This window comes from Oncorhynchus nerka, linkage group LG6 (assembly GCF_034236695.1).
Source record: "Oncorhynchus nerka isolate Pitt River linkage group LG6, Oner_Uvic_2.0, whole genome shotgun sequence".
Taxonomy (NCBI): Eukaryota; Metazoa; Chordata; class Actinopteri; order Salmoniformes; family Salmonidae; genus Oncorhynchus; species Oncorhynchus nerka.
This window is the reverse complement of record NC_088401.1, coordinates 41,262,268-41,334,356: the sequence shown is the minus strand read 5'-3', so window position 1 is coordinate 41,334,356 and position 72,089 is coordinate 41,262,268. Positions and strand designations below refer to the sequence as shown.

General features: G+C 42.4%; 1 protein-coding gene across 2 annotated transcripts; it reads right to left on the bottom strand.

Annotated features, from left to right (window-relative positions):
• Positions 1-15,014: 15,014 nt before the first annotated feature.
• LOC115130449 (zinc finger CCCH domain-containing protein 15-like) lies at positions 15,015-53,399 on the bottom strand. Of its 2 annotated transcripts, XM_029661614.2 has the most exons (10): positions 53,221-53,399; positions 52,519-52,614; positions 35,441-35,546; positions 27,622-27,774; positions 27,423-27,523; positions 26,095-26,277; positions 25,666-25,812; positions 25,431-25,532; positions 25,147-25,279; positions 15,015-15,458 (listed from the first exon to the last, which is right to left on the bottom strand). In XM_029661614.2, exons 1-10 carry the CDS (start codon positions 53,296-53,298, stop codon positions 15,286-15,288), a joined length of 1,272 nt encoding a protein of 423 aa, XP_029517474.1. In that variant the 5' UTR covers positions 53,299-53,399; the 3' UTR covers positions 15,015-15,285. The 2 variants fall into 2 exon arrangements, with proteins under 2 accessions (XP_029517474.1, XP_064875640.1); XM_065019568.1 differs by lacking the exons at positions 35,441-35,546; positions 52,519-52,614; positions 53,221-53,399 and adding an exon at positions 28,162-28,331.
• Positions 53,400-72,089: the final 18,690 nt, after the last annotated feature.

The window sequence follows — 72,089 nt, the reverse complement described above, 5'->3', positions numbered from 1 at the left end:
ATGCACACTGGTTTGACCTGTAACTTTCCCACGTCAAATGGTGTGGTTGTCCATATTGCCTTGTCTATGGACTCCAAGACAGCAGGAGAGGAAGGGTGATCAGAATATGGTTTCCCGTGATGCCTGGGGAGAGTGAGGCGCTCAGGCTGGCACTGTTCTTCAGTGTCCACCATGGTCAGACGCCACATCTCTTCGGTGGTGGCCTTCAACAGGCCTGGTGTACTAGTCGCTTCCCAAGTGAGTTTCGAGGCCCTTTTATCATTGGACCCAGGCTTCGGGCCTCATGTCCATTCCCTACTGCGAGGGTCACGTGTGGAGCAGAGTCGGGTCCCAGTTGATACCAAGGTTTAGTATGGTGTGGGAGTATGACTAGGGCTGCCACCCCTCAGGGCCGCACACGATGGTAAGGCAGTGTATGTTTGGGGTAAGATGCATCATGTTTTCATCCCAATCTTGTGTGTAAGGTGTGTCTTCGTCGTCAGTGACGTTGAGAGTGCAGTGCAACTCTGCCAGTGGTGTCTTATAGGGATGAAAGGTGTATATAAGCTTCCTCCATTGGTTGAATTGAAATTGGATGGCAGGAGTTCCAGGTCCAGATTGTAGACACTTGAGCCAGTAAACCTCCTGTGTGGTGGATAGAGCAGGTGCGGGCAGAATTGGGAGCATCAGGATTCGGGCCCTTGGCGGTGGATCGAACGCGACCTCCACACCTGACTCAGTTAGGTAGATTGCGCATCCTAACTTACAGAGTAGGTCTCGACCTAGTAGGTTGATTGGGCAATTTGGACAATATAGGAATTGGTGTTTCAAACTGGAAGGGCCCCACTGGAACAATAGGGGAGTAGTTTTGTATTGATCTTCAGGATTTCCTGAAACCCCACCACCTTTACCTTGTCTGAAGAGAGGGTTTGATTAGAATTGATGGCGGAATATGTACATCCCGTGTCCACAAGGAACCTGTGGGTGACCCCTTGTACTACACATGTAATAGTGGGTTCCGTGTGGACAGAGAATTGTTGGCCATCTAACCCGACTGGTGGTGGTGGGCAGCCTCATTCCCATGGGGGATATCCTCGGACATCCCCTGGAAGGTGGGACTGGTAGGAGGTGCTGGGTTGTAGGCTGGTTGATATCCCTGACCAGGGGCTGGTGGATATCCCTGTGCAGGGGCTGGTGGATATCCCTGGGCAGGGGCTGGTGGATATCCCTGTGCAGGGGCTGGTGGATATCCCTGGGCAGGGGCTGGTGGATATCCCTGTGCAGGGGCTGGGTACCTTGGGGCCCCTCTTCCCCGTTGTCCACCTCTCCTCCCCCTGTTGGCCAAGAATGACTGGCGCTGCTGTGAGAGGGGAGCGGGGCAGTCTCTGGCGTAATGGCCTACGTGGTTACAGTTGTAGCAATGAATGGGTCTTGCTTGTGGCGGTCCCCCCCCCCATGCTGGTCCTGGGGGGTTGAAGTAACTCGGCTGGGCATAACCTCCATATCCGTAGCTTGCTCCTGGATTTGGAGGGGCGGCGTATACGACCGGTGCCTGTGCGAGGGTCGGTGGTGCTGGAGCGGCCACCAACATCTGGTTCATGGTCTGAGTGAGAATCTTGGCTATATCAGTGGGTTCCTCCGCCACCATTTGCTTTTTTGGCTTTGCGGTCTTTTGGGCCTCATTCAATTGTAATTTGACCAACTGGAGTTGCAGCGACAGAACTTGTGAATCAGCCGTGCCCTTGTCTTTGTTGTATTGAGAGATGTGATGGTGGACATGGGAGTTGAATTGGGTAGTGGGCAAGGCCATCAGCCCCACTGTGGCCCTTAGCTTGTTTTTCACCTCTGTCGGCGTCCCATTTACCACCATCTCCTTCCACATGCTGAGAGTGGTTCCGCTTTGGTCATGGGATTCAATGTGGACTGACCTCCAGGTGGTCTTGGCCCTATCTAGGTATTGAGCTGCCTGCTCCCCGTCTTCCATCGCAAAAGAGGTAAGGGTTGCGTAATTTTTCTCGGTGGGATATGCCCTTCTGAGCTCATTCCACAGTGATACTCTGTATTTCTCAGGTTCTGTTGCTGACCCCAATTTTCCCAGTCCTGCTATGTTTATTAGGGCATTCATGGTCGTGTAGTCGGTTGACCTAGCCAATAAGGCCTTCATGTCCCCCAAGGCAAGCCGGACCCCGGAAGTTAGGGACTGAAGCTGAAGCAGCCAGGCTGAGGCTCCCCCATGTAAGCTCGGGAGCTGTTCCATCAGGGCCGTTAAATCTTGCATCTTCCAGGCAACGTATTCCTCTCGGTGCGTTGTGTCGTCCATCCTGAGTGGCATTTGATGCGACCCATGTCGTCTTTGGGCTTCTTCTTCTTCTTTTCTCCTTTGTCTGGCTATGAGGCGCCTCGACCGTCTTACTGCCGTTTCAACGGGGGTTGATTTTCCCTTAAAAACTCCTTGTATCAGGACTATTTCATCCGTTTCTCCTGCGACTTCTTCCATGAGTTTCAGTTGGCTTTCTGCCTCCCATACACCTGCGGCCGTGAGGGGAACGTCTTCCCCTGTCTCCTCTTGTGGTTCCATATCATCTCCTTCCTGTTCTTCCGGTTCGCTGAAAGACATTAAATTTTCTTCTTGTCGGCGGCCACTTGTGAAATACTCCTTACTAATATCGCTCCTTGGTTCCCTCTATGTTCTCTGTACACACTGGATGTGCAGGAGGTGGGGGTTCTCCTCCCCTCTGACTTCAAGCTGCTCCCGTTGCCCCCTGCTCCATCTATGAATGGATTCCTCGTGTGGCCACTGGGCTGGAGCTGTTCTCGCATAGCTCGAGGGGCATGCATGTCAGATGGCCCTGGTGTACACCTTTGTGCGCCCCCTGGTGTGGAGTAATCCTGTGGGCCAGGCTTTAATTCTTCACATTCCAGGTGGCCCCCTGTGATCAACGTATCCCCTCTAAGTACTCCTTCTTTTTACAAGGAACACAGGGGCCTGTGTTGACGCGGGCCCGGCCCTTTTCCCCTTTTCAGTATAATGTGGAGGCAGATTTGGTAGCACCGGGTAAAGGGGTCGGGTCGTTGAGGGCACATGTGTTGGCGGGGCAGAGGGCAATGGATTTGGCGCCATCTCCTGGTGGTGGTCCGTCTGCTCATCTTCCCCTTGTGAGGGAGTGGCCACCCCCATCATTTCCGTTTTTTTATTCAGTTTTGATCTTAGCGCCTCTTCGATGGCCCAAGTTCCTATCTTCAATTCCACTTCTGCCCTTTCTCTCTGTTTAGTCCCTTCTTTCTTAAATACGTGATTTTTGTTCTTTTCTGCCTCGTTCTCTCTAGCTTCCTTCAGCGTCTCTCTTAACCCACATTCCATTGTTTTCAGCTGAACTGCGGATGGGGGTCCCCCTCCTAAATAACCTTCCTGTGTCCATTTTAGCTTTAATCCCTCCCAAACTTTCTTCATGTGCTTCCATTGTTCCCTTCCCCCTGATCTATATTCTATTTTTTGTTCTAGGAACTCATTAAACCTCAGCTTTGGAGTATTGGGGGTCGCCATTGTGAATTTGCTTTAATCGTAATTTTATTTAATTCAATCGGAATTTAATCGTAGTTTTATTCGGAATTCTCTCCTTTTATCTGAATATAGTTAGTATATACTTCGCCCAACGTTGACTAATAACCACTATGTACTCGAAGAGAGACTGCTGCACGTGCTCTGTCTTATCTCTGAGCTTCTCCTTTGTATGTTTTAGTTCGAGAAAAACGCATGGGTCGGTATAGCGTTTGTGGAGCGCACAACCAAGGGATCTATTCGACTAATTAATCTCAACATTCAAATATTATATTCAGATATTATTTCAATTATACATCAGTCATTTCGTTACTAATTATACATTTAACACAGAAGTCATAGGTACATACAATATAGAGGTTCCGGATTTATCCAATATCCCTTATTATACTTGTATCTCTCTCTCTCTATCTAACCACCAACAATCTTAATGGAAACAATTACAACCACCTTGTATTTTAATATAAACAGTTACAAATAGACAAAACATACAAATACAGGTTATATTTCTGACCTCTTATTAAAACGACCCCTATCAGACCGGACAAAGCGGATTTACTGGATAGAATTCAACTTCTAGAATCCAATTCTATCCCCTACTGATCCCTATCGCATTAATCCCTATCAAAATTAATACACGTTATCTCTCTGTCCCCTGAAAGCCGATCCCTATCGGTGAACCTCTTATCAGTCTAGCCTCGACCGATTCCCGGGACAAAATTGCAATTTTTTCCCCTCGGCGTTAGGTTTAATGAATAGTGGTTAACTATCCCCTGACTGATCTCTATTCCCGACTCTTATCAGTGAATTTCTCAGACTAGCCTCTACCGGTACACGGGACAAAATTCCCCTCGGCGTTAGGTTTAATGAATAGTAGCTAACTATCCCCTGACTGATCTCTATTCCCGACTCTTATCAGTGAATTTCTCAGACTAGCCTCTACCGATACACAGGACAAAATTGCAATTTCTTCCCTCGGCGTTAGGTTTCTGACTGATCTCTATTCCCGACCCCTATCGTGCTAATCCCTATCCGCATTGATACACATATCCGAACCCTATCGAAACTGAATTTATATATGTTCGACCCCTTTCGGAATTATTTAGGCCTCTCATCAATTGAAAGATATCAGACTGTGACTGATATCTCATCAGTGATTCATATCACACCGGCCGTCGCCGGTTCGTTACTAGATATGTTCACTACACTGTTCTTTCGACTCGTCAGCAAATTATAAATTTACACAAGAATTCATACTTACTCGGAAATACTGATCAAAATTTAGGCAGACTATACGACAATATGCAAAGTTTGATTTAACAGGTTTTGCTTACCTTATTTATGGTGCACCTTTAGATCAGTTTCCCGAGTTGAGTAGAATTGTTGTCCACCCCCCGAGAATCAAATCACCCGTCCTTCTCGGATCTTCCTCTCCACGCGCTCACCCCTCTCTCACACCCAATCTGCTCGCTTCGACTGGACCGTTAGTTAACCATCCTCTGCGTACCATTTCTGTTAGCAATTGGATATGTAGATGGGTGAGCCGGTCAAGGATCGATTCAGACTAAGTGGTAAATTTTATGACAAGTAAACAGTTTATTCAGAGTGAAAATATGTATTACAACGTAATTACGGCTCTTCCGTTAGTTCGTGTGGAACGGCAGGAAAGAGACCGTTCCTATTCAGTCCACCACTAATATACGGAACAAACAGAAGGTTGATCCTAGGAAGATCGGATCTCCGGATTGGTTCAGCTGGTAGTAGTCTTTGGTCTTCCGCCATTGGCTCAGTTGTCTGTCCGTCATCGTAGAATCTTCTTCGGGCACACAGTGTTCGGTTACAAAGGAGATTATGTGTAATGTGGGAGCTATCCTGTAGGGGACCCCACAGGCTTTACTGTGAGTTGTAGCCACGTAATTAGCAGTAAGTTAGTCACCTGCATACGAAATAGCAATTCCTTACACAACCACCACCACCCCATCAGCCCCGCCCTCTCTATACCCGGCCCTGCCAATACCACTGGAAGAGAAGGCTGCAGCGCCACCTCCCTATTCTCAAAATCCAATTTGAAACTTCAGCTGAAAGAAGCGCAGGGGGAAACAAACCAAAGAAACAGATCTACAGACATTGCTGATATAGTCACTAAAACACTCACCCAGATGATGAAGGGGGTCCACAGGTTGCATTCCAGCCACAATGGATTCCAGGACTGCCTAGAGGGGGAGTTTGCTACAACTGTAGGACACCCGGTCACTACGCCAGGGACTGCCCATATCCACTGTCTCAACCTCAGCGCCCACCCAGGGGAGGAAGGCCCTTCTACGGTCCACCTAGAGGGAGGTGTGGCTACAGGATATCCCTTCAGCCACAACCACAGCCGCAATCAAGAATTCAGAGTGAACAACCTGCATACAACCACCCAGTGCCATTTGCCTCCTACCCACCACAGCAGGCGCCGTCCCAGGGTATGTCAGGAGAATACCCCCCTTGGCAATGAAGCTGCCCATCATCACCACGAGAGAAGGAACTGACCTCTCTACGGATGCCTCTCTCACCTCCCCTGACTACTCCAAGTGGTGCAGCAGGCCCAGACGGCTCACACGTTACCCTTGAATCAGCCAACATACTTCAACCAGCACCTGCCCAATTAGATGAAATCATCGGATTGACGCAGGCCCTCATCAGAGGAAAAGGAAAGACTGTGAATATCTATACAGACTCAGCCTATGCCCATGGAGCAGTCCACACTGATGGACCCAGAACTTTTACGAGAAGCACATAGCCACACACACGAGGGCAAACTAAAGACTCTACAAAAGGTGTCTCACACATAGGGTGGCATCCACACATGAAAGACATGACTGACTTATTTTATGACGATGATTTATTTTGGGACGAATGCCACATTTGTGGTGGCCACAATCCTAAGAAACCCTATAAGACACCCATGGGCTCATACCCAGTACCCAACGCATGTTTTCAGGACATTAGCATAGATTACACAGACATGGGGGCAGATAGTGTGGTTAATGGGAAACGATACCTATTAGTGATGGTGGATAGGTTTTCCAAATGGGTAGAGGCAATTCCAACAGCGGGAGAGGATGCGAAATCAGTCAGTAAATTTAGGTCTGTTTATAGGCCACAATCCCAAGGTCTCGTGGAAACGTGCAGGTCAAACACTAAAATCCAAAATAGCTCAAATAGGTGCTGTATACAGGTGGAAAATTAGGCCTACACATAAAGGGTGCGTGCCTCTGCCCAGGCGTTGCTGACGCATGCCAGATCTTACAATGCAAAGTAAATACACAAAGTATTTTACGCATCAGCTAACCACGTTATAGAAATTTGTCAGCCGATGACAGTCGATGTGGCACTGTTAGGAAGTGCTATTTCTTATGTAAGTGACCAGCATACTGCTATTGCATTGTTATAACTGAGACAACACATAGCAACATATACTCACAGTAAAGGATGTGGGGCCCCTACAGGATAACTCTCGCACACACACCAGATTCCCCTTTAGCTGAACATTGTGTGACGGTGGGATTCTAGAGTGACGGACAGACAACTGAGCCAATGGCGGAAGACTACAGACTACAACCAGCTGAACCAATCCGGAGATCCGATCTTCCTAGGGTCAACCTACTTTCTGTGACGTATATAAGGGCTGTGCTGACTGTTTACGCGCTCTCTGCCTGCTGTTCCAACACGAACTAACGGAAGAGCCGTATTTACGTGTACCAGATATTCTCCCTCTGAAATAAACTGTCGCTTGTCGTACAATTTTAACACCTGGTCTGAATCGATCCTTAACCGGCTCACCCTTCTAATATCCTTTTATCAACAGCACGCAACCATTGGTTGATGAAAGCAAGAATAACTATTGCCGCGTTTAAAACTTGTGTCGTAGCGTTTGTTAAAGTAGAGTTTGTTAAATGTGTGTATGTTATCAAATCAATTATCTGTGTGTAATTTAATTACGTGATGAAACTAATTATGCACTAGCATCGTGCACTAGCGACTCCTGTGGCGGGCTGGGCGCAGTGCACGCTAACCAGGTCGCCAGGTGCAGTGTTTCCTCCGACACATTGGCATCCGGGTTGGATGTGCACTGTGTTAAGACAGGTGTGGACAGTTCAAGAGCGGGAAACTCAGTACTGTAATACAGTTGATAACTACACTCATAGAAATTGCTAATACTTTTAACATGAACAGCCGCTCATTTGAAATTGCAATTTACATATTTACAAGTATGTGTCTTTGTTGTCCCTCTGCTATTGCCGGTCCATCTGCTGGATAGTCAGTCAACAGAGAGCCTCTGGTTTGTCCACCAGAGATCATTTTGTTAGGATGGATACTTCAGAGTACCATTCAGAAATGTTCTTAGGATGGTTGCGTTTACCGGAGTAAAGTATTTAAACAGCTGAAGTCTGTTTAATAATTGAATAATTGTTCTTTGCCATTTCAACATGGGAATGATCTCCACGTTCTCTGGTCTTGTCCTTTGGTAGAGTTGTAGTGCTTAACCATTTCAACATGTAGTGACAGCTCCATGTTTTCTAGTCCAATGTGAATTTTGTCAAGGGTGGTTTTATACTCTGTGGAAGAAGGGGCAGTTCTATGACGCCTGATGTAATGTCTGGCCTCACGGGGGTGTGGCCACTGACTAGTAGTAAACGTTATATCTAAACAAGTATCTTGTTTAGAAGGCCAGCATCACATTACATCTTCTCACACAGTTTCATATTCAATCATGTATTTTATACAACCATCACATTCAAACCCCATAATTGAGAAGTGTACACAACCAAAGACACAGTTATATATTGTTCTACTGTCTTTCCTTATGTCACACAATGAAACCAATTCAACAAGATTGTTCTTTAAATACCCCCGGACAATTCCCACGTTCTCAAAAATAGAAATATTGTTTAATTCTCCAATTTTGGGGATTAAGAGTTTTGGGCAAGAAAAATGTATTTGTTCTCCATAGGCTCTCTCGCTCCATATTCCATGGCAGCGAAGAGAGTTTCAACCAATAATTTATGACCGTTGTAAAACCTGTGGTGGGAGAGGGGGGAGCCACAATATACACACAAAAGGGCCACATCGTGACAGTCCCCCTCTGGTGGGTTCAATCTTGTGATTATCCTGCAAGTTGCAAACCGACAAAAATAACGACCATGTGAAGTCCTGGTTGTGGATCAGCGTTGCAGTCCCCCTCTGGAGGTCAATCTTGGTAGGCTCTCAGAGTGGAGCAGTTTACCACAAGAATGGGCAGTGGATGTACGATTAATGATCGCCATTGCGGACCCCCTCTGGTGGTTTCCCTTGGTAAGCTCTCTGAAAGTGAAGTCGTCCACCACAAGGATGGCCAGTGGATGTCCGGTTGATGAACGTCGTTACAGTCCCCCTCTGGTGGTCAACCCGGGTAGGATTTCTGCAAATGGAGCAGGCCGATTGGGATCGACGTTCCGGACCCGTCGTCTGGTCGTCCAGGCTGGTGGATCTAGGCAGTAACTTAGGCAGATATTAACAACGCACACTCATGAAATACATAATTACATTTCTTCCCAAATGAGCGGTGTTGTGGCACTAAGTGATGGTTTTATGGGGAACTTGTCAAGGGAAATTAAACAAAAAGGAATGAAAACAAAAACATATACAAAATATAGCTATCACACCATAATCATCTAATTGGACTGTATTCTATATACGTTCATGGTCTTGGCAAAATGATCCTATCATGGCATTGTCTAATGTCATATCTAGGGCATTCCTAAATTGCGGTGTGTTGCTTAGGGCACTATCAAAAAATTGATAACGACATAATAATCTACAGCTCTAAGCCAGTTTCAGGCAGTCTACAGGGATGACCTCGTGGAGAAACTTGTGAGTAATGTAACTGTAGAGTCAAAGGCCTCAGAGTCAATTTTCAACTTTAAGGCTGGAATTTTGTTTGGACCCTTCAGGTGATCCAAGAAATACATTCTCATTAAGTGTTCTGTTGTACGTGTGTGTTTGTGCTTACACAAGTGCACATACCAAGGGAAAGAAACCAGTATCCAGGTAGGCTGCAACCTGTTCAGAATCCGAAGCACCAAGGAAAAGGTTGGACCCCATGTACGAGTTGTCAGCGGCCACATTGTTATGAGAATGGCTGTAACCTTTCAACCAAATCTCCTGGTGTTTGTGCTTCAAAATGCTCAGTGGATGTCGAGGCCTGTAAGTCACCACAGTGTCCGCGTGTGGCAACCTCTTCAGTACCTGCGAACTGAGACAAGGATATCTGTCTGTGATATCGCAAGGTGTTTCACCAGTCATTGTGTCAGTTGCTGGACTAATGCCATTAGCATCATTGTAAGGGGTGACAGTCCCCCACAAAGAGGAAGATGTATCATCGGAAGCAGAGTGCACTCTGCACGTCAATGTTTTACTTGCTACGACAGCCGCAGTGCTTGCGGAAGTGTCTGAAGGGCAAGAGAAGTTAATTTCAACTACAGTATTGCACGACTTCAAGGAGGAGGGAAGTCGCTCATTCAGAGACTGCTGGCTCAAAATCATGAAAAGAATGGTCAATCAGGTTTGCTGATTGAACGTGTCGAGATATCGTAATATCTCCTTGGATCGGATTCTGCACCAAGAGGTTTCGAAACCTCTTTTTCCCAAGGGGTGCTTTTGACAAATACCCCTCGAGAATGACTGCATTGCAGCTAGCGTTAGGGGTAGACAGTGTGGCCAGTGGAGAAGGCACTGTGACCATACATGGTTGGTTTTCCAATCCTTCAGTGGGAATAACCGATACATCAAGTCGGCTCCGAGTAGCAGGGGCTCAGATTCGAGGCTGGTAACATACACAGGGTGAACAAGCGATACGTCCTGGAAGTGTAGTTTCAGCATCACTCTCAATGTGAGAGACGATGTCGTCTGAGTGAAACCCCTGAAGTGTAGTGTTGCATCGTTCCACTTTTAACCAACGTTTAGTTGGCTTCAAAAACCTTTTGAGTTCATCTAACAATGTTTGAGAGATGTGCGATATTGTCGCGTCCGAATCAAGCACAGGACAATTTAAGCAGTCCTCCGGGACTGTTTCCAGGTATGGCCGTTTAGAGTAGCGTTTAGTGGACATATTCCCCACAAAGTGGAGTGGTCATTTGCAATGATGGGACGTGCCATTTCTGTTCAAGGTGAAAGCAGACTTTTCGGATTTTGAGTGGGCTTTAGCGAAGGTTTTTAGCTTTTTCTTCGCAACCTTTGTAACAGTCTATAGTCAAAGCCCATGGGCGTGTTTCTTGATCGAGTGGGCCTGGATAGGGTGTCGAGTGAGAGAAATTTGATTTTCAACGTCCTTTCTAAGGGTGTTAATTCCTGCGGACCTGGTGTCCGGCAATTCCCCGTCTAGTCCTTATCTTTTACCCTTTTCTCAAATGTTTCTTGCTTTAGTTCTTGACATAGTGGAACTTCTAGAGAACCCTGGTCTACGTTTTGATCGACCTTTGTTACCCTACTCTGACACTGTGTGGGTTGGGTGAAGGAACGTATGGAACAGGTCGATTGTAGCGATAGTCGTTTCAATGGCTACATACTTTAGTTATTTCGACTGCGGTTGTTATTGGAATCGTGGTTTCATGGAAGAAACCTGTTCTGCGTCATCTCTCAACGCTCCAATACCTGATAATAGACCCTCTAACTGGAGTGAGTGGTCAGGGCTGGTCAAACTTCAAAACCGAATTGCCAGGGCTCTTAGCATTGCGAGCTCTGAGCAAGCTCTGAGTTGTATGATAGGCAAGCCAACGTGGGCTGTACGGCCCAAGTAGGTAATGAAGGTGGGATACATGTTCGACAAACATTTGTTTGAATAGTAACAGCTCTTCCATTCCTGTTTCAGTGAGTAGACCAAAGTAAGTTGAACGAAGCCTATGATAGTCGGCTTGAGGGTGTTCATTCCGAGCTTGTTTGACAATGTTAGCCAGTGAGCTATCGTGTTTCTGAGTCGCAGTACCACTGAATTCTAATTTCAAAGCTGTGACAAGTTTAGTGTAATCGTTTAGCATGTGTTGCTGTGACTGTTATTTTTAATTAACCTCATCACGTGTCTGTTCGACGTTCGCTTCAACAGGTAAACCCTGTCAGAACCCGTAATGTTCGGGTAGCCATCCAATGCGTCCTCTATGTCAGCTAGGAACGTCTCAGTGTCCCTTGGCTGAACGGGAAGGGGTCAAAGGTCGGTAAATTATTGACGACTTTGTCGAGGCGTTCCGCGCCAGAAGGGCGGAGAGGGTTGGCTTCATCCTGTGGGGAAATTGTTTTATAATCCTCAATCTACACACAATACCCCATAATGAAAACAGATTTTTAGAAATTGATCTCAGATGCATCCTGTTTCCATTAATCATCCTTGAGATGTTTTCACAACTTGGAGTCCACCTGTGGTAAATGTAAATTGTGTCGAGGTACAGATCTGGGGAAGGTCCCCAAAAACACATTGGCCTCCATCATTCTTAAATGGAAGAAGTTTGGAACCACCAAGACTGTTCCTAGAGCTGGCCTCCCGGCCAAACTAAGCAATTGGGTGAGAAGGGCCTTGGTCAGGGTGACCAAGAACTCGATGGTCACTCTGACAGAGCTCCAGAGGTCCTCTGTGGAGATGGTAGAACCTTCCAGAAGGACAACCATCTCTGCTGCACTCCACCAAACCAGGCCTTTATGGTAGAGTGGTCAGACGGAAGCCACTCATCAGTAAAAATACATGAAAGCCCGCTTGGAGTTTGCCAAAAGGCACGTAAAGACTCTCAGATCATTCATCTAGTCTGACGAAACCAAGATTGAACTCTTTGGCCTGAATGCCAAGCGTCACATCTGGAGGAAACAAGGCACCATCCCTAAGATAGAGATAGGGGGCAGTATTTCCCCTTTAGATTAATTGCGTGCCCATAGTGAACTGCATCAAAATCTGTCCTAAATTGCTAATATATGCATATTATAATTAATATTGGATAGAAAACACTCTGAAGTTTCTAAAAACCGTTTGAATTATGTCTGTGAATATACCAGAACTCACAGGGCAGGCAATCTTGCAAACTAGTTTTGAAATCCTGAAAGTTGGGGCGACTTTGACGTCATCGCCCCCTCCCTTCCCAACAAGTTATGGATCTGGAAACACTTCCTATGTCTTCCACTAGATGTCCTCATTCAGTAGAAAGTGTAATGGAGCATTTGCTGTGAACTTTGACCTAATGGGAAGGAAAGTGCTGAAGTGTCGCAAAAGATTCAGGTGCTTGAAGGCGCGTATGCGTTGGAGTGCTTTGTCTGTTCCAATCAGCCCCAGATGAACATGGATGGCCCGGTTGGAATGCTATTCGATTTGTATGATTATAACATCCTGAAGATTGATTCTGCACTTAGTTTGACCAGTTTCGTCAACCTGTAATATGTAATTTGGAAGTTTTGATGCAAAATTATCCTGGACCAGAAGTCATTTTTCAGGCATTTGAGCTGAAAGTGGTAGCAAATGCTGCTACATGGACACTAGAATTGAACATTATGAAACAAAACGATTTATTGTTGAACTAGGACTCCTTGCACTACATTCTGATGGAAGATCAAAGGTAAGGGAATATTTATGTTGTAATTTTGTATTTCTGTTGACTCCAACATAGCGGAGAAATATTGTTACGTCTGAGCGCCGTCTCAGATTATTGCAATGTTAGGCTTTTTCCGTAACGTAAAAAAAAAAACGTGACAGCGGTTGCATTAAGAACCAGTGTATCTTTTTAATTATATGTAGAACATGTATATTTAGTCAAAGTTTATGAGTATTTCTGTTATCTGGCGTAGCTTTCTATAATTCCTCCGGACATTTTGGAGAATTTTCTGAACATGGCGTCAATGTAAACCGAGATTTATGGATATAAAATGCATATTATTGAACAAAACATAAATGTACTGTGTAACATGTCATATGACTGTCATCTGATGAAGATTTTCAAGAGGTTAGTGAATGATTTTTTTTTTAATCCTGCTTTTGTCATTTTATCTTTTGTGGAACAAAATGGCTACGTTTTTTCTTTGTTTTGGTGGTGGTCTAACATAAATATATGCTGTGTTTTCGCCGTAAAACATTTTAAAAATCTGACACGCTGGGTACATGAACACGGTGTTTCTTTCATTTGAGGTATTGGACTTGTTAATGTGTGGAGGTTAAATATTTCGAATAATATTTTTGCATTCCCTGCGCCACCGTTTCAGCTGAAAGGGGGGGTGTAGTTCCTGTAGGGGAACCCATAGGCTTAACAAGATAAAGCATGGTGGTGGTAGCATCATGCGGTCGGGATGTTTTTCAGTGGCAGGGCCTTGGAGACTAGTCAAGAATGGGTTGAAGATGAACAGAGCAAAGTACAGAGACCATTGATGAAAATCTGTTCCAGAGCACTTAGGACCTCAGACTGGGGTGAAGGAAGGAGTGGCTTCGGGACAAATCTCAATGTCCTTGAGTGGCCCAGCCAGAGGCCGGACTTGAACCCGATCGAACATGTCTGGAGACCTGAAAATAGCTGTGCAGCGACACTCTCCATCCAACCTGACAGCTTGAGAGGATCTTCAGAGAATGGGAGAAACTCCCCAAATACAGGTGTGCCAAACTTGTCATGTCATACTCAAGACTCGAGGCTGTATCGTTGCAAAAGGTGCTTCAACAAAGTGGTAAAGGGTCTGAATACTTATATAAATGGCATAAGTTAAATACATTTGCTAAAATAAAACAAAAAGTTTATGCTTTGTCATTGAGGGGAAAAAAATAATGTAATCCATTTTAGAATAACGCTGTAACGTAATGGAATGTGGAAAAAGTCAAGGGGTCAGAATACTTTATAAATGTCATGTTCATTCAACAATGTTCTATTTTGCTAATTGTAGGATGTCTGTAATGCCTCAATATTTCATGTGTGCAAAGTGCCAAATCTTTATTTAGTGTATTATAGGGTAAGCATTAGAATAAGTTGCCTCAATATTTGCATTCCTTGGTGAGATCTTTCTGATTAATTGTCAGTATTGTGGAATAATTCTAATGTTAAGGTAAGATGAATGGAAAAAGCTGACCTGAGAGCAATGTTTGCCTTTCTTTAGCTCCTATCAATATCGGCACACTTAGTGAACATTCTCTTTGCGTGGTGTTTGGCAAATGCATGTAACATTGTCTGTCTTTGTAGGAAAGACGCATCGTTAAAAACACTCAAACCTTAAATTCCATCGCTGTCAGGAAACCAGGCCCAGGATGTATTCCTCATGGTCTCTAGGTCATGGGTCTTTATTCTGTAAAACTCAATATATGTAGATCCCAAAAGTGTAAAATAATTGCATGAATATGGAATTTCTTTTAATCTGCTATTCAATCAGTTTTTTACACTACAACCCTACGTCCCTGTTGTACCTGCTCAAAAGGAGTTGCACAATCTGTCATGGTATGGTCTAATAATACAAGTCAGGAGGATGTTTATTAGATAGAACCCAAAATCAATATACAGGATTCAGGACAGCCAGAAAGAACTGGTGATTTCACATGAACTCGATTCAAGATGTACCCCCTCTCAAATCCTTTTCACTCTTTTCACAATCAGGACCACTGAGGGGGAAAAGAAACAGCAGCAGCAACAAGATGTGAGCATCAGGATGTTTTATTGTGAATCTGTTTTAGACATCTCTTATTCATAGTCCATGAGGCACTGTTCTACTAGAAGTCATCATTGTCAGTCATCCAGGTCCAGTGTGTTGAGTTCCTCATCCAGTTCGTCCAGGTCCTCGCCGGTGAAAAGGTTCTCGTCCACAGGCACGGGCTCTGCTTCCTTGTCGTCGAGAGTCTCGTCTTCCCCATCGTGCCCGTTCTCCTCCACACCTCCGCAAGCACCGTTCAGCTGGTCATCTGGGAGATGGTGCAAGGCACAGGTTCAGAACATCACATCTCCTCAGTCAAAGGCATCAGCATCTGTGCTGTGACCCATGAACGGAATTGTAATGGCAGGTGACGTGGCAAGGGAGTCATTCAACTTTGTGCAAGGGGCACCTGGGATTAGAATGTATCTTTTTGGACTTTTAATATAGCCATTGATTCCTGAAGAATATAACTTATAAATTCCTCATGGTGGGGTATGATAGTTAGTTCAACTGTCATACCCCATCAGAACCCACAATATAAGCTTGTTTTACTCAATTGTTTACAATTACATTGCTTACAAACACTGTATAGATTAAAGGGGAAATCCTCAGTTGAAACGAAGCGTTCTCCCTGTCCAATTTGGTAAAAAGCTATGGGATGTGGCTGGAATTCACTCAAATTCATACAGCGCTAATGGATGCAAGGACTGACCATCCATGATATCAAAATTATAGTTTTAACCAGGGGTTGGAACCGGTTCAGGGAACAGAACCGAAAACATTTTTCAACGAACAGAAATGTAACCGGGAACGAAAGTGATCCATATTGTTGCGGGAACAGAACGGTTATTTTAAAAGCATGGAAATAAGTTAACATTATTTTTCATTCCAGGCATTTATTTCTAGTCCCACAAGCTGAAAATATGTCAGTGTGTGTGCAGGCTCCCTGCCCTTCCCAAGTATAGGGTACTGTACTGATGTTAAAACAGTGATAAGATCAGAGAGGTTTTTATTAGCAAAAGAATGGATTCACTTTTAGAATGTTACTTGACTTCTTATGGCTGGGGGGCAGTATTGAGTGGCTTGGATGAATAAGGTGCCCAGAGTAAACTGCCTGCTGCTCAGGCCCAGAAGCTAAGATACGCATATTATTAGTAGATTTGGATTGAAAACACTCTGAAGTTTCTAAAACTGTTTGAATGGTGTCTGAGTATAACAGAACTCATATGGTAGGCAAAAACCTAAGAAAAAATCCAACCAGGAAGTGGGAAATCTGAGGTTGGTAGGTATGCACGTCTTTGCCTATCCAAGATAGTGTAAATTTGGTCCGATTGCACTTCCCAAGGCTTCCACTATATGTCAACAATCTTTAGAACCTTGTTTCAGGCTTCTACTGTAAAGGGGGAGTGAATAAGAGCTGTTTGACTAAGAGGTCTGGTAGAATGCCATGAGCTAAATCATGATACTTTTCATTTCGAAAGACAAAGGAATTGTCCGGTTGAAACATTATTGAAGAGTTATGTTAAAAACATCCTAAAGATTGATTCTATATACCGTTTGACATGTTTCTACGAACTGTAATATACCCTTTTTTGCTTTTCGTCTGGACTAAGTGCCTGCGCCTCATGAATTTGGATTTGTGAACTAAACGTGAACAAAAAGGATGTATTTGGACATAAATTATGGACTTTATCGAACAAAACAAACATTTATTTTGGGACTGGGATTCCTGGGAGTGTATTCTGATGAAGATGATCAAAGTGAATATTTATAATGCTATTTCTGACTTCTGTTGACCCCACAACATGGCGGGTATCTGTATGGCTTGTTTGGTGCCTGAGCGCTGTTCTCAGATTACTGCATGGTGTGCTTTTTCCGTAAAGCTTTTTTGAAATCTTACACAGTGGTTGCATTAAGGAGAAGTATATCTTTAATTCCATGTATAACACTTGTATTTTCATCAACATTTATGGTGAGTATTTCTGTAAATTGATGTGGCTCTCTGCAAAATCACCGGATGTTTTGTAAGCAAAACATTACTGAACATAACGCACCAATGTAAACTGAGATTTTTGGATATAAATATGACCTTTATCGAACAAAACATACATGTATTGTGTAACATGAAGTCCTGTGAGTGTCATCTGATGAAGATCAAAGTTTAATGATTCATTTTCTCTATTTCTGCTTTTTGTGACTCCTCTCTTTGGCTGGAAAAATGGCTGTGTTTTTCTGTGACTAGGCGCTGATCTAACATAATCGCATGGTATGCTTTCGTCGTAAAGCCTTTTTGAAATCGGACACTGTGGTAACAAAAAATTTATCTTTAAAATGGTGTATTATACTTGTATTTTTGAGGAATTTTAATTATGATATTTTTGACGTTTGGATTTGGCGCCCTGCACTTCCACTGGCTGTTGTCAAATCGATCCCGTTAACGAGATTTCAGTCGTAAGAAGTTAAGGATTACTATAGGCCTAGTTATCACGTTTCAAATTGGATTTATTCATTATAAAAAAAAAGGTTAAACATGTTTTTAATTCTGGTGACGCTCTGCACACACAAGTTGTTAGCTAGCTCAAAAGGACATTCAAAGTCCCTTCATAGAAGCTGCTCCTCCTAGGTATAATTCTGTGGACCCAATTGAGATAATGCATGTCATAACAAGATGCCAAGTGCTTCAAGCCTGCTCTTCAGGCTTCACACTTCTTCTGCCATAGGCTACACTTGTCTGTTCATCACGCATGTGATGCACTAGACGACCAGTTCTTATAGCCTTGAGTCGTACCCATATCCTACTCCTCCTCTGTTACTCTGGTGATGTAAAGGTTAATCCAGGCCCTGTTGCCTCTAGTTCCACTCCTATTCCCCTGGCGCTATCATTTGTTGACTTCTGTAACCGCAAAAGCCTTGGTTTCATGCATGTTAACATCAGAAGCCTCCTCCCTAAGTTTGTTTTATACACTGCTTTAGCACACTCTGCTAAACCTGATGTCCTAGTCATGTCTGAATCCTGGCTTAGGAAGGCAACCAAAAATTCTGACATTTCCATCCCCAACTACAACATTTTCCACCAAGATAGAACTGCCAAAGGGGGTGGAGTTGCAATCTACTGCAGCGACAGCCTGCAGAGGTATGTCATGCTATCCAGGTCTGTACCCAAACAGTTCAAGCTTTTACTTTTAAAAACCCACCTTTCCAGAAATAACTCTCTCACTGTTGCCGCTTGTTATAGACCCCCCTCAGCCCCTAACTGTGTCCTGGACACCATATGTGAATTAACTGACGTCCGTAATGGGTCCGCGGTCAAACAATCACCCCTCATCACTGTCAAACGCTCCCTAAAACACTTCAGTAAGCAGGCCTTTCTAATCGACCTGGAAGCATATTGACCTCATTCCGTCAGTAGAGGATGCCTGGTTATTCTTTAAAAGTGCTTTCCTCACCATCTTAAATAAGCATGCCCCATTCAAGAACAGATATAGCCCTTCGTTCACTCCAGACCTGCCCTTGACCAGCACAAAAACATCCTGTGGCGTACTGCATTAGCATGAAATAGCCCCTGCGATATGCAACTTTTCTGGGAAGTTAGGAACCAATGTGCACAGGCAGTTTGAAAAAGCTAGCCTTTGCTTTCCTAACAGAAATTTGCATCCTGTAGCACAAACTCCAAAAAGTGCGGGACACTGTAAAGTCCATGGAGAATAAGAGCACCTCCTCCCAGCTGCCCACTGCACTGAGGCTAGGAAACAGTCACTACCGATAAATCTAAGATAATCGAGAATTTCAATAAGCATTTTTCTACGGCTGGCCATGCTTTCCACCTGGCTATCCCGGTCAACAGCTCTGCACCCCCCACAGCAACTTGCCCAAGCCTCCCCCATTTTTCCGTCACCCAAATCCAGATAGCTGATGTTCTGAAAGAGCTGCAAAATATGGACCCCTACAAATTAGCTGGGCTAGACAATCTGGACCCTCTCCTGCTAAAATTATCCTCCATAATTGTTGCAACCCCTATTACTAGCCTGTTCAACCTCTTTCGTATCATCGGAGATCCCTAAAGATTGGAAAGCTGCCGCGGTCACCCCCCTCTTCAAAGGGGGTGACACTCTAGACCCAAACAGTTAAAGACCTATATCTATCCTACCCTGTCTTTCTAAAGTCTTCGAAAGCCAAGTTAATAAACAGATTAACGACCATTTCGAATCCCACCGTACCTTCTCTGCAATGCAATCTGGCTTCATGGGTGCGCCTCAGCCCACGCTGAAGGTCTTAAACAATATAACCGCCATCGACGAGAGACATTACTGTGAAGCTGTATTCATTGACCTGGCCAAGGCTTTCGACTCTGTCAATCACCACATTCTTATCGGCAGACTCAACAGCCTTGGATTCTCAAATGACTGTCTCGCCTGGTTCACCAACTACTTCTCAGACAGAGTTCAGTGTGTCAAATCGGAGGGCCTGTTGTCCGGACCTCTGGCAGTCTCTATGGGAGTTATTATTTTTACAGCTTATTAGCGCACACCTAATATGTTCCGTTCCCCCTGTTGATGTTTATTATATATTACGTTTGAACCAAAAGATTACATGTAATAAAAATGAAATAAGAAATTATGTGAAATTGAATAAAACAATAATGTATGTGGATACTAATATGATGTACAATATTCCATCATGTTTCTATATGATAATAGCATAATCTATTTTATATGCCATATACTTTTTTAAAAAACAGTTTGACTAATTAATTGTAATTGACTTAATCATTATGACACACCCCTCACTACTGTCATTGGTTACACTAACTGCACTGTGGTTCGACATAACCTGGTTCAAGTATTTATTACATTAACCTGAAGAAGGCACAATGATGCCGAAACACTGGTAAATACCCATTAAATTGCTGGAAGACTACACATGGAGTGCGCAACTTTATTTTGATAGTTTATAGTCTCAATGGGGGTGCCGCAGGGTTAAATTCTCGGGCCGACTATTTTCTCTGTATACATCAATGATGTCTGGGGCGGCAGGGTAGCCTAGTGGTTAGAGCGTTGGACTAGGAACCAGAAGGTTGCAAGTTCAAACCCCCGAGCTGACAAGGTACAAATCTGTCGTTTTGCCCCTGAACAGGCAGTTAACACACTGTTCCTAGGCCGTCATTGAAAATAAGAATTTGTTCTTAACCTCTTGGTGTTAGGGGGCAGTATTTTCATTTTTGGAAGAAAAAAAGATTCCAGTTTTAAACGGGATATTTTGTCAGGAAAAGATGCTAGAATATGCATATAATTGACAGCTTTGGATAGAAAACACTAACATTTCTAAAACTGTAAAGATATTGTCTGTGCGCATAACAGAAATGATGTTGCAGGCGAAAGCCTGAGAAAAATCCAATCCGGAAGTACCCCAGGTTTTGAAAGCGCTGCGTTCCAATGACTCCCTAAATGGCTGTGAATGTACCATCAACGAGCTTTCTACGTATTCCCCAAGGTGTCTACCGCATTCTAACGTAGTTTTACGCATTTCTGTTAAAGAATAGCCGTATGGGGGCACATTGCGTAAGTGGTCACATGGTGGCTCCGGGAGAGATTCTCACGAAAAGTGCAGAGGTAGCCATTACTCCAATCGGTCCTAGAGAAAAAGGAACTGTCCCGACAGATATATTATCGAATAGATATTAGAAAAACACCTTGAGGATGGATTCTAAACCACGTTTTCCATGTTTCTGTCGATATTATGGAGCTAATTTTGAATATTTTTCGGCTTTGTGGTGGCCGCAATTTCCGGGCGATTTCTCAGCCAAACATGAGGAACTACAAAAATTACGCCTACAAAAATAATATTTTGGGAAAAAATGAACTTTGGCTGTCCACCTGGGAGTCTCGTGAGTGAAAACATCCGAAGTTCAAAGGTAAACTATTAAATTTGATTGCTTTTCTGATTTCCGTGACAAGTTTGCCTGCTGCTAGCAAGGCATAATGCTATGCTAGGCTATGATAAACTTACACAAATGCGTGTCTAGCGTTGGCTGTAAAGCATATTTTGAAAATCTGAGATGACAGGATTAACAAAAGGCTAAGCTGTGTTCCAATATATTTCCCTTGTGATTTTCATGAATAGGAAGATTTTCTAGGAAGATTTATGTCCGTTGCGTTATGCTAATTAGTTTCAGTTGATAATGGTCCCGTTCACGGGCTGGGCGTCACTACAGGTTAACTGACTTGCTTAGTTAAATAAAGGTAAAAAAAAAAAAAAAAAAAATGTTGCTCTTGCTGGTGATTGTCTGATCCACCTCTATGCAGACGACACCATTTTATATACTTCTGGCCCTTCTTTGGACACTTAACTAACCTCCAGATGAGCTTCAATGTCATACAACTCTCCTTCGTGGCCTACCAACTGCTGTTAAATGCAAGCAAAACTAAATGCATGCTCTTCAACCGATCGGTGCCCGCACCCGCCCATCTAGCATCACTACTCTGGACGGTTCTGACTTAGAATATGTGGACAACTACAAATACCTAGGTGTCTGGTTAGGCTGTAAACTCTCCTTCCAGACTCACATTAAACATCTACAATCCAAAATTAAATCTAGAATTGGCTTCCTATTTCTCAACAAAGCATCCTTCACTCATGCTGCCAAACATACCCCCGTAAAACTGACTATCCTACCAATCCTTGACTTTGGCGATGTCATTTACAAAACAGCCTCCAACACTCTACTCAGCAAATTGGAAGCAGTCGATCACGGTGCCATCCGTTTTGTCAACAAAGCCCCATATACTACCCACCGCTGCAACCTGTATGCTCTCATTGGCAGGCCCTTGCTACATATTTGTCGCCAAACCCACTGGCTCCAGGTCACCTATAAGTATTCGCTAGGTAAAGCCCCACCTTCTCTCAGCTCACTGGTCACTATAGCAGCAGTCACCCGTAGCACACGCTCCAGCAGGTATATTTCAGTCGTCACCCCCAAAGCCAACTCGTCCTTTGGCCGCCTTTCCTTCCAGTTCTCTGCTGCCAATGACTTGAACGAATTGCAAAAATCACTGAAGCTGGAGACATATCTCCCTCTAAATTTAAGCATCAGCTGTCAGAGCAGCTAACGATCATTGCACCTGTACATAGCCCATCTCTAAATAGCTCACCCAATTACCTAATTTCCATGTTATTTATGTTTTTGCTCCTTTGCAACCCAGTATCTCTACTTGCACATTCATCTTCTGCACATCTATCACTCCAGTGTTGAATTGATCAATTGTAAATATTTTGCCACCATGGCCTAATTATTGCCTTACCTCCCTAATCTTACTACATTTGCACACACTGTACATAGATTTTTATATTGTGTTATTGACTGTACGGTTGTTTATCCGATGTGTAACTATGTGTCGCACTGCTTTGCTCGATCTTGGCCAGGTCGCAGTTGTAAATGAGAACTTGTTCTCAACTGGCCTACCTGGTTAAAACCTCTTGATACTACCCATCCCGGGTCCGGGAGCGTAATCATCAACTGACACTAATTAGCGTAACGCAACGGACATAAATATTACTAGAAAATATTACTATTCATGAAATCACCAGTGAAATATATTGAAACACAGCTTAGCCTTTTGTTAATCACCCTGTCATCTCAGATTTTGAATATGCTTTACAGCCAAAGCAAGACAAGCATTTGTGTAAGTTTATCGATAGCCTGGCATAGCATTATGACTAGCTAGCAGAGACTCCCAGTTAGATAGCAAATGTTCCTTTTTTCCAAAAATATGATTTTTGTAGGCAAAATAGCTCCGTTTGTTCTTCACGTTTGGCTGAGAAATCGACCGGAAATTGCGGTCACTACAAAAAAATGTTCCAAATTAACTCCATAATATCGACAGAAACATGGCAAACGTTGTTTATAATCAACCCTCAAGGTGTTTTTCAAATATCTATTCGATAATATATCAACCGGGACTGGTGGCTTCTTAGTAGGATAGAGAGAAACAATTGCCGCATTTGTCCTTTACGCACAAAACACTGAAAGACTTCAGCTGACCACTGACGCAATGTTGACGTTCAGGCTCATTTTTCAAAATAAAAGCATGAAACATGCTTTGGGGCTGTTTTTCTGCAAAGGGACCAGGACGACTGATCCGTGTAAAGGAAAGAATGGGGCCATGTATCGTGAGATTTTGAGTGAAAACCTCCTTCCATCAGCAAGGGCATTGAAGATGAAACATGGCTGGGTCCTTCAGCATGACAATGATCCCAAACACACCGCCCGGGCAACGAAGGAGTGGCTTCGTAAGAAGCATTTCAAGGTCCTGGAGTGGCCTAGCCAGTCTCCAGATCTCAACCCCATAGAAAATCTTTGGAGGGAGTTGAATGTCCATGTTGCCCAGCAACAGCCCCAAAACATCACTGCTCTAGCGGAGATCTGCATGGAGGAATGGGCCAAAATACCAGCAGTGTGTGAAAACCTTGTGAAGACTTACAGAAAACGTTTGACCTCTGTCATTGCCAACAAAGGGTATAAAACAAAGTATTGAGATAAACTTTTGTTATTGACCAAATACTTATTTTCCACCATAATTTGCAAATAAATACATAAAAAATCCTACAATGTGATTTCTCATTTTGTCTGTCATAGTTGAAGTGTACCTATGATGAAAATTACAGGCCTCGCTCATCTTTTTAAGTGGGAGAACTTGCACAATTGGTGGCTGACTAAATACTTTTTTGCCCCACTGTATGTCCAAATAGCCACTTGTTGGTATCGTGTTCAGCCCAGTAATCCATCTTCATGAGGTGCGAGCACTTCATCCAGTCGGGAGCGCGCGTCATGAGACCAAAGCTCTCTGCCAGACCACTGACTCACAGGTCTCATGAGCCCCTCCTTTATAGTAGAATCCTCAAACCAGTTTCTAAAGACGGTTGACATCTAGTGGAAGCCCTAGGAAGTGCAACCTCATCCATATCTCAATGTGTATTCGGTCAGCCAAGCTTTGAAAAACTACAAACCTCAGATGCCCCACTTCCTGGTTGGATTTTTCTCAGGTTTTCACCTGCCATATGTGCTGTTATACTCACAGACATCATTCAAACAGTTTTAGAAACTTCAGTGTTTTCGATCCAATACTAATAATAATATGCATATATTAGCATCTGGGACAGAGTAGAGGCAGTTCACTCTGGGCACGCTATTCATCCAGAAGTGAAAATGCCACCCCTAACCCAAAAAGGTTAAATAAAGGTGAAAATGATATATAATAATATAAATGTAAACTAGCTTGCCTGCTCAATCCGCACTGATTGGTGAAGTAATTTAATATTGATTTAAAGTTCATTTAAAGCTAAAATTAAAAAAAATGGGGGGAAAAGGGAAAAATACTTAAGAGACTATATAAAACAGTTACTTTTTTGGGGGTTGAACCGATTCAGAACTTTCTTCTGCTGGTCTATTTTGTGGCTTCTATTCAAAATGAAACGATGGGGGGGGGGAATCCATTACAATCCCTGGTTTTAACCATGTTTTACTTTGTTTACAAACATTGGAGTAAAGACAAGCTTATATTTTGGATTCTGACAGGGTACGATAGTTGAACTAAGCTCATGAGGCATTTATAAGTATTATTCTTCAGAAGTCAATGGGTACATATCATTCATTTATAAATCCAAAAGTGGATGTACCAACTTCAGATTGTCCCTTTAAAACTATAATTTTGATCAAAAGGAGGGTCAGTCGTTGTATCATTAGGTATGTCTGCGAATTTGAGTTTATCAACTGTTTACAGAAACAAGTCTCTCGGATTGCCCCTTTAAAGGCTGAGGGCCAATTGTGTGATCGAAAGAGGTTTAAAGACAGGCATGTTATGGAAAACACATTGGGATAGAAATAAATGCTTTGAAAAAAAGAGATCAAGGATGATGTGGCTTCCATTAATTTTATTGGCAGAATAATTTCAAACACTCACCATTCGTTTCCTTTGTTGGCTTTGATTTGGCTGTGAATCTGTCGACTGCAGCAACAGTTATTCCGGTGTTGTCAACTTCCTTTGGAACAAACCTGGCTAGATCAACATCCTGGAACTCGTGAACATATTCAACCTGTGGGGGGGGCAGTATCAATGTCATACATATGTATCACTTCATGATAATTAAATATGGTGTAGCACCTACACACATTAAGGTACTTCAGTAAAGATTTCCTGAGTATCCCCACAGCATACCTATTGAAAAATGTGTTTATCAGGCTTACCTCAACGTCATCATTGTCCTCAACATATTTTATGTCATCAGCCTCCTCATCGTCATCATCAGCCAGATCAGGACAGAACTCAAATACTTGACGGCCGCTTACCTACACAACAAAAACAACGTGTTAGTATTAAAATGTTTTCCAGTTATCTGTAAGATGTGATACGGCAATCAAAATACATGATTATTTCGAGCTTTAGCAACATCCTCTGATAGAAAACAAAATCAAAGCTCACCCCAAAGGACCTGCCAGCTTTGAAATCAGCCTTCTTTTTCTCAATGTCTTGCTCTGCCTTGGCCACTTTTTCTTGCCTTTTCCTCTTTTTCCAGGCCAAGAAAGTCTCCAGAGTTATCCTGGTGACATTTGGTCCGAGGGCAGATCGCTGACAGACAAAGTAATTTTTTTGTAACATTTCTTAATCTCAGCACTGTTATTGAAGTTAGATTTTTTTTTTTAAATATGTTGGTCACTGAGTGATCTCAAACATTAACAGAGTTGACAGACAGTCCTGGCATCCATAGCTCTTTATGTATTTCAGAGTGGATAAAGTAGCAGGGCTGCCGATTGAAACAAACATTGTGGCTTGAAGAGTAATATGGGCTAAATAATAATAAGACAAATCTCAAGTAGGAACATGAATTTTAGTGAAAGTGGTCAAATCTACCTCATTCTCTATCAACTCTTCCATTGAGATTTCATCTTCCTTTTCATCCTTCTTCTGGTCTTTCTTGAGCACAAACCCAGCAGGCAATGCATGGCGGTACATACAAGTGTCAGCTCCACTAGGACATACCCAAAACCAACCATATTTGTTGTTTTCAATGGCATCAAGGAAATGCTTGCAAACCTACAAGAAGATAAAAGCAGAAGTAAGTCTATTGCATTCAGAAAGTATTCAGACCCCTTGACTTTTTCCATATTTTGTTACGTTACAGCCTTATTAAAAAAAAAAAATCCCCCCTCAATCTATACACAAATTGCAAATTGATTGAAAATAAACTGAAATATCACATTTACATAAGTATTCAGACCCTTTACTCAGTACTTTGTTGAAGCACCTTCGGCAGCGATTACAGCCTCTAGTCTTCTTGGGTATGACGCTACAAGCTTTGCATGCCTGTATTTGGGGAATTTGTCCTATTCTTCACTGCAGATCATCATCTCAGGTATTTTCAAGTCTCTCCAGAGATGTTCGATCGGGTTCAAATCCGGACTCTGGCTGGGCCACTCAAGGTTATTCAGACGTGTCCCGAGGCCACTCGTCTTGGCTGTGTGCTTAGGGTTGATGTCTTGTTGGAAGGTGAACCTTCAGCCCAGTCAGAGGTCCTGAGCGCTCTGGAGCAGGTTTTCATCAAGGACCTCTCTGTACTTTGCTCCGTTCATCTTTGCCTCGATCCTGACTAGTCTCCCAGTCCCTCCCGCTGACAAACATCCCGACAGCATGGTGCTGCCACCCCCACGCTTCACCGTAGGGATGGTGCCACGTATCCTCCAGATTTTATGCTTGGCATTCAGGCCAAAAGAGTTCAATCTGGTTTCATCAGACCAGAGAATCTTGTTTCTCATGTTTCTCTCACAATTCCTTCGACCTCATGGCTTGGTTTTTGCTCTGACATGCATCGTCAACTGTGGGACCTTAGACAGGTGTGTGCCTTTCCAAATCATATCCAATCAATTACATTTACCACAGGTGGACTCCAATCAAGTTGTAGAATCATGTTAAGGATGATCCATGGAAACTGGATGCACCCAAGCTCCATTTCAAGTCTCATAGTAAAGAGTCTGAAAACCTATGTAAAATTGAAAAAACAGTATTCGCTTTGATATTATGGGGGTAGATTGAGGAGGATTTGGTTTTTTTGTTTTTTAAATCCATTTTAGAATAAGGCTGTAACATAAAACGTGGAAAAAGGGAAGAGGTCTGAACATTTGCTGAATGCACTGTATAGTAGTGATGAATCTTAGCTTTTAGAGTGATGTGCCAAAACATACAATTTGAGTTTTTGAGCTTAGAGCTTTTTTCTTTTCAGCTTCTCCGTGCTTCTGGTTCACAACCTCCTCCAACTTCTTCTCATCCCAATTATCCATGGTGTCTATACAAAACAGGATAAATAGTCAGCTCTACAAAACCCAGCAGAGATATCAGCTGTTTATTCGCTGCTGACAACACTAATGATTAGAAGACACTAACCTTTCTCAAGCTCGTCATCTCTCTTGTCAACGTAGAGGCTCCGTTTTTCACACTTCCTCTCGAGTGTCAAATCGTGGGAGAACTTGCACTTGTCTCCTTTGGTGCATTGGCCTTGCTTGAAGAAGGCACAGAGAACTGACTTTGGGTCCACCCCTGCAGAATTAAGAGGAAAATGTAACAAGTACTGTATGTTTCTTCTCGCGCTCATTACCTCAGGGTCTTTCCTGCCACTGGATTGAATAGTATAATTACACAAATGTTTTTCTTATTCTCTTTTGTTATTGTAACCCAACAGAGGGTAATGATAATGATTTATGATTTAAATTATGTACAGTACCAGTCAAAAGTTTGGGTTTTGCTTTACTTTTACTATTTTCTACTTTGTAGAACAGAAAAGACATCAAAACTATGAACACATGGAATCATGTAGTAACTAAAAACAAAAAGTGTTAAATCAAAATATATTTTATAAACTTTAGATTCTTCAAAGCAGCCGCCTTGACAGCTTTGCACTCTTGGCATTCTCTTAATCAGCTTCACCTGGAATGCTTTTCCAACAGTCTTGAAGGAGTTCCCACATGCTGAGAACTTGTAGGCTGCTTTTCCTTCACTCTGCGGTCCAAACCATCTCAATTGGGTTGAGGTCGTGTGATTGTGGGTTGCCAGGTCATCTGATGCAGCACTCCATCCCTCTCTTTCTTGGTCAAATAGCCCTTAAACCTGGAGATGTGTTGCGTCATTGTCCTGTTGAAAAGCAAATTATAGTCCCACTAAGCGCATACCAGATGGGATGGCTTATCGCAGCAGAATGCTGCGGTAGCCATACTGGTAAGTGTGCCTTGAATTCTAAATAAATCAGTGTTACCAGCAAAGGGCCCCCACACTTCATGGTGGGAACCACACATGCGGAGATCATCCGTTCACCTACTCTGCGCATCACAAAGACATGGGGGTTGGAACCAAAAATCACAAATCTGGACTCAGCAGCCCAAAGGACAGACTTCTACTGGTCTAATGTCCATTGCCCGTGTTTCTTGGACAAAGCAAGTCGTTTCTTCTCATTGGTGTCCTTTAATAGTGGTTTCTTTGCAGCAATTCAACCATAAAGGCCTGAATCACACAGCTTCCTTTGAACAGTTGATGTTGAGATGTGTCTGTTACTTGAACTCTGTGAAGCATTTATTTGGGCTGCAATTTCAGAGGCTGGTAACTCTAACAAACTTATCCTCTGCAGCAGAGGTAACTCTGGGTCTTCCTTTCCTGTGGCGATCCTCAGAGCCAGTTTAATCATAGCGTTTGATGGTTTTTCCCGACTGCACTTACATTTTCCCGATTGACGGACCTTCATGTCTTAAAGTAATGATGGACTGTCGTTTCTCTTTGCTTATTTGAGCTGTTCTTGCCATAATATGGACTTGGTATTTTGCCAAATGGGGATATCTTCTGTATACCACCCCTACCTTGTCACAACAACGGATTGGCTCAAATGCATTACAGAGAAAATCAATTCTACAAATTCACATTTAACCTTTTAAAGATAGGGGGCAGCATTTTCACTTTGGATGAATTGCGTGCCCATAGTGAACTGCCTCCTACTCTGTCCCAGATGATAATATATGCATATTATTATTACTATTGGATAGAAAACACTCTGAAGTTTCTAAAACTGTTTGAATTATGTCTGTGAGCATAACAGAACTCATAGGGCAGGCAAACTTCCAAACAGGAAGTGGAAATTCTGGGGCTGGTTGATTTTCAACTCATCGCCTATTCACATCCAAATAAGATATGGATCTGTTCGCACTTCCCACGCATTCCACTAGATGTCAACAGTCAGTAGAACGTGGAATGAAGCCTCTAGTGTGATGTGGGACCGGATGGCCGCTATTTTGAGTCACTGGTCTGGCAGAATGCCAGTTCCTGGTTACGCGCAGTAGTCATTATACCGCCTTGCGTTCCATTACTTTGTAGACAAAAACGAATGCTCCGGTTGGAATGTTATTGGATATATATGATAATTAGCATCCTGCAGATTGAAGCTCTACTTAGTTTGACCAGTTTATTCGACCTGGAATATAACTTTTAGAAGTTTTCGTCCGAGTTCGCCTGGACCAGCGCCAGCTTTTGGACATGTGAACTAAACGTGCTAACAAAAGTAGCTTATTGGACACTAGTAATGGACATTATGGAACAAAACAACGATTTATTGCAACGATTAGGATTCCTTGCACTGCATTCTGATGAAAGATCAAAGGTAAGGGAATATTTATGATGCAATTTTGTATCTCTGTTGGAGAAATAGATTTAATTCTGAGCACCATCTTTTTTCGTAACGTTTTTTAAAAATCTGACACACCGGTTGCATTAACAACCAGTGTATCTTTAATTATATGTAAAACATGTATCTTTCGTCAAAGTTTTTGATGAGTATTTCTGTTATATGACGTGGCTCTCTGTAATTACTCCAGATATTTTGGAGGCATTTCTGAACATGGCACCAATGTAAACCAAGATTTGTGGATATAAATATGTATATTATCGAACAAAACATAAATGTAGTGTGTAACATGATGTCATATGAGTGTCATCTGATGAAGATTATCAAAGGTTAGTGATTAATTATCTCCAATTCTGCTTTTGTGACCATGGCTGTGTGTTTTTTGGGATTTGGTGGTGATCCAACATAAATATATGTTGTGTTTTCGCTGTAAAACATTGTAAAAATCGGAAACGATGGGTCGATTAACAAGATATTTTTTTCATTTCCTGTATTGGACTTGTTAACCTCTTGCTTCTACTCGGGACGCTTGCGTCCCAACTAGAGCTCTGGAAATGCAAATGTGCTACGCTAAATGCTAATAGTATTAGTTAAAACTCAAAAGTTCATTAAAATACACATGCAGGGTATCGAATTAAAGCTACACTCGTTGTGAATCCAGGCAACAAGTCAGATTTTTAAAATGCTTTTCGGCGAAAGCATGAGAAGCTATTATCTGATAGCATGTAACACCCCAAAAGACCCACAGGGGACGTAAACAAAATAATTAGCATTTCGGCGTTACACAAACCCATAAACACTATTTGGGTCTTTATTTCGATTAAATCGGTCCATATAAAGCCTAGATATCGTTATATGTAGACTGTGTGATAAACGAAAAAAACATCGTTTCAAAACGTAACGTCATTTTTTTAAATTCAAAAAGTCGACGATAAACTTTCACAAAACACTTCGAAATACGTTTGTAATGCAACTTTAGGTATTAGTAAACGTTAATAAGCGATAAAATTCATCAGGAGGCGATGTAAAGATCATTAGCTGTCCGTCTGGAAAAATGTCCGGCTAGAAACTCAACGAAAATATCCGGTCCTAGACCATAGGAGATACGGTGCCCTGCATGTGTTTGAAGAGAAAACTCGAAGGGAAATGACAAGACTCTAGACACCGTGTGGAAGCTGTAGGTACTGCAACCTCAGTCAATTAATTGTGGTTCACCTTTATCAATGGGTTCAAGTAGCGCATGGATATGTTTTCCCATTTTCAGTGATCAGTTTTTCCTGTGCTTTTCGATGTAAATGCCGTTCTGGTAAAGCCACAGCAGTGATTTAACCAGTTTTATAAACGTCTGAGTGTTTTCTATCCACACAGACTAAGCAAATGCATATACTATATTCCTGGCATGAGTAGCAGGGCGCTGAAATGTTGCACGATTTTTAACAGAATGTTCAAAAAAGTAGAGGGTCGACTTAAGAGGTTAATGTGTGGAAGTTAAATATTTCAAAAAATATTTTTGAATTTCCCGCGCTGCCTTTTCAGGGGAATGTTTGGGGGGGGGGGGGGGGTTCGTTAGCTGAACCTGTGTCCTAGACAGGTTAACAAGGGACACCTGTTAATTGAAATGCATTCCCGGTGCCACCTCATGAAGCTGGTTGAAAGAATGCCAAGAGTGTGCAAAGCTGTCATCAGAGCAACGGGTGGCTACTTTGAAATATATTCTGATTTGTTTAACACTATTTTGGTTACGACATGATTCCATGTGTTATGCAGTTTTTGATGTCTTCACTAGTATTCTACAATGTAGAAACTAGTCAAAATAAAGAAAACCCTTGAATGCGTAGGGTTCTCCAAACTTTTGACTGGTACTGTTCATCAACAACAAACATTAACATTCATTACAAACTCATTCATTGAAACACGCAATACAATCTTTAAGAACTTTATTAACATTACAGTGAACATTAATTTGTTAACGCTGTTAAATGCTTTTACATGTTAGTGTTAAACTTGTAATTTGAGACAGCTCTTTTACAGAGCCCTCATACGTTGCAATAAACTTTTCTTTACAGAGACAACTTAGAGCGAACATTGCAAATTGGATTAATTGAAACCTGATATAACCCTCCAGAGAAAACTGAACTAATGGAATGAATAATGTTCCAAGTTTTCTATTTGGAATTTTAACATATCTTATAGTATCTCCGACACAAGACAGCAATGATGCAACTATGCACACCGGTTGGCTTTTCGAGACTGAAGATACACAGTAGTTTTCTTGGTGCACAAAAATGCTCAGTTTATAGCATAATACCTTTTTGCACCTTTGCCCTGTTCTAATTATTGACAAACATTAGTGGTGGGTAGTATGCATAAGCCTAATCAGTGATTAATCCTGACAATATGAGTTTCCTAAGCATTCAATAGGGTAAGGTCGCAAAATGTCCTTTTAGATTAAACATTTTCTGAATCTATGTACAGTTGAAGTCGGAAGTTTACATACACCTTAGCCAAATACACTTAAACTCACCTCACAATTCCTTACATTTAATCCTAGTAAAAATTCCCTATCTTCGGTCAGTTAGGATCACCACTATTTAATGTGAAATGTCAGAATAATGGTAAAGAGAATGATTTATTTCAGCTTTTATTTATTCCCAGTGGGTCAGAAGTTCACATACACTCAATTAGTATTTGGAAGCATTGCCTTTAAATTGTTTAACTTCGGTTAAACAATTTCAAACACACAAGCATCCCACAGAAAGCTGGGTGAATTTTGGCTCATTCCTCCTGACAGAGCTGGTGTATCGGAGTTTGTTGACCTCCGTGCTCGCACACGCATTTTCAGTTCTGCCCAAAGATTTTCTATGGGATTCAAGTCAGGGATTTGTGATGGTATTGGAGTGGCCTTGACTTTGTTGTCCTTAACTTCTTATGGGATGGGGGGCAGTATTGAGTAGCTTGGATGAATACGGTGCCCAGAGTGAACTGTCTGCTACTTAGGCCCAGAAGCTAGGATATGCATAGTATTAGTAGATTTAGATAGAAAACACTCTGAAGTTTCTAAAACTGTTTGAATGATGTATGCGAGTATAACAGAACTCATATGGCAGGCAAAAACCAGAGAAAAAAATCTAACCAGGAAGTGGGAAATCTGAGGTTTGTAGGTATTCAAGTCGTTGCCTATCCAAGATAGTGTAAATTTGATCCGATTGCACTTCCTAAGGCTTACACTAGATGGCAACAGTCTTTAGAACCTTGTTTCAGGCTTCTACTGTGAAGGGGGAGTGAAAAAGAGCTGTTTGACTAAGGGGTCTGGCAGAATGCCATGAGCTGCATTCCTTTTCATTTCGAAAGACAAAGGAATTGTCCGGTTGAAAGATTATTGAAGATTTTAACATAAAACATCCAAAAGATTGATTCTATAAATTGTTTGACATGTTTCTACGAACTGTAATATAACTTTTTTGACTGTCTGGACTAAGTGCCTGCGCCTCATGAATTTGGATTTCTGAACTAAACGCACAAACAAAAAGGAGGTATTTGCACATAAATGGAGTTAATTTAAATAAATAAAAACATTTGTGGAACTGAGATTCCTGGGAGTGCATTCTGATGAAGATGATAAAAGGTAAGTTAATATTTATAATGCTATTTCTGACTTCTGTTGACTCCAACATGGTGGGTATCTGTATGGCTTGTTTTGGTTCCTGAGCGCTGTACTCAGATTATTGCATGGTGTGCCTTTTCTGTAAAGCTTTTTTGAAATCCGACACAGCGGTTGCATTAAGGAGAAGTATATCTTGAATTCCATGTATAACACTTGTATTTTCATCAACATTTATGGTGAGTATTTCTGTAAATTGATGTGGCTCTCTGCAAAAATCACCGGATGTTTTGGAAGCAAAACATTACTGAACATAAAACGCCAATGTAAACTGAGATTTTTGGATATAAATATGAACTTTATCGAACAAAACATACATGTATTGTGTAACATGAAGTCCTATGAGTGTCATCTGATGAAGATCGTCAAAGGTTAGGGATTCATTTTATCTCTGCTTTTTGTGACTCCTCTGTTTGGCTGAAAAAATGGCTGTGTTTTTCTGTGACTAGGTGCTGACCTAACAATCGCATGGTATTCTTTTGTCATAAATCCTTTTTTAAAAATTATAAATCGGACACTGTGGTGAGATTAACATGTTTATCTTTAAAATGGTGTATAATACTTGTATGTTTGAGGAATTTTAATTATGAGATTTCTGTTTGAATTTGGCACCCTGCACTTTCACTGGCTGTTGTCAAATCGATCACGTTAACAGGATTTCAGCCCGCCTCATCCCTAAGAAGTTTTAAGCCATTTTGCCACAACTTTAGAAGTATGCTTGGGGTCATTGTCCATTTGGAAGATCCATTTGCGGCCAAGCTTAAACTTCCTGACTGATGTCTTGAGATGTTGCTTTAATATATCCACGTAATTTTCCTTCTATTTTGTGAAGTGCATTAGTCCCTCCTGCAGCAAAGCACCCCCACAACATGATGCTGCCACGCCTGTGCTTCACAGTTGGGATGGTGTTCTTCGGCTTGCAAGTCTCCCGCTTTTTCATCCAAACATAACAATGATCATTATGGCCAAAAAGTTATATTTTTGTTTCATCAGACCAGAGGAAATTTCTCCAAAAAGTACGATCGTTGTCCCCATGTGCAGTTGCAAACCTTAGTCTGGCTTTTTTATGTCGGTTTTGGAGCAGTGGCTTCTTCCTTGCTGAGCGGCATTTCAGGTCATGTCGATATAGGACTCGTTTTACTGTGGATATAGATACTTTTGTACCGGTTTCCTCCAGCATCTTCACAAGGTCCTTTAATGTTTTTCTGGGATTGATTTGAAATTTTCGCAGCAAAATACGTTCATCTCTAAGAGACAAAACACGTCACCCTCCTGAGTGGTATGAGGCTGCGTGGTCCCATAATGTTTATACCTGCGTACTATTGTTTGTACAGATGAACGTGGTACCTTCAGGCGTTTGGAAATTGCCCCCAAGGATGAACCAAAATTGGAGGTCTACAAAAAAAAAATCTGGGGTCTTAGCTGATTTCTTTTGATTTTCCCATGATGTCAAGCAAAGAGGCACTGAGTTTGAAGGTAGGCCTTGAAATACATCCACAGGTACATCTCCAATTGACTCAAAATTATGTCAATTAGCCTATCAGAAGCTTCTAAAGCCATGATGGAATTTTCTGGAATTTTCCAAGCTGTTAAAAGGCACAGTCAACTTGGTGTATGTAAACTTCTGACCCACTGGAATTGTGACAATGAATTATAAGTGAAATAATCTGGTCTCTAAACAATTGTTGGAAAAATGACTTGTGCCATGCATAAAGTAGACGTCCTAACCGACTTGCCAAAACTTTAGTTTGTTATTAAGAAATTTTAGGAGTGGTTGAAAAATGAGTTAATGACTCCAACCTAAGTGTATGTAAACTTCCGACTTCAACTGTACTAGAAAAAACTTTGTAGCTGAATATAGAAGACATTTCCATCCTCACCTTTAGCGACTTTCTGAGCAGCCACCACTGGCTTGAAAAGCTCGTTCAGCTCATCTAACTCTTTCTTCTTGTCACCCTTTTTGTTCTTGTCCCCTTCAGCAGCAGCCTAGGAAAACAGGATCTAGTTAGTCACAAGTCCACAACAGGATCCAGGTTTGCCGACCTCCTGACCTAATAGCAAGCAATAGCTTGAGATTAGGCCGGCTTCATATCCATTTACATTTTCCAGAAGGTGCCTTATTTTACCTTGTGTAGCAAGAACGTTGAATGAACTGTCATTGGGACTTGCATACCTTAAGGGAACATTTTGACATTTGCCATATGGTTAGTGAGAAAGTCCATATTGCAAATGTACGGTCCCTTACTAGACGTCCGAAAACGTTTGTAAAATTCGCGGAAGGCGTCGGGCCGTGCGGCAGGGACGGATCTACCGGGAAGTCATCAAATTAAATCTGACATTCGGTTTCCGTTTTTATAAAATAATCAAATTTTGGTCATTTTTCCACTGTCCCGATAAATCCCACAAGGGGGCGAATGGAATCATATTGCAAATGTACAAAACATCACGAATCACGACGTGGCCTTATCTCCAAAACGGAAAAGACTTCGAAGACGAAACTTGGTGAGCATAGGTTTGGCATAATGGGCAGTTGACCCCGAACAAGATGGCGTCTAGGCCTCAATGGTTTTTGAGTTATGGCCATTTTTCTGGGATGAAAGGTCCAAAATGAAAATAGAGCAATAATTTTTCCGCTTCACGTCAGAGTCAAGGAGCCTCCGGTGTGTTATATGAATAATCTAATATCAAGCATTACTAGCAGACCAAAGCTCTGGTTAAACCGGATGCCCTCAGATAACTCTGGGCGCAGTGCCCTCAGTCAAGTCTAGAGCCTGTGTGCAATAACATAATTATCCTCGCACAAAACAGTTCAAGGGAAGGACACACAGCTGCCATCACGCAAATATACTCCCCTGTAAAACTACAAAGAGCATCCTGCAACACTAACGAGTTTAGAGTGCCAAACTATCTCACTGACATTGAACCCTTCATGCACTCCTGCATAAACAGGAAACACCTGCGCCTAAAGCAGACACTGCTACACCAGTCAGAAGACCAACACGACGAGACTCCACCTACATTATTCTGTGTATACATTCTGTTGTAAACTCTGGCGAGGCAGCCTAATTATTCTGACTCCTCACAGAGTCACATTGCTTAGGTCCGTGCACGATAAACGGCAGGACAAGATATCTTTGACTCAATAAACTGCCTTTTTGATACACCTGATTCCACTCTGTCCAGCGTCGTTGTTTTGCATTCCCTCTCCAGTATGTAAACACCAACAGGTGTCAATAAAAAAAAGAACCAGCCATTTATCTATCGTCATTTAAGAGAAATCATACACTGTCAAATTGGTGACGTTCAAAAATAGTTTTTTTTTTTTTAAACAGTTACAGATCCAGTTGCAGCGTGTTCATACGAATCTTTTTAAAGTGTGCTTCGGAGCTCTGCGAGACTTCTGTGATTTTCTGAAATAACACACTCACTAAACACTCCGTAAATAAGTCAGTTCTTAACATAAAGACTTAAAACTCAAAATTCTATAATTGCCTACCCCAAGGAGGATATGTTCACTTTCAGCTTCCTGTGTAAACCGGAAGTGCCTTAAAATGGTGTCATAGATGCTGTTTCCAAGGGTTAAAAAGGTCAGATCTGTTCAAAACTTCATATATGTGTGATTAGGCAACCCCCATGAACTGTAAGTCAGTAATTTCTCCCAACAGATGTCAAAGAAAAGCTCTCACACACACACACACACACACACAGCAAGGATGGAGTGACAAAGTGCGGTGCTTAAAGACACAGAGCCTGCAATGGCATTTCCATATTCTCTAGGCCGTGCCGAGTTCAACGAGATGCCCCGCTTGACCGTAGCTCGCTCTGAGTGCAGCGACCTTGAAAAAAAGTAGGCCCAAAATGAAACGTGGCCCTAAATGTCATTTGCTTTTGGGTGACAGTGAGAGAACCGTTAGGGTGAGAAGCACAATTCGACCTCAGGTACGATCCTGAGGTCCTTCCGATCTGTGCAAGCCTAACCTTGACTACGTGGCATTAACCCTTAACAGTAAAAAAGGTTTTTTTGATCTCACAGATTACAATGACATCTCTCCCCATAGGAATACATTGCCTGCTCCTCTAAAGTCAACCTGAAGCCTATGTGGGTTATGAATGCCTTATGAACCTGTCTTCGATGACAGTCCACCAGGACACTATGAGTACCTGTGTTGATTCTTAGCTTCCTGGAGCAACCGGAAGTGATTAAATTCACCCTAAAAGTGTAGATCAGTCAATTCTTAACTTAAAGACTTAAAACTCAGGATTCTGTAAGAGGCTACCTCAATCAAGACATGTGTTTACTTATAGCTTCCTGTGTAAACCGGAAGTGCCTTAAAATGGTGTCATAGGTGCTGTTTCGAAGGGTTAAAAAAGTCAGATCTTTCCAAAACTTCATATGTGTGATGAGGCAACCCTCATGAACTGTAAATCAGTCATTTCTCCCAACAGATGTCAAAGAAAAGCTTTCTCACACAGAGCAAGTATGGAGTGATAAAGCGCGGTGCTTAAAGACACAGAGAGCAGGCAATTGCATTACCATAATCTCTAGGCCGTGCCGAGTTCAACGAGATATCCCGCTTGACCGTAGCTCGCTCGGTCTAAGCGCAGCGACCATGAGAAAAGTACCTGTGTCGATTCTAAGCTTCCTGGAGCAACCGGAAGTGATTAAATTCACCCTAAAAGTGTTTTGAAACACATAACACTGCATTCAGTCACTGTAGATCAGTCAATTCTTAACTTAAAGACTTAAAACTCAGAATTCTGTAAGAGGCTACCTCAATCAAGACATGTGTTTACTTATAGCTTCCTGTGTAAACCGGAAGTGCCTTAAAATGGTGTCATAGGTGCTGTTTCGAAGGGTTAAAAAAGTCAGATCTTTCCAAAACTTCATGTGTGATTAGGCAACCCCCATGAACTGTAAATCAGTCATTTTTCCTGTAAAATTTCAAAGAAAAACTCAATCACACACACACACAGCTTGGAAGGAGGGACACATTGGGGTGCATAGATACATACACTGCCTGCATTAGTTAACCTTGTTGGAACTTTTAAAGAACCATCAGACCTAGAGTTCCGAAACTTTAGAAACCTGTTCTAGACCTTAGGTCGATAGTGCGTGGTGAGTTACGTGGCTCTAGAAGGTTCTCGGACAGAGAAACAGCCTCGTACATTTGCAATAACTTTAATTCATTTTTGCATCACGAAAATGACGACATTTAGAAATGTCCCAGAGTCGCAAGACTAGGTGCATTACGACCGTCTTGGCCCATATAGACGGACCCCAACGTTCCTGTCCGATTGCTCATTCAAGGACCCCGTAGCAAGGCATGGAAAAAAGTGGATTTTCAGCACCAATTAGGGTCTTGCTCAGGCACCAAATGACCTATCGAGCCAAAACTTGGGATTCGGGGTCGCCTCACATAATGTCAGGACTGGAACCGCAGCTAGTACGTAACTACGTGTTTTACGTTTTTATTATGGTTTGAACAGAAGGCTTGTGAATTTTGGGCCAGCTCTGAAGTATGTGATAGTTGGCTACTAAACGAGTTGGAAAAAGTGGGTTTGGTGTCAGAATGATATCTAATTGACTGATGGACGGTGACTTGCTGGTGACTCTTGTCCATTTGCAATATGTTTAAACAGTGAGGTACGATCACCAAAGTGACATTCTGAAATCAACCCTAACGAGCGATTGAGAGGAACCAGAATCACTGCCCAGCCATCCCGAGTTCATCGGGCCAGTCAATTCCGCATTCATGCAGGTTTTTTGAGCATGCCAAATTCGTGATGGTACATGCCCAATAGTGAAAGAAACATCACCAATTGGACGTGATGAAATCAACACAACGAGCTATGCAAAGGAGCAACTATCACTGCCCGGCCATCCTGTGTTCATCAGGTCAGTCAATTTTGCATTTCTGCAGTATTTCTGAGCATGTCAAAATTGTGATGGTAAATGGCAAAAGGACATAACATCCTGATTTGGCATTTTCAAATCTTTCATATTGCATTTGGACATTTCTTATGGCATTTGGCCCAAAAAAAGTGACTTTTGACTTCCTATGAAATCATATTACAAATGGACAAAACATATGCACAAGTAAAAAATAAAATAAAAAATGATAAAAGTTGACAAAAGTATATTCTACAGTTCTTACACATTGACACGTTGAAAACGGTCCAGAAAGCACTTTAAGGGTGTGTGAAGTTTTCAAAATTTCTGCTATTTTTGACTTCCTATGAAATCATATTGCAAATGGACAAAACATATATATGCCTTATGCACAAGTTATTAATTTATTTTTTAAATTATGATAATAAAATTGGACAAAAGTATATTCATACAGTTCTTACACATGTGTAATTGAAAAAAAATCAAAAGAACTTCAAAAAACAGTCCAGAAAGCACTTTAAGGGGTTGCTAGGTTTTTGATGTTGCTTTTGGATGTTGACTTGTGTTGCATTTGCATATGGCATTCGCAATCAACTTTGAACGAAACGACACCGAATTGAGTGGTATTGGACACCGTGTATATGGTTTGTCCAGTGCCAATGACTTCCCATTCATTTTTGTCCATTTCAGGAGGGTGTTCCCTTACTCTGCCAATTGTCCACTTGGTTGGTCCTATGCCATTTGAAATTTCACAAAATATCCACAGGAAAGTATTATCAAACCGACTTTTTAAAATGCTTGTTCTGCTGTTGAAATTCCTATCTGGCAGTACGCATGCATCGGGTGCATGTATTTATGTCTTATGTGCATGCCTCAGGGAATGAAAAAACTCAATCACAAGAGCTAGGCACAGAGTCATGAGGTTTGATGCCAGTTTAAAGAGATTCTTCAGTACTTTTGTATCAGGGTTCGTACGCATTTTGACAGATAGAATTTCATGACTTTTAACCAAATATCCTTTATGCATGTATTAAAAAGTATGCTTAAAGTGGTAGACTCGAAAGCTGCTCTCTGGCGCCATGTCGCATCTTCTGTCATGGTGCAAGGCACTTAACTTTTTATAGCTGGGGGACAGTATTGAGTAGCTTGGATGAATAAGGTGCCAAAAGTAAACGGCCTGCTCCTCAATCGCAGTTTCTAATATATGCATTTTCTTATTAGTATTGGATAGAAAACACTCAAGTTTCTAAAACTGTTTGAATGATGTCTGTGAGTATAACATAACTCATATTGGCAGGCAAAATCCTTGAGTTGAAATCAAAACAAGGAAGTCAGAAATCTGAGCTTTGTATGTATTCACCTGAGTCCCCAATGAAATCCCCTTGAGATATGAATGATGTTGCACTGCCTAGTGGTTCCACTAGATGTCAACCATCAATAGAAATTAGAATGAGACTTCTATGATGTTGTGGGAATGAATGATAGCAGAATCTGTCAGGTGTTTGGCAGTCAGCCATTTTCTGATCATGTTTATTCCTCATGGTAGTCACTTGCGTTCCATTGCTCACGAAGACAAGAAGGAGTACGCCGGTGTTAAGGGATTTTTTTTATCTACAATGACTAATTATGTATACATTTCAATCAGGATGTACTAATCAGAATACTATTATGCTACTGTACATGTATGAATTTTCTCTCTTGCTCCCAGTATTGAATATAATGTAGTGAATGTAGTCAAGAGTTTAGAACAATGACGGTCTGTTCCTTGGTACAAATGAATGAACTGTGAATCTAGACTGTCTAGAATGCTTATCTACACTGACTGACCTTGGCTCTAGGCGAGGAGGGAAGGCTTGAGAGCTCTAGAGCCTTTCTACCAGTGTCAAGAAGAGACGGAACATTTAGAAAACGCTGACGTCATTTTCAGTTTATAACCTGTGGTAAAATGTGTACTCTCTTGATTAAAGGCTGTTACTTGACTTTTAAGACCGGGCTCTGTCCATTCCTATAAAATAAGGGTCTTACAAATTCTTATGAATTGACAGTGTTTAATTTTAATTGGGAATTAAAACAGAGGAATTAAATTCCTTCAACAGCCGGTTGGAACTTTATTGAAGCTATATGTTAAAAACATCCTAATGATTGATTCTGTACTTAGTTTGAAATGTTTCTTCGACCGGTAATATCACTTTTTGAAGTTGTCCGATATAACGCTAAAACGCGCTAACAAAAGATGGTATTTGGACATAAATAACGGATATTTTCGAACAAAACAAATTAAAACATTTATTGTGGACCTGGGATTCCTGGAGTGCTTTCTGATGTAGATCATCAAAAGGGAATATTTATCATGTAATTTCTTGTTTATGTTGACGCCATCTTTGCGGCTGTGGCGTTTTTACTTTTAAGCGCCGTCTCAGATTATGGCATGCGTTTCTTTTTCCGTAAAGTCTTTTTGAAATCTGACACAGCGGTTGCATTAAGGAGAGCTATATATCTATAATTCCATGTGTATAACTTGTATTATCATCTACATTTATGATGAGTATTTCTGTTGAATGATGTGGCTATGCAAAATCACTGGATGTTTTTGGAACTAGTGAATCTAATACGCCAATGTGAACTCAGATTTTCTGATATAAATATGAACTTTATCAAACAAAACATGGATGTATTGTGTAACATGAAGTCCTATGAGTGTCATCTGATGAAAATGATCAAAGGTTAGTGATTCATTTTATCTCGATATGTGTTTTTTCTCTCTTTCTCTTTGGCTGGTAAAATTGGCTGTGTATTTTAGTGAGTTGTTGGTGACCTAACATAATCATTTGTGGTGCTTTCCTCGTAAATCCTATTTGAAATTGGACACCGTGGTGGGATTAACAACAAGACTACCTTGAAAACGATATAAGATACATGTATGTTTGAGGAATTTTAATTATGAGATTTCTGTTCTTTTGAATATGGCGCCCTGTACTATCACTGGTTGTTGTTATATTGCTCCCGGTAACGGGATCTCAGCCATAAGAAGTTAACACCCCCCCCAAAGTAGAATAGCTTTCAGGCAACAGTATAAAACATGTGGTCAACCCTCAGTCTGGAGAGCTACTGGGTGTGCAGGCTTTTGATCAAACACAGCCAGTTTATCAAGGTCCAGCATAGCAGCTTATTTCTAAAATATTTGTTCGAGGGGGACTAGAATAAAAGCATACACATCCATTGGATCTCCTGGAGCACTCACTCCTGTCATCATGAAGTGCTTTGAGAGACTAGTCAAGGATCAAGTCGACCTTACCTGACAGCCTAAACCCACTTCAATTTGCTTACCGCCCCGATAGATCCAGACAATGCAATCGCCGTCGCACTGCACACTGCCCTAGCCCATCTGAATAAGAGGAATACCTATGTAAGAATGCTGTTCATTGACTATTGCTAAGCATTCAACACCATAGAACCCAACAAGCTCATCATTAAGCTTGAGGCCCTGGGTCTGAACCCCACCCTGTGCAACTGGGTCCTGGGGACTTCCTGACGGGCCACCTCCAGGTGGCTAAGGTAGGGAACAACACCTCCACTTCGCTGATCCTCAACACTGGGCACCCACAAGGGTGCACAGCCCCCTCCGGACTTCCTGGTCACCCACGCCTCCAACTCAATCAAGTTTCAGATGACAACAGTAGTCGGCCTGATTACCTACAATGACGAGACAGCCTACAGGGAGGTGGTGAGGGCCCTGGGTGTGTGGGGCCAGGAAAATAACCTCACTCAATGTCAACACAACAAAAGAGCTGATCGTGGACTTCAGGAAATAGCAGAGAGAACACCCCCCTATCCACATCAACGGGACTGCAGTGGAGAAGGTGGAAAGTTTCAAGCTCCTCGGCATACACATCACTGACAAACTGAAATGGGCCACCCACACAGACAGTTGTGAAGGAGGCGGAATAGTGCCTCTTCAACCCCAGGAGGCTGAAGAAATTTGGCTTTGCACCTAAAACCCTCAAACTTTTACAGACGCACAATTGTGAGCATCCTGTTGGGCTGTACCACCGCCAAGGCCATCAGACTTAAATAGCAATCACCAGCACGGAGGCTGCTGCCCTATATACAGACGACTTGAAATCACTGGCCACTAATGTTTACATATATTGCATTACCATCTCATATGTATATGGCACTTTGTTCTATTGTACTGTATCCTAGTCTTTGCCACGCTGACATTGCTCATTCAAATATTTTTTAGTCTTAATTCCTTTACTTAGATGTGTGTATTGTAAAATTGTTAGATATTACTGCACTGTTGGAGCTAGAGAAAAAAGCATTTCACTACACCCGCAATAACATCTTCTAAACACATGTATGTGACCAATAATCGATTTGATCATCCTTGATGTAAAACATTGCAACATTACAACCAAATAGTTTCTCTTGAAATAATGATCTCATTCAATATATCAAAGATCAAATGGCTATGGTAGGTTACAAATATTTTTGATTCATCTGAAGCAAGCCCACAAATTTAGGAAATCCATTTTTTCTAGTTTAATCAATAATCTTAGCTGCCTTAGAACTATTTACTTTGCAACTAGATGCTAGTCAGCCTGCAATGTCCCAACATTATCCCAAAATCTACTTGGAAGTATCTGCTAAACAAGTTGAAGCCACATAAACCAAAAGGCAAAAGGTAATTGTTTTTTCCTAAAATTACCGTTCGCAGTTCCAATTATTATTATTTTGATTCACCACGATTGAACCAAATTATACAATAATTTGATTTGTCAAAGAATCGTTTAAATGAATCATATGAATCGTTAAATGTAAATCACCTGTGAATGGCCATATTCGTGTGTGTCGGCGGTGGAAAGTTTTTGGGGACATGACAAAAACATGAATACATGCTAATAATGGCAAAAAAGTTACCTAGAGGGTACAAGATATGTTTGAATTGGCTACTAGTTATTAGTCTGTTCTTTAATGCATTTTATAGGTTAGGCCTGCTTCTGCAATGTCCGACTGTCTCGCTCTCCTTGAGCAATGACCCACTCGTCTCGCACATATGCAAGTGATGCGCACAAACACGCTAAAGTGACATTCGGATCCAGGCTGATATGCTGATTTTTATTTGATTTGTAAAATATTTTAAAAACTATGCCTAAATAAATTACATTAACAGAAATTATAAAATTAATTTCCAACAGGTCCCAGACGTGCTCAATGGGATTGAGATACAGGCTCCTCGCTGGCAATGGCAGAACACTGACATTCCTGTCTTGCAGGAAATCACGCTCAGAACGAGCAGTATGTCTGGTGCGTTGTCATGCTGGAGGGTCATGTCAGGGTGGTGATCCCGCAGGAAGGGTACCACATGAGGGAGGAGGATGTCTTCCCTGTAACGCACAGCGTTGAGATTGCCTGCAATGACAACAAGCTCAGTCCAATGATGATGTGACTCACCACCCCAGACCATGACGGACCCTCCACCTCCAAATCGATCCCACTCTAGAGAACAGGCCTCGGTGTAACGCATATTTCTTCGACGATAAACGTGAATCTGACCATCACCCCTGGTGAGACAAAACCTCAACTCATCAGTAAAGAGCACTTTTTGCCAGTCCTGTCTGGTCCAGCGGCAACGGGTTTGTGCACAACCCGGTGATGTCTGGTGAGGACCTGCCTACAACAGGCCTACAAGCCCTCAGTCCAGCCTCTCAGCCTATTGCGGACAGTCTGAGCACCGATGGAGGGATTGTGCGTTCCTGGTGTAACTCGGGCAGTTGTTGTTGTCATCCTGTACCTGTCCCGCAGGTGTAATGTTAGGATGTACCGATCCTGTGCAGATGTTGATACACGGTCTGCCACTGTGAGGACGATCAGCAGTCCGTCTCCCTGTAGCGCGGTCTTAGACGTCTCACAGCAAGGACATTGCAATTTATTGCCCTTGCCACATCTGCAGTCCTCATGCCTCCTTGCAGCATGCCCAAAGCACATTCACGCAGATGACCAGCAACCCTGGGCATCTTAATTTGGTGTTTTTCCAGAGTCAGTAGAAAGGCCTCTAGTGTCCTAAGTTTTAATTGCCTACCGTCTGTAAGCTGTTAGTGTCTTAACGACCGTTCCACAGGTGCATGATCATTAATTGTTTATGGTTCATTGAACAAGCAATGGGAAACCGTGTTTAACTTCTTTGGGGTAGGGGGCAGTATTGGGTAGCTTGGATGAAAAACGTGCCCAAATTAAGCTGCCTGCTACTCAGCCGTAAAAGCTAGAATATGCATATAATTAGTCAATTTGGATAGAAAACACAGTTTCTAAAACTGTTTGAATGAGTGAGTATAACAGAACTCATATGGCAGGCAAAAACCTGAGAAAAAATCCAACCAGGAAATGGGAAATCTGAGGTTTGTAGTTTTTCAACTCAGCCCCCATTGAAGATACAGTGGGATATTAGTTATGTTTAATTTCCTATGGCTTCCACTAGATGTCAACAGTATTTAGAAACTGTTTTGAGGATTCTACTCTAAAGGAGGGGGCTCATAATAGCTCTTTGAGTGAGTGGTCTGGCAGAGTGTCACAGCCTCGGTCTGGAGCGCTCACATGAAAGATAGTTACGCTCCACTTCATTTGTACAGACAAAGGAATTGTCCGGTTGGAACATTAAGTTTAATGTTAAAAACATCCAATAGATTGATTCCATACTTAGTTTGGCATGTTTCTACGGGCTGTAACGGAACTTTTCGTTCAGTGCGACCTGAACACGCTTTTGGATTTTTCACCAAACGCCCTAACAAAAGAAGATATTTGGACATAACTGATGGACATTATCGAATAAATCAAACATTTATGGCGGAACTGGGATTCCTGGGAGTGCATTCTGATGAAGATCACAGGTAAGTGAATATTTAAAATGTTATTTCTGAGTAATGTTGACTACCCAATATGGCGGGTATCTTGTTGGCTGCTTTGTTGTGTAAAGGCTGTACTCAGATTATTGCATGGTTTGCTTTCTCCTTTCTTTATCAAACAAAACATACATGTATTGTGTAACAAAGTCCTATGAGTGTCATCTGATGAAGATCAAAGGTTTGTGATTAATTTTCTCTATTTCTGCTTTTTGTGACTTCTCTCTTTGGCAGGAAAAATGGCTGTGTTTTTCTGTGGCTTGGTGGTGACCTAACAATCGTTTGTGGTGCTTTCGCTGTCAATTATTTTTGAAATCAGACACTGTGGCTGGATTAACGAGAATTGTATCTTTAAAATGGTGTAAAATACTTGTATGCTTGAGGAACTTTAATGAGATTGTTGTTTTGAATTTGGCGCCCTGCACTTTCACTGGCTGTTGCGGGGGGCTTCCGCTAGTGGAATGACGATCTGAAGTTATTTGGATTTTTACGAATTATTTTTTAAAGACAGGGTCCTGAAAAAAGGACGTTTATTTTTATGCTAAGTTTATGTGTATCCCATAATTGCTCTGCTGTGTGCATCTTGCTAGCTATCACTCAAGACTGTGATGGCTGAAGCTCGAATTACTAGGGGGCTGGCCTAGGTGGGGGAAAACGGCACTGCCCGGCTTCCAGAAGTGTCTTTCAGACTAGGCATTGCGTGGCTAATTGAGGTAAGACAGAAATTCTGCTTATAGATCATGCATGTATGAACTACACACATTAACACATCCAGCCTAAAGTCGGAGGTTCCGGAGCATGTCGTTAATAATTTTCTGTGGATGTTTTGTCTCAAATTTCCAACAGCACAAGGACGAACTCAGTGGACAACCAGCAAATCAAATCAAATTTTATTTGTCACACACATGGTTAGCAGATGTTAATGCGAGTGTAGCGAAATGCTTGTGCTTCTAGTTCCGACAATGCAGTAATAACCAACAAGTAATCTAGCTAACAATTCCAAAACTACTGTCTTATACACACACACACACACACACACACACAAGTGTAGGGGGATAAAGAATATGTACATAAAGATATATGAATGAGTGATGGTACAGAGCAGCATAGGCAAGATACAGTAGATGGTATCGAGTACAGTATATACATATGAGATGAGTATGTAAACAAAGTGGCATAGTTAAAGTGGCTAGTGATACATGTAATACATAAGGATGCAGTAGATGATAGAGTACAGTATATACGTATACATATGAGATGAATAATGTAGGGTAAGTAACATTATATAAGGTAGCATTGTTTAAAGTGGCTAGTGATATATTTACATCATTTCCCATTATTAAAGTGGCTGGAGTTGAGTCAGTGTGTTGGCAGCAGCCACTCAATGTTAGTGGTGGCTGTTTAACAGTCTGATGGCCTTGAGATAGAAGCTGTTTTTCAGTCTCTCGGTCCCAGCTTTGATGCACCTGTACTGACCTCGCCTTCTGGATGATAGCGGGGTGAACAGGCAGTGGCTCGGGTGGTTGATGTCCTTGATGATCTTTATGGCATTCCTGTAACATCGGGTGGTGTAGGTGTCCTGGAGGGCAGGTAGTTTGCCCCCGGTGATGCGTTGTGCAGACCTCACTACCCTCTGGAGAGCCTTACGGTTGTGGGCGGAGCAGTTGCCGTACCAGGCGGTGATACAGCCCGCCAGGATGCTCTCGATTGTGCATCTGTAGAAGTTTGTGAGTGCTTTTGGTGACAAGCCGAATTTCTTCAGCCTCCTGAGGTTGAAGAGGCGCTGCTGCGCCTTCTTCACGATGCTGTCTGTGTGAGTGGACCAATTCAGTTTGTCTGTGATGTGTACGCCGAGGAACTTAAAACTTACTACCCTCTCCACTACTGTTCCATCGATGTGGATAGGGGGGTGTTCCCTCTGCTGTTTCCTGAAGTCCACAATCATCTCCTTAGTTTTGTTGACTAAGGTTATTTTCCTGACACCACACTCCGAGGGCCCTCACCTCCTCCCTGTAGGCAGTCTCGTCGTTGTTGGTAATCAAGCCTACCACTGTTGTGTCGTCCGCAAACTTAATGATTGAGTTGGAGGCGTGCGTGGCCACGCTGTCGTGGGTGAACAGGGAGTACAGGAGAGGGCTCAGAACGCACCCTTGTGGGACCCCAGTGTTGAGGATCAGCGGGGTGGAGATGTTGTTGCCTACCCTCACCACCTGGGGGCGGCCCGTCAGGAAGTCCAGTACCCAGTTGCACAGGGCAGGGTCGAGACCCAGGGTCGTTGTTGAATGCCGAGCTGTAGTCGATGAACAGCATTCTCACATAGGTATTCCTCTTGTCCAGATGGGTTAGGGCAGTGTGCAGTGTGGTTGAGATTGCATCGTCTGTGGACCTATTTGGGCGGTAAGCAAATTGGAGTGGGTCTAGGGTGTCAGGTAGGGTGGAGGTGATATGGTCCTTGACTAGTCTCTCAAAGCACTTCATGATGACGGAATTGAGTGCTACGGGGCGGTAGTCGTTTAGCTCAGTTACCTTAGCTGTCTTGGGAACAGGAACAATGGTGGCCCTCTTGAAGCATGTGGGAACAGCAGACTGGTATAGGGATTGGTTGAATGTCCGTAAACACACCGGCCAGCTGGTCTGCGCATGCTCTGAGGGCGCGGCTGGGGATGCCGTCTGGGCCTGCAGCCTTGCGAAGTTTAACACGTTTAAATGTTTTACTCACCTCGGCTGCAGTGAAGGAGAGTCCGCATGTTTTCGTTGCAGGCCGTGTCAGTGGCACTGTATTGTCCTCAAAGCGGGCAAAAAAGTTATTTAGTCTGCCTGGGAGCAAGACATCCTGGTCCGTGACTGGGTTGGTTTTCTTCTTGTAGTCCGTGATTGACTGTAGACCCTGCCACATACCTCGTGTCTGAGCCGTTGAATTGAGATTCTACTTTGTCTCTATACTGACGCTTAGCTTGTTTGAGCCTTGGAGGGAATAGCTGCACTGTTTGTATTTCGGTCATGTTACCAGTCACCTTGCCCTGATTAAAAGCAGTGGTTCGCGCTTTCAGTTTCACGCAACTGCTGCCATCAATCCACGGTTTCTGGTTTGGGAATGTTTTAATCGTTGCTATGGGAACGACATCTTCAACGCACGTTCTAATGAACTCGCACACCGAATCAGCGTATTCGTCAATGTTGTTATCTGACGCAATACGAAACATATCCCAGTCCACGTGATGGAAGCAGTCTTGGAGTGTGGAATCAGCTTGGTCGGACCAGCGTTGGACAGACCTCAGCGTGGGAGCTTCTTGTTTTAGTTTCTGTCTGTAGGCAGGGATCAGCAAAATGGAGTCATGGTCAGCTTTTCCGAAAGGAGGGCGGGGCAGGGCCTTATATGCGTTGCGGAAGTTAGAATAACAATTATCCAAGGTTTTACTAGCCCTGATTGCGCAATCGATATGCTGATACAATTTAGGGAGTCTTGTTTTCAGATTAGCCTTGTTAAAATCCCCAGCTACAATGAATGCAGCCTCAGGATGCCATCGATGTGTCTGCATGGGGGGGGGGGGGGGGAATATATACGGCTGTGATTATAATCGAAGAGAATTCTCTTGGTAGATAATGCGGTCGACATTTGATTGTGAGGAATTCTAAATCAGGTGAACAGAAGGATTTGAGTTCCTGTATGTTTCTGTGATCACACCACGTCTCATTAGCCATAAGGCATACGCCCCCGCCCCTCTTCTTACCAGAAAGATGTTTGTTTCTGTCGGCGCGATGCGTGGAGAAACCCGCTGGCTGCACCGCCTCCGATAGCATCTCTCCAGTGAGCCATGTTTCCGTGAAGCAAAGAACGTTACAGTCTCTGATGTCCCTCTGGAATGCTACCCTTGCTCGGATTTCATCAACCTTGTTGTCAAGAGACTGGACATTGGCGAGAAGAATGCTAGGGAGTGGTGCACGATGTGCCCGTCTCCGGAATCTGACCAGAAGACCGCCTCGTTTCCCTCTTTTACGGAGTCGTTTTTTTGGGTCGCCGGCTGGGATCCATTCCGTTGTCCTGGTTGAAAGGCAGAACACAGGATCCGCTTCGCGGGGTACTAATGTAAGAAACAACACGTAAAAAAACAAAAAAAACTGCATAGTTTCCTAGGAACGCGAAGAGAGGCGGCCATCTCTATCGGCGCCGGAAGTAACTCGTTCAACTGAAGTTTATTCAACATTCTGACTTGTAAAGGGATTGTTCAGCCTTCTGGAATGTTATTGTTAGCAACTAGTGTGGGAAGTCCACACGCCGAAATAAGACGCTAGATCCAGGCAAAAATTTGGCTAGATGAGTGTCAATTCAAAGTAAATTAGCGAGAAAACATCTATAGATTGATCCTGACTTTCGTAAAAATATATTCTCTAGTTGGAACAGAGCAATGCCATAATGTGGACAGCGTGGAGCCCGGCACGGTATATGGCTGGGAAAATGTACCTCAATCCAATGATGGAATATGTCACTGTACTCTTAAAATGTTCCCAAAATGATCAAATGATTAATTGATAAGATTGAAATACCGATAGTTTTTTATTAAACTGCCTTTTTCGTCAGCCTGCTAGGCCAGCAAATGCTATAGCAGCCCATTGGATCCCCCAAAAATGCAACGCTGGGCGTTGGGGTGAGTAGTAGCTACCTTGAGTGTTGTAAAATCCAACGGGTTGCTTTAGCTGTCCACATTCTGGCAAAGCACACGGTTTCCGACCAGCTCTCAAACTCTAGGGGACTTTGACAGATTTCAACGATTAGCTTCGCCAAAGACTGGCTCATGTGACCTACAATCCCGACTGTTTTAAAGTTTAGAAACATAAATAATTGTCAGTTGAAATACAGCTTTCGAAACATATGGCCCTTAGTCATCAGCGAGAAAGAATCATTCAAATAAAAAATACACTTACTGCAGCAGCGTTGCACAGATCCATACAGTTTTGGGTGGCTCCATCCGGCAAAACTACACTTCCCGAGTTACGCTTACACACAAGTGTTTGGAGCACGCTATAGATTGCTAATTAGCACAGGTGGTCGCTTCTGTGTCTGCGGTCCAAACACTTAAAAGACACATCCTATCTCCTCAGCCCTCAAATTAAGTGTACACTTCTGATGACGTATGACGTCTGACTTGTATACACTTGCAGGGCAAGTGACTGGACATTGGCGAGAATAAGGAATTATTTTTAAATGGGCCTTCCTTGGCCAAAACTTCGTCACTCGTTCATCCCGTGATGATTGTGTTTTCAGCCGCCGGTAGGTTGTGGGTGCTTTATATGTCCTACAGTCAATTATGAGTGCAATCCTACTTAAATTAAATATATAATTATTATATGCCTACTGTATGCTTGCTAGAAAATTTATTATCTAAAAAACATTAGCTAGAACGTCTGAAGGAAAATGTTTTATTTCAAAAAATTCAAAAAGGTAACAAAAACATATTTATGAGACGTGTTTGTGCCGTCATGTGCATTAGTAGCACAATGTCTAACTTGTATGCATTCGTTTTTACTAAGCGGATGTACAATCTTCACGATTTGAAAAATGGGGAGTTTCAGGCCCCGGAGTGAACATAATTGTACACTCGCAAAGCCGACTAAAAACGAGGGCTGAGGGGCTTACGTTGCAAACGTGCCTTGCTTGGCTAATCATTTGGACCGCCCTCCAAGATGGCGATGGGGCATAATGTATAAAGCATAAGTGGACAACGGTGTCTTTTCAGTGTTTGGACCGCAGCCTGTCTTCCATAAACAAGCGCCGTAACATGGAGATATGGCCGTGTGGGAACACTAACCATATAAAGTGTGTAGATATTTAACATTTTGTTTAATTTTCTTTACTGATATGCAAGAAACGTTCCTTATGTTTCCAAAACAGTACCAGAAGCGATGCATGTTAATGTTAACAGCAAGCGCCAGGGATCTTAACAAAACTCCCCCGGTCAGATGATACTATTATCAATAGGCCCTAAAGCAATTAATGTTTATGAATGGGGTACATTCTGACCAGAGAGAAGACACGAGAACAAAAGCCTGGTTCTTATGGCTATAGGTTGATGATGCTCTAATGGCAAACATCTCTGTTGAAATTACAAGTCAAGCCAGTGGTCATTCACTGAGAAACAACAAGACTGTAGACCTGATTGGTCCTGCTTACCTTACTACCAGGAACTTGCTTGACTTGCTGAGAGACATTCTTGATAAATTTCTGTTGTTTTCCACCCTTTTTGTTCTTCAACCCAAAAGTCTTATCCTACATAAAAGATAAACAAATGGAATATCAACAATTTAATAAGGACAACGTTAAACATTGTTAGTTGGCAGGCTACCAAGAAGAAACCTCTGAACGACAAAATAATACGGTTTCTGGCGCTAGCTATCTAAGTAGTTATAGTAGCTGACTAACTAGCTAACTTACTGTACCAACAAAGATTAGACATGATAACTAGCTAGCCATCTGTGTTACAACTACTAACGTTAATTAAGCAGCTCATTCAAGCCGTGGACAGACGATCACACAACCTAGCTAACATTAATTCGAATAAATACGTTTGTAACCTTTGCTAGCTACTGTCTGCAGCTAACTAGCTACAACATGCAAGCACAAGTTAGATACCAGTAGCTACCACGTTCTTAAAAAAGGGTTAGCATAAGAACGCTACGTTTGTCAGTTTGGTACCAAGCAAATATAACGGTTTGGAAAGTGCGTTCAACAATCCGTGGTATCACTAGCTAGCTTCACAAAATAACCTTTGGACGTTAAATGTAATTTAGCTAGCTACCAATTACTCTTGTAGCTAACAAACTAGCTTAGCATTATCCCATTTAATTTGACTATGGTGCGCGAAAGGGATTTCACCTCAATTATCTTTTCCTTCTTCTTTTCTTGCGTTTTTTTACTACCCGTGGCAGCTTGAGCTGGTTTCTTCGGAGGCATAGTGAATGATGTAACTATATTTAGAAATATTCTATTACCATAGCCACCGCTACATAAAGTACTAACAGGCCACTCCGTGACGCTGAATGACGTCAGTGTTCATATTCTTCTTCGTAGGTATTTTTTTGGTGCGGTTGGCATCCAACATTAATGGTACATTACCGACACCTACTGTGCTGGAGAGTCTTGACCATCGTTTTACGTCAAACACATTCAACCACAAACACATTCAAAATCGTGGCTATATTGTGCAAATTCATGAAATAAATCTGAATATAAGGTTAGGCACAATGATAGCAGTGTGGTTAAGATTAGGGTTCACTTTAAAATCAGATTTTAAGAAGCGAAATTGTGGAAATAGGTGGCGTTTAGCAGTTATGACTATGTCGCTGTGGTAACTAGTGGAGAAATCCCTCAACCAATATTATGAAAAACTGTTTATTTACATATACAGAGTGCGTCAAACGTTTATGGAAAAGTTTATTTCTGTATTTCATGGTTGCAACTTGCTGAAAATTGTCCAGTGTTCTTATCATCTAGTTTCAACAGTAGTGCAATAAAAATTACACAGTGTGCATCAAACATGATTTAGACCTTGTTTATGGAGATTTAAAAAAATATGTTTTTCATGGTTGCAACTTCCTGAAAATTGTCCACAGTGTTATCATTTAGTTTAAACAGTACTACAAAAAAATGTTACTTACAGATTGCATCAAACATGATTTAGAGCTGTGCTACCTTATATAATGTTACTTACCCTACACTATTCATCTCATATGCATATGTATATACTGTACTCTAGATCATCGACTGCATTCTTATGTCACTAGCCACTTTAACTATGCCACTTTGTTTACTTTGTCTACATACTCATCTCATATGTATATACTGTACTCGATACCATCTACTGTATGCTGCTCTGTACCATCACTCATTCATATATCCTTATGTACATATTCCTTATCCCCTTACACTGTGTATAAGACAGTAGTTTTGGAATTGTTAGTTAGATTACTTGTTGGTTATCACTGCATTGTCGGAACTAGAAGCACAAGCATTTCGCTACACTCGCATTAACATCTGCTAACCATGTGTATGTGACAAATAAAATTTGATTTGATTTGATTAGCTTGTTTATGGAAAAGTGTTTATTTCTGCATTTCAATGTTGCAACTTGCTGAAAACTGTCCAATTTTTGCTGTGCTATCTATTTGAGATGAAATGAACATTGAAAACTGTCCACAGCAAGTTCCAACATTTGAATACATAAGTAACTTTTTTTCCATAAACAAGCGCTAAATCATGTTTGATGCTGTATATATTTGTGCACATTCATGTACGTTGGCGTGTATAAGAGCTAATCATTTGAGTTTTCATGCAAAAACACAATTTTGAGAAGAGTTCAAATAGTTTTGAATTAAGTGTTTGGTTTTGCAAGAGATGTGACGTTTTGGGGTTTTGTGTGTAGAGTCTAGAGAAAAGGAACTATAGTTTCAGAAATCATAAGTAAGCAATTGTCAAAAACTGTAACTAGGCAAGTCAGTTAAGAACAAATTCTTATTTACAATGACGGCCTACCCCGGCCAAACCCAGACGACACTGGTGCCAATTATGCGCTATCCTATGGGCGGATGTGATACAGCCTGGATTTAAACCTGGGACTGTAGTGACACCTCTTGCGCTGAGATGCAGTGCCTTAGACGGCTGCCCCACTCAGGAGCCCAAAGACATGGATTGTGTAAGTGTGCCATTCAGAGGGTGAATGTGCAAGACAAAAGATTTCAAGGCCTTTGAACAAGGTATGGTTGTACAGTAGGTGCCAGGCTCACCAGTTTGAGTGTGTCAAGAACTGCAACACTGCTGGGGTTCACACTCAACAGTTTCCTGTGTGTATTAAGAATGGTCCACAACCCAAGGGACATCCAGCCAACTTGACACAACTGTGGGATGCATTGGAATCAACAGGGGCCAGCGTCCGTGGAGTGCTTTCAACACCTTGTAGAGTCCATGCCTCAACGAATTCAGGCCGTTCTGAGGGCAAAAGGGGGTGCAACTCAATATTAGAAAGGTGTTCCAAATGATTTGTACACTCAGTGTACACATGATTTATCTTAAATGTTTTTTAATAACACAAGCACAGGTTTATTGACTCTCGTTACTATTGTACCACAATAGAGTACCACAGAATGAGTCATAATACCCATAAAAACTAGGGAACTGGTTCCAATTGTTTTTACACCATTTATTTTTCCCATAGAGGATTTTAGAAACACTTAAAACAAGGGATGTGTTTCTTGTGGGCTTACCCTGGTGTGATGTTTTGATAACCTTGTAAAGATTGTAGTACAAGGTGACTTTCATCAATATATTTGCCTGTATTTACCCCCACAAAATGAAATGCTAATTAGCTGCTAATGCCATGATGATCTGGACGAGACTGCTGAATCGAGGCAAAGGTAAGAATCTCTGGATGAACTAATGCACTTTCCTAAATGTACTGTAGTATTAAGTGCTAAATTTATTTAAATAGTCAAGTTTTAAATTGACACAATACCTGTTAGCAAAGATGGAGCTTGAGATGACGTGCAGGAGCTTGCAGGGATTTTCTAGTTTTGTATAATGTCTACTTTGATGGTAATTAGAGAGTAAATAGAGCCGAATATATTGATAAAAGTCATCTTGTCCAAGAGAGATTTACATGGTTATCAAAATGTCACGCCAGGGTAAGCCAACACAAAACACGGCCCTTAGTTTAAGTGTTTCTAAAAATCCATTATGGGAAAAATGAATGGTGGAAGAACGACTAGAACCATTTTCCTGTTTGACAGCTAGGTTTTATGGGTATAATGACACATCCACTGTAATCTATTTTAGCACTCACTGTGGCGGGTAGCATTTTCGCTATATACAACGACAATAATTTCTGCCAATATTCTTTATTGTCCCTTAAGTTCAAGTACAGTACCCATCAAATGTTTGGATACACCTACTCATTCAAGGGTTTTTTTATTTTTTTATTACATTGTAGAGTAATAGTGAAGGGAAAGGGGGATACCTAGTCAGTTGTACAACTGAATACCTTCAATTGAAATATGTCTCAGCATTTACCCCAACCCCTCTGAATCAGAGAGGTGCGGGGGGCTGCCATAATCGACATCCATGTCTTCGGCGCCCAGGGAACACTGGGTTAACTGCCTTGCTCAGGGGCAGAATGACAGATTTTTACCTTGTTAGCTCAGGGATTCGATCCAGCGACCTTTCAGTTACTGGCCCAATGCTCTAAGACATCAGAACTATGAAATAACACATATGGAACCATGTGTTAACCAAAAAAGTGTTGAACAAATTAAAATATATTTTCTATTTGAGATTCTTCAAAGTATCTACCCTTTGCCTTGACGGCAGCTTTGCACACTCTTGGTATTCTCTCAACCAGCTTCATGAGGTAGTCACCTGGAATGCAATTCAATTAACAGGTGTGCCTTTTTAGAAGTTAATTTGGGGAATTTCTTTCAATGCATTTGAGCCAATCAGTTCTGTTGTGACATGGTAGGTGTGGGTATACAGAGGATAGCCCTGTTCGATAAAAGACCAGCTCAAAAAGGCAAAGAGAAACGATAGTCCATCATTACTTGAAGGTCATTCAATTGGGGAAATTTCATTAACTTTTAAAATTCCGTCACAAAAGCCATCAAGAACTATGATAAACTGTCTCTCATGAGGACACCCACAGGAAAGGAAGACCCAGAGTTACCTCTGCTGCAGAGGATAAGTCCATTAGAGTTAACTGCACCTCAGATTGCAGCTCAAATAAATGCTTCAGAGTTCAAGTAACAGACACATCTCAACTGTTAAGCGGAGTGACACAGGGGAACCCAAGAGCAGACTCAGATGAGGAAACGGGGATGAATGAACCAAAATATGTATTGTAACACAGAGGGACATGGAGTGTAGATCCGGGGAAGCTTGGATGAGTTGCAGAAAAAAACAGATGTGGAGACTGAGGTTGGAGTTAGCTGAGTAGAACAGGGTAAATGGTCCTGAGGGGAATTCAAGGTAGTGGTGGTGAGTAAAATCCAGAGCAAGGTAGTTGGTAGGTGTAATGTGAAACAGGAGACAGGAGCCAGAGAGAGAGTGGTAACTGCAATGAGAGTGTCAGACAGGGAAACAGGCACAGCAGGATAACAGGATCTTGAGTAATCATAAATGGCTAGAATCATGAACTGACTGAGCAGAGATTACGATCTGGCAGGACTGAGTATTTGTAGAGGTCCTGATTGTGAAACGAGTTGCAGCTGGTAGGGATCTGCTCTGACTTCAGCTCACCTGTCTCCAACCACACAGAGAGGGAGAGAGAGAGTGTACAGGGGAATAACTGCAGGTCAAGAAGACACCAGATGAACACCAGAGGGCGAAGCAGGAGCAGATGTGACATCAACATCAACTGTTCAGGGGAGACTACGTGAAATGTATTTGTATTTATTTCACCTTTATTTAACCAGGTAGGCTAGTTGAGAACAAGTTTTTATTTGCAACTGTGACCTGGCCAAGATATAGCAAAGCAATTCGACACATACAACAACACAGTTACACATGGAGTAAACAAACATACAATCAATAATACAGTAGAAAAATCTATATAAAGCATGTGCAAATGAGGTAGGATAAGAGAGGTAAGGCAATAAGTAGGCCATGGTGGCAAAGTAAATACAATTGAGCAATTAAACACTTGAATGGTGGATGTGTAGAAAATGAATGTGCAAGTTGAGATACTGGGGTGCAAAGGAGCAAGACACATAAGTAAATACAGTATGAGGATGAGGTAGATTGGATGCGTTATTTACAGATGAGCTATGCACAGGTGCAGTGATCTGTGTGCTGCTCTGACAGCTGGTGCTTAAAGCTAGTGAGGGAGGTAAGAGTCTCCAGCTTCAGAGATTTTTGCAGTTCGTTCCAGTCATTGGCAGCAGAGAACTGGAAGGAGAGGCGGCAAAAGGAAGAATTGGCTTTGGGGGTGACCAGTGAGATATACCTGCTGGAGTGTGTGCTATGGGTGGGTGCTGCTATGATGACCAGTGAGCTGAGATAAGGTGGGCTTTACCTAGCAGAGACTTGTAGATGACCTGGAGCCAGTGGGTTTGGCGACAAGTATGAAGCGAGGGCCAGCCAACGAGATCATACAGGTCGCAGTGATGGGTAGTATATGGGGCTTTGGTGACAAAACGGATGGCACTGTGATAGACCGCATCCAATTTGTTGAGTAGAGTGTTGGAGGCTATTTTGTAAATGACATCGCCGAAGTGGAGGATCGGTTGGATGGTCAGTTTTACGAGGTTGTTTGACAGCATGAGTAAAGGATGCTTTGTTGCAAAATAGGAAGCCGATTCTAGATTTAATTTTGGATTGGAGATGTTTAATGTGAGTCTGAAATTAGAGTTTACAGTCTAAACCAGACACCCAGGTATTTGTAGTTGTCCACCTATTTTAATTCAGAACCGTCCAGAGTAGTGATGCTGTATGGGCGGGCAGGTGCGGGCAGCGATCGGTTGAAGAGCATGCATTTAGTTTTGCTTGCGTTTAAGAGCAGTTGGAGGCCACAGAAGGAGAGTTGTATGGCATTGAAGCTCGTCTGGAGGTTAGTTAGCACAGTGTCCAACGAAGGGCCAGAGGTATACAGAACGGTGTCGTCTGCATAGAGGTGGATCAAAGAATCACCAGCAGCGAGAGCGACATCATTGATGTATACAGAGAAGAGAGTCGGCCTGAGAATTTAACCCTGTAGCACCCCCATAGAGACTGCCAGAGGTCCGGACAACAGGCCCTCCGATTTGACATACTGAACTCTAACGGAGAAGTAGTTGGTGAAACAAGCGAGGCAATCATTTGAGAAACCAAGGCTGTTGAGTCTGCCAATGAGAATGTTGTGATTGACAGAGTTGAAAGCCTTAGCCAGGTCGATGAATACGGCTGCACAGTAATGTCTCTTATCGATGGCGGTTATAATATTGTTTAGGACCTTGAGCGTGGCCGAGGTGCACCCATGACCAGCTCTGCAACCAGATTCCAAAGCGGAGAAGGTACGGTGAGATTCGAAATGGTCGGTAATCTGTTTGTTAAAACTTCTTATGGTATAGGGGGATGCTTGCGTCCCACTTGGCCAAAAGTCAGGGAAAATGCAGTGCGGCATATAAAAATCAAACTTTCATTAAATCACACATGTTAGATGCTAAATTAAAGCTACACTCGTTGTGAATCCAGCCAACATGTCAGATTTAAAAAAGGCTTTTCGGCGAAAGCATAAGAAGCTATTATCTGATGATAGCACAACAGTAAACAAAGAGGATAGCATATTTCAACCCTGCAGGCGCTACACAAATGCAGAAATAAAATATAAAATACGCCTTACCTTTGACGATCTTTTGTTGGCACTCCAATATGTCCCATAAACATCAAAATTGGTCATTTTGTTCGATTAATTCCATCCATATATATCCAAAATGTCCATTTATTTGGCTCGTTTGATCCAGAAAACAGCTTCCAAATTGCGCAACGTCACTACAAAATATTTCTAAAGTTGCCTGTAATCTTTGCCAAAAAATTTCAAACTACTTTTGTAATACAACTCTAGGTATTTGTAAACGTTAATAAATCGATCAAATTGAAGACGAGTCTGTGTTCAATACAGGAAGACAACAAACCAACCTACTTTAAGTCTTGCGCAACTCTCAACATTGTTACGCAGTTCATAGATGGCCATACTTCATTGCACAAATTAATTAGTTCAACCAAATTCCAAAGACTGGTGACATCCAGTGGAAGCGGTAGGAACTGAAAACAAGTTCCTAAGAAATGTCGTTTCCCGATGAGAACTCAGTGAACAGACAGAGACCTAAAAAACAAAATCTGAACGGTTAGTCCTTGGGGTTTTGCCTGCTACATACGTTCTGTTATACTCACAGACATGATTCAAACAGTTTTAGAAACTTCAGAGTGTTTTCTATCCAAATCTACGAATATGCATATCTTATATTCTTGGCATGAGTAGCAGGAAGTTGAAATTGGGCACGCTATTTATCCAAAAGTGAAAATGCTGCCCCCTATACCTTAAGTTAACTTGGCTTTCAAATACCTTAGAAAGGCAGGGTAGAATAGATATAGGTCTGTAGCATTTTGGGTCGAGAGTGTCTCCCCCTTTGAAGAGGGGGATGACCGTGGCAGCTTTCCAATCTATGGCAATCTCAGACGATACGAAGAGAGTTTGAACAGGCTAGTAATAGGGGCTAGTAATCAGGCCCCCATGATTGAATTTCTGCAAAGAAACCACTACTAAAGGACACCAATTAGAAGAGACTTGATTGGGCCAACAAACACAAGCAATGGACATTAGACCAGTCCTCTTTGTGAGACGCAGAGTAGGTGAACGGATGATCTCTGCATGTGTCGTTCCCACCGTGAAGCTTGTGGGATGATGGTGTGGGGGTGCTTTGCTGGTGACACTGTCTGTGATTTATTTACATTTACATTTAAGTCATTTAGCAGACGCTCTTATCCAGAGCGACTTACAAATTGGTGCGTTCACCTTAAGACATCCAGTGGAACAGCCACTTTACAATAGTGCATCTAAATATTTTAAGGGGGGGGGGTGAGAAGGATTACTTTATCCTATCCTAGGTATTCCTGAAAGAGGTGGGGTTTCAGGTGTCTCCGGAAGGTGGTGATTGACTCCGCTGTCCTGGCGTCGTGAGGGAGTTTGTTCCACCATTGGGGGGCCAGAGCAGCGAACAGTTTTGACTGGGCTGCGCGGGAACTGTACTTCCTCAGTGGTAGGGAGGCGAGCAGGCCAGTGGTGGATGAACGCAGTGCCCTTGTTTGGGTGTAGGGCCTGATCAGAGCCTCCAGGTACTGGAGGTATTTAGAATTCAAGGCACACTTAATTAACCAGCATGGCTACCACAGCATTCTGCAGCAATATGCCATCCCATCTGGCTTGCACGTAGTGGGACTATCATTTGTTTTTCAACAGAACAATGACCCAACACACCTCCAGGCTGTGTACGGGCTATTTTACCAAGAAGGAGAGTGAGGGAGTGTTGCATCGGATGATCTGTTCTCCACAATCACACGACCTCAACTCAATTCAGATGGTTTGCTATGAGCTGGACCGCAGAGTGAAGGAAAAGCAGCCAACAAGTACTCTGCATGTGGGAACTCCTTCAAGACTGTTGGAAAAGCATTCCAGGTGGAGCTGGTTGAGAGAATGCCAAGAGTGTGCAAAGCTGTCAAGGCAAAGGGTGGCTACTTTGAAGAATCTAAAATATATTATGATTTGTTTAACACTTGGTTACTACATGATTCCATGTGTCTACTTTCATAGTTGATGTCTTCACTATTATTCTAGTAAAAATAAATAAAAACCCTTGAATGAGTAGATGTGTCCAAACTTATGACTGGTACTGTATTTATACACACACAGTCATAGGATGTCACCTTTCCAACAAGTAAATTCGTCAAATTTCTTTCCTGCTAGAGCTCGTTATTCTGAGCTCTGGCTCTGCGCTCTGGCACACTCAGTTGCAGATGGCGCCAACAGAGATGGTCGCTTCGCGTTCTTAGGAAACGTTCTTAAGAAACTATGCCGTATTTAGTTTTTCAATGTATTATTTCTTACATTGTTACCCCAGGAAATCTTAAGTCTTATTACATACAGCCGGAAATAACTATTGGATATAAGAGCAAGTCAACTTAACGTACATTACAACCAGGATTACGACTTTCCTGAAGCAGATTCTCGCTTCGGACCACCACCCAGGACAATGGATCTAATTCCAGCAGATAACGGAAAACAATGACTACGCAGAGGGGCAGACGGAGAGGTCTTCTGGTCAGGCGTCGTAAACGGGCACACCGCTCCCGAGTATACTACTCGCCAATGTCCAGTCTCTTGACAACAAGGTAGACAAACTTCAAGTGAGGGTTGCCTTCCAGAGAGACAGAGATTGTAACATTCTCTGTTTCACGGAAATATGGCTCTCTCGGGATATGTTGTCGGAATCAGTTCAGCCACCAGGCTTCTCCATGCATCGCGCCGACAGAGATAAACACCTCTCTGGGAAGAGTAAGGGCAGGGGTGTATGCTTATGATTAACAACTCATGGTGTAATCATAAGAACATACAGGAATGCAAGTCCTTCTGCTCACCTGACCTAGAATTCCTAAATGTTGGCCATTCTACCTACCAAAAGAATTCTTGTCAGTTATAGTAACAGCTGTGTACACTATACATAGGGCTAATACTCTCTACCACTGTACCAGTAACGAGAACCACTCAACATTGGTCTGACCAATTGGAAGCCATGCTCCAAGATTGTTTCGAGCACGTGGACTGGAATATGTTCCGATCAGCCTCGGAGGACATTGACCTATACGCTGACTCTGTGAATGTATATAAATAAGTCCATTGGAGACATCGTACCCACTTTGACCATTAAAACCTACCCAAACCAGAAACTGTGGATGGACAGAGGCATTCGCATAAAACTGAAAGCGCAATCCAGCGCATTTAACCATGGAAAGAGGTCTGGAGATATGGCTGAATATAAACAGTGTAGTTATTCCTTCCGCAAGGCAATCAAACAAGTGAAATGTCGGTACAGGAACAAGGTGGAGTCGCAAGTCGTTCAGACACGAGATGTGGTAGGGTCTACAGGAAATCGCATACTACAAAAACAGCCACGTCACTAATACAGTGCCACCGTCGCGGATCGCTAACAAAGACCACTCCCCTCTCCTTCTCAGTGGCTGACGTGAGTAAAACATTTAAACTTGTTAACCCTCACAAGGCTGCTGGCCCAGACGGCATCTCTAGCCGCGTCCTCAGAGCATGTGCAGACAAGCTGGCTGGTGTGTTTACAGATGTATTTAATCGCTCCCTATCCCAGTCGGTTATCCCCACATGCTTCAAGATGGCTACCATTGTTCCTGTACCCAAGAAGGCAAAGATAACTGAACTAAATGACTACCGCCACGTAGCACTCACTTCTGTCAACATGTAGTGCTTTGAGAGGCTAGTCAAGGATCATATCACCGCCACCTTACTGGTCACCCTAGACCCACTTCAGTTTGCATACCGCCACAACAGGTCCACAGATGATGCAATCGCCATCACACTGCACACTACCCGATCCCATCTGGACTTAAATAATACCTACCTAAGAATGCTGTTCATTGATTACATCTCAACATTCAACACCATAGTACCCTCCAAGCCCATTATCAAGCTGGAGGCATCCGGGTCTCTACCCCTCCCTGTGTAACTGGGTCCTGGACTTTGATGGGCCGTCCCCAGGTGGTGAAGGTAGGAAACAACATCTCCACTACGTTGACCCTCAACACTGGGGCCCCACAAGGGTGTGTGCTCAGGCCTCTCCTGTACTCCCTGTTTGCCCACGACTGCGTGGCCATGCACATCTCCAACTCAATCATCAAGTTTACCGAAGACACAACAGTAGTGGGCTTGATCACCAACAACGACAGCCTACAGGGAGGAGGTGAGGGCACTCTGAGTGTGGTGTCAGGAAAATAACCTCTCACTCAACGTCAACAAAACCAAGGAGATGATCGTAGACTTCAGGAAACAGCAGAGGGAACACCTCCCTATCCACATCAAAGGTACATAAGTGGAGAAGGTGGAAAGTTTTAAATTCCTGGGCGTACACACCACAGACAAACTGAAATGGTCCACCCATGCAGACAGTATGGTGAAGAAGGTGCAACAGCCTTTGTCAAGGTTGTCGTCACCCAAAACCTTGACAAACCTTTACAGATGCACAATCGAGAGCATCCTGTCGGGCTGTATCACAGTCTGGTACGGCAACTGCACCCCCCTCAACCACAAGGCTCTCCAGAGGGTGGTGCGGTCTGCACAACGCTTCACAGGGGGCAAACTACCTGCCCTCCATGACACCTACAGCACCCGATGTCACAGGAAGGCCATAAAGATCATCAAGGACAACAACCACCCGAGCCACTGCCTGTTCACACCGTTATCATCCAGAAGGCGAGGTCAGTACAGCTGTATCAAAGCTGGGACCAAGAGATTTAAAAACAGCTTCTATCTCAAGGCCATCAGACTGTTAAATAGCCATCTCTAACTCAGAGGCTGCTGCCTACACTGAGACCCAATCACTGGACACTTTAATAAATGGATCACTAGTGGTCCTGTGCACTCTGAAGCAGGTTTTTATCAAAGATTTCTGTACTTTGCTCCGTTCATCTTTGCATCGATCCTGTCTAGTCTCGCAGTCCCTGCCGCTGAAAAACATCACCACAGCATGATGCTGCCACCACCATGCTTTACTGTAGACGATTGCCATTCAGGCCAAAGACGTTAGTCTTGGTTTCATTAGACCAGAGAATCTTCTTTCTCAAGGTTTGAGAGTCTCTTAGGTGAATTTTGGCAAACTCCAAAAGGGCTGTCATATTCCATTTACTGATGAGTTGATTGTCTGGCCACTCTAACCTAAAGGCCTGATTGGTGGAGTGCTGAAGAGATGGTTGTCCTTCTGGAAGGTTCTCCCATATCCACAGAGGAACTCTGGAGCTCTGTCAAGAGTGACCATTGGGTTCTTGGTCACCTCCCTGACCAAGGCCCTTCCCCCCCCATTGCTAGGTTTGGCAAGGTGGCCAGCTCTAGGAATAGTCTTGGTGGTTCCAAACTTTGTTAATTTAAGAATGATGGAGGCCACTGTGTTCTTGGGGACCTTCTATGCTGCAGACATTTTTTGGTACCCTTCTCAAGATATGTGTCTTAACACAATCCTGTCTCTGAGTTTGCCGTTTTTGCTTTTTCATTATGTGTAGATCTTTTTTAATGCATTTTAGGATAAGACAAAATGTTGAAAAAGTCAAGGGGGCTGAATACTTTCCGACAGCACTGTATAATATAATAATAAAACAATGAAAAATGTGACATGGCTGGTGGCCCATTGGCCGGTTAAGATTTTGGGGTGTGGATTTTTGTAAAATGTCTGTTATATACTAATCTATAATGAGACTTTGTCTGATCAGTGTGCAACAGACAATTTTTTGATAGGCTGAGCTGAGGTCACTCAAGCTCACATTCAAAGTCAAACGTGGCATCAGCAAAGAGACCTGACAGCCAAGATCATGAATGGTAAAAAACGAAAAGGGTAGAGGTAGAAAGAGCACATTCTACATTGTCACCTCACCCAAAACCTCCTATTTTTGGGGGGAAGCTAAAACCATTATTTAGTCAAACATTAAAGTGGATTATCCTATTTTGACAGTTAACTATAGCTACTATAGTCTTCTTGTAAACCCATAGTTCTTGACAATCACATAAAAAATATATTTAATCATGCATTCCAGCTTGGACGTGTTAGATAAAACAATAGTTTGAATACCTCAGTCTAGCTATTATACTTCTTAATAAAGCACTGTAAATGTCTTCATAAGATGATTACTCGCTTGCCACCAACTGTAGAAGTTAGTGGGACCAGTGACAATAGGGGACAAGGTTAGTCTGGAGCCCTGTAATAGTTGTTAACACTTAGGGTAGGTGTTGATTCAGGGGAAGACATATTACAGCACTCATTTGCAATATAGCCAAAGTCGTTAGCTTGGCTTTTATAACAGCTTAAGCAGACAGACCGAACAAGAAGAAGCACACAGAGTGACAGCGGAGAAGATGCTGAGACAGATAGACAGCACAACATGGAGGCAAACAAAAAGTTGAGTTGGCGGCGCGAAAGTGGTGTGGATAAAATGCCAGGGCTGAATTCTTGTCCCAGTCCGCCCCTGATAAGAGCCCATGATTTGAAGTTGTCCTGAACGGAATAGGTACAGATCAATGGTGGCTGGTGGCACTTTTTGAATGGGGAAAACAGGCTCATAGTAATGGCTGGAACGGAATCAATGGAATTGTTTGAAACACATAACACCTTGAGTCCATTCCAGCCATTATTATAAGCCGTCCTCCCCACACCAGCCTCCTCTGGCATAGATTGTATGGAGATTGTCAGAAAATGTAGGCCTCGGCTACACTGCAGGTGCTATTGTAGAGTAAATTCAGATAGTACTTTGCTGCTACCTGGTGGCTAAAAAGGTGGCTAAAAAAATAAGACTAATGAACCCCATTTATAACTAAATATAACCTTGTTTTACTACTGCAATTGTAAGCTAACACTTTTTTGCTTCTAACCTTGGTTAAAACTCATTTTTTATCTCATGGATCAGTCCTTGCGTCCATAGCTCTTTTTATGAATTTGAGAGTGGTTTACCAAAACTAGTGGCGGGTTTTTCAAATGCCAGATTGCCACTTTAATCATCAAGACGGTATAAAGAAAACCACTTGAAATCACCACATTCTATTTAGAATATCTTCCCTAAGTCATTGAGTCTGCATAATTTTATATGATGATTTTTCAGTTTGAGTGAAAACACAATTATGTGATACTGCAACAAATGTGTGGGGAATATCGGGCTTACACATTTTATATAGGGCATTACATTTGACTCCTACTTTAAGTAGTGCCGAAAATGGTATTTGTATAATATATCCATGTTAAGTAAATGAACATGAAGTTAAAACAAAACATTTGCGATGTGAAACACACAGACAAATGCTGTTACTGGGTCTTGCAACATCCGGATTGTAGTGCATTCAATTTCATATGTACAGAAATATGTTCAACTTCACACTGGCAGAACTACAGTACTGTATCATTTAATTTGAAGGTGGTTAGTCTTGGGATAAAAGGCTTTCAGAGGAGAAAGTGCAATTTAACACGAAGGGTGACTGACAGGGCAGGGGGACAGACAACGATGGTGGTTTGTCACATACAAATAGCCATGGTCTGAGGGGTTATAGCCCTTCTAGGACTATTTAAATGGGTTGTCATGATGCGTGTGGAGTAGGCAGATCAGTGTTTTCCCAGCCAAAGAGACATAAGCATTGGAGTCTGGCTGGAGAGCTCTCAACTGTGACAGACAGTCCTATTCCTACTGTATATGCCAGTTTATACATATTTTAATAAGGAACTACCTTTACAATGGCAACAAATGACAGACAGAAAACTAAACAAAGTGCAGCTGATGACTGGCCAACAGAGGAATCTTAAGCTGTTCTTGGTTGGTGTTGCTAGTTGGTACTCTTTTAAAGACAGCCCCTTCTAAAGGGGAGAGTCAAACACACAGTGGACCCAGTGACCCCTGAGACATCGAATCTATGACACCTATGATGTGTCCAACGTCTTATACATAGCCAGGATCTTCATTGGGGGGGGGGGGAGCTTCAGCCACCACTGTTCCTTAGGAATCCTGTGGCTGGGGGACAGACAGAGAGGGAGAACTGAGTATAGAGTTTAAGATGTGAATAGTAACAATTACAATAGTAATTATTCCTCAATTCGGAGTAGGAGATAGAGAGTGAAAAAAGTCAGGAGAGGAAAGGAAAAAAAGATAAGGGTATGCAGAGAGAAATAGAGGCAGAGACAACGAGAGAGAGAGTAAGGAGAATCATCTCCGGAGAAATACTTGGACCTTTAAATTAGGGCTATTTTCTGGGAATTGTCTCGGTAGTACGTACCCGATTTGTGGTATAATTCTTGCTGACCACGCGGGGGACCCGGGTTCATTTCCCAGCCTATGCACCAATAGACTAAAATCTGGGTTTGATTGTAATTCAACTATTGATATGTTTTGCCAGGCGATTTTGATGTAATACGTTGTCTGTTGCCTAAATGGTCTGCTGGAATAACGTATTGAGGATAGGAGTCGTACGGCCGTCGTTGGAAGGGACCAAGGTGCAGCATGGTGAGCGTACATTTCCCTTTTATTTGGAATGACGCCAACGACACAACCGTGACGCTTACGAGGGCTAAGTGCCACTAACACAAGTCAACTACCCACAGAGAGAGGTGGGGAAAAAGGGCTGCCTAAGTATGGTTCCCAATCAGAGACAACGATAGACAGCTGTCCCTGATTGAGAACCATACCCGGCCAAAACAAAGAAATACAAAACATAGAAAATAGAACATAGAATGCCCAGCCCACATCACACCCTGACCTAACCAAATAGAGAAATAAAATGGCTCTAAGGTCAGGGTGTGACAGAGTGCTTCATTGTCTCTCTTTGAAATGTTTTCTGTGGCTATAATCTTGAAGGGAGCGAGTGCGAAAGGCATATTCCTAACAAATTGAAAAGGCCTGAAAATGTTTTGTTTGTTTTTGGGTTTGAGGAGATTTCCACTTTTCCTAGAGCCACGATATCTTAAAGGGGTACACACACACATGGAATTTTAGAAGTTTTATTTTCTGAGTTTTAATTAAACACGTGAATTATTTTGATAAAGGAATGTTCTGGGTGGTATGACTTTTGGTAAGACTTTTGACCCCTATCATGGCTTTCCTTTGGTCTGATCAGCCTCATGGGAGGGCCATTTGGATAATGAATTTAAGGTAATTTGTAATACTGATGTTAAGGTAATTTGTGTCATTCATAATTATGATGGAGTTTATAGTTCTTTGACATATTTGTAATTTGAACCAATGAGAAGGGCATAACCTTTGACTAAGGGTAGACTTCCTTAAGTCTCTCCTATGGCCATAAGGGTACAATAATTTCCGTGGAGGGTTTCAGAGTAGTGATTTTGATCTGATTATGTTATTTGAAACTTTGTTTTACCTTTTGACCAGTAGTAGTATTTTTTATACAATACTCTCAGAGAATTATGGGTTAAAAATGGGGCGAAGGTGGGATTATAACAAATAATTAAACTCTCACTATTTTGGCTTAAGCAATGTTTAGTAATCTTGCAAAGTTGTATTTTCCCTTAGGTAATCAGCTGTTGTTGTATGCAGTGTAAGAAATTTGTCACAACAAGGCTGTGAAATTGATATAATAGAAAAGGCAGACAGAGAAGGGCTCCCCCGCCCTATGCTGGGCCCTAAGGGGACCTTGATGGTTTGGGAGTATAAGGAGGAAGAGGGGGGGGGGGGGGGCAGGAAGTGAGCAAGATAGAGAGAGCAGAAGGAATTTGAGGAGAATGACAGGGAGAGACTAGGAGTGAGGAGCAGGAGACCTGGAGCGTTATGAAGGTTAGAATCTCATAAGCCAGGATTGAGAGAAGACTGAAGTGACACAGAATAGTTAGATGACGATGAGAAGATACCCCAATTCCCACTCATAACCTTACCCAACCTCATAGCTGGGGACGGAACATAACCAGACACGATAGAAGTCTATAGGGCATGGACACAGAGGGATGTAGCAAGGACATTAGAAGAGTCGCACACCCTAAGACAGGAATAGAGGGATTCTGAAGAGATTTGGTACAGGGATAAGTTGCCCATACTACCTAAGTCATTGTTTAGATATGTGGGGATGGTGGAAATAATAAAAAAGCACTTTGTAGCATACGGGATCACAAATTACTTTAAAAGAAAGTGTTCCAGATGTGTTATTTGTGCACAGAATAATCACCAGGGTAGACAGAAAGCAATCTTAGAAAAACACACAGGAAAAAAATTGGATACAGTGCTTACCTATTGTGTTAATGACTATAAGAATAAGTATTTGGTAGACCCTACAGAATGCCAGAATTAGGACGATTGGAACAAGCAGATATAGAAGTAGAGAATATTATGGTTGAACACATGAGGTTGTTCATTAACCAAACCTGTATGTCAAAGATTGTATGCCCAACAGGAGAACTACAGGAGGTTACACACAAGATTTGGCCAGGAGACTGGGTCTGGGTCCAATCACTAAAGAAAAAGGACTGGAAGCAGCCACAGTGGGAGGGGCCATACCAAGTGCTCCTAGTGACAGCCTTCGCAGTGAGAATAGAATATCACACATTGAGGGAGGGTAAGACACTCTGACACTGTCGAACAATCAGAGTTAGGAGAAGAACCGAATACCAATAAGGTTCAGAGGTTACCTCTCTAACGAATATTCCCTAACCCGCCCTATCCTCCCTGTGTGCGTTCATAGAAGTGAAAGTATGGGTTGGCCTCTAGCTGATGATATGTTCTCCGGGAAGGGGTGGGGCTTTACATGGGTGCTGGTCGGTCTGAGCTGTCTGATTGTGGGAGCCATATTCCTAATACACCATGACCCACCCGAGAAGGCAGAAGGTGGTAACTTGACCCATAGTGTAGAAGATGAGGATTTTGTAATACCAAAGTACAAAAGGAAAAAAGGGAAGTGAGAGTAGAGCAAAGGAAGGATGTCTCAGTTGAGTTCTATAGACCAAATGTGGTCTCTGACCCCTTGGCAGTCTAGAACTATGGGCCTTTATGGAAGATATCTGTGCAGGTCCCCGTGTAATTCATGGAATCAGGTCATAGCTCACACAGAGAGAGAAGGCTATGTAAATCCACACACCCAATATGGAAACAGATGGAGTATAGTAAAGGTGAGGATTTTTGACTGTAATCCGGAGCAAGGGAAGTATTGCATAAAAGGTACGAATTACCATTAAAAACGTAAAGAAAGAAGATCTCGGGTTATGGTATGTTGCTTTTGACCATGTTTCAGTTGACACTACGGTACCATTCCGGATAAAAGAGGTTAGAGCCGTTGATAGATCTACGGCCAGTCCAAGCAGTTCCCCTGACAAAACAGATATTACCAGTGTAGTCATCCAGAGCCAAGGACCGGTGTGGATAGTTCAGATGAAAGATCCTGGAAGTGATTGAGGTGGAGACTGGGTTTGGGGATTCCAATTTATGGTTGGAATGGATTCAGTATACAGCTAGATCAGTAGCTAAAGAAGAATGTTATGCCTGCGCCACACCTCAGTTGACAACCATCCCCATTCCACTCGATGGAATTAATTCACCCAGGGGAATGGCCTGTATGGTAAAGCTGTTCATGAAGGCAGCGAAGCCAGACAATGACAGTTGCACTGAACTGCATTATCTGTATCCCCATTACATCCAGACTTCCCCCTTTGACAGTTGCAGGAGGAAACTATTATTGTATGGCTCGATACAACACACGGACGGGGTGGTTGAGTTCCGAGGACTTTAGTAAGAGAAAAAGGCCTAGAGTGGATGTCTGGTGGTTGTGTGGAGGTATGAAGCTGTGGCCTAACCTGCCTACAAATTGGAACGGTATTTGTGCATTAGTACAGTTAGGCATGCCCTTCACCCTTATCAAACACAAAGACCTAGTGCCATTTAGTAGAGAGAGAAGTAAGTGCTCCGTCAGGGTCCTTTGACAATAGGGTTTACATTGATAGCATTAGGGTTCAAAGGGGAGTGCCTGATGAGTTCAAAGCTAGGAATCAGATATTGGCTGGATTGGAATCAAGCATCTTCTGGTGGTCAACTCAATAAAAATGTAGATTGGATAAATTATATATACTATAACCAACAGCGTTTCATCAACTATACTAGAGATGCGATAAAAGGGTTAGCAGAACAAACAGCTGAAACTAGTTTGATGGTATGGCAGAATATAATAGCATTGGATATGCTACTGGCAGAGAAGGGAGGGGTGTGTGTGATATTCTGATCTGAATGTTGTACTTTTATCCCCGATAACACAGCTCCAGACGGATCAGTGACCAAGGCCCTGGCTGGTTTAACCACATTAAAGCAACGAATTAGCAGAGAACTCTGGGGTGGATAATTCTCTAACAAATTGGTTTGACAGTATGTTTGGGAAATGGAAAAATGTCATAATCACTGTGTTGTGGGCAACCCTCACCTGTATGACTGTTGGTATTATGTGGCTGTTTGAGTCAGTGTATGCGATGTCTCAT

What these genes read in the sequence shown, in the direction of transcription:
- LOC115130449 (XM_029661614.2), bottom strand. Translation starts at nt 53,298, where the DNA reads ATGCCTCCGAAGAAACCAGCTCAAGCTGCCACGGGTAGTAAAAAAACG. An exon ending in AGCAAGTTCCTGGTAGTAAG is followed by an intron (nt 35,547 to 52,518) that starts GTAAGCAGGACC and finishes CTGTTTTCCTAG; the next exon opens with GCTGCTGCTGAAGGGGACAA. An exon ending in TGCTCAGAAAGTCGCTAAAG is followed by an intron (nt 27,775 to 35,440) that starts GTGAGGATGGAA and finishes TTAATTCTGCAG; the next exon opens with GGGTGGACCCAAAGTCAGTT.